This window comes from Haliotis rufescens, unplaced genomic scaffold (genome assembly GCF_023055435.1).
Source record: "Haliotis rufescens isolate VD_foot unplaced genomic scaffold, xgHalRufe1.0.p SCAF_34, whole genome shotgun sequence".
Taxonomy (NCBI): Eukaryota; Metazoa; Mollusca; class Gastropoda; order Lepetellida; family Haliotidae; genus Haliotis; species Haliotis rufescens.
The window spans coordinates 4,948,721-5,019,101 of record NW_025964046.1 but is presented as its reverse complement, the minus strand read 5'-3'; the positions used below and the strand labels follow the sequence as shown (position 1 = coordinate 5,019,101).

Below are 70,381 nucleotides of genomic sequence, written 5' to 3'. Positions count from 1 at the left end.
TCTGTCCATAACTTGTTCCATATGTTCACATGGATATGCGGCACCCTTTTGCTGTGTCTGTCCATATCTTGTTACTTGTGTCCACATGGACATGCGGCACCCTGGCTGTGTCTGTCTATAACTTGTTCCGTGTATTTACATGGACATGCGGCACCCTGGCTGTGTCTGTCTCGAACTTGTTCCATATGTTCACATGGACATGCGGCACCCTGTCTCTGCATGTCTTTAACTTGTTCCGTGTGTTCATATGGACATGCTGCACCCTGGCTGTGTCTGTCCATTAATTTTCCATCTGTTCACATGGACATGCGGCACCCTTGCTGTGTCTGTCTATAACTTATTCAATATGTTCACATGGACATGCGGCACCCTGGCTGTGTCTGTCCATAACTTGTTCAATATGTTCACATAGACATGCGGCACCCTGGCTGTGTCTGTCCATAACTTGTTCCATATGTTCACATGGACATGCGGCACCCTTGCTGTGTCTGTCCATAACTTGTTCCGTGTGTTCACATGGACATGCGGCACCCTGGCTGTGTCTGTCCATAACTTGTTCCGTGTGTTCACATAGACATGCGGCACCCTGGCTGTGTCTGTCAATAACTTGTTCCATATGTTCACATGGACATGCGGCACACTTGCTGTGTCTGTCCATAACTTGTTCCATATGTTCACATGGACATTCGGCACCCTTATTGTGCCTGTCCATAACTTGTTCCATATGTTCACATGGACATGCGCATCCTGGCTGTGTCTTTCCATAACTTGTTCCATATGTTCACATGGACATGCGGCACTCTTGCTGTGTCTGTCCATAACTTGTTCCATATGTTCACATGGACATGCGGCACCCTTGCTGTGTCTGTCCATATCTTGTTACGTGTGTTCACATGGACATGCGGCACCCTGGCTGTGTCTGTCTATAACTTGTTCCGTGTGTTTACATCGACATGCGGCAACCTTGCTGTGTCTATCTATAACTTGTTCCATCTGTTCACATGGACATGCGGCACCCTGGCTGTGTCTGTCCATAACTTGTTCCATGTGTTCACATGGACATGCAGCACTCTGGTTGTGTCTGTTTATAACTTGTTCCGTATGTTCATATCGACGTGCGGCACCCTTGCTATGTCTGTCCATATCTTGTTACGTGTGTTCACATGGACATGCGGCACCCTGGCTGTGTCTGTCTATAACTTGTTCCGTGTGTTTACATCGACATGCGGCAACCTTGCTGTGTCTGTCTATAACTTGTTCCATCTGTTCACATGGACATGCGGCACTCTGGCTGTGTCTGTCCATATCTTGTTACGAGTGTTCACATGGACATGCGGTACGCTTGCTGTGTCTGTCCATAACTTGTTCCATATGTTCACATAGATGCAGCACTCTTGCTGTGTCTTTCCATAACTTGTTCCATATGTTCACATGGACATGCGGCACTCTTGCTGTGTCTGTCCATAACTTGTTCCATATGTTCACATGGACATGCGGCACTCTTGCTGTGTCTGTCCATAACTTGTTCCATATGTTCACATGGACATGCGGCACCCTTGCTGTGTCTGTCCATAACTTGTTCCATATGTTCACATGGACATGCGGCACCCTGTCTCTGCATGTCTTTAACTTGTTCCGTGTGTTCATATGGATATGCTGCACCCTGGCTGTGTCTGTCCATTAATTTTCCATCTGTTCACATGGACATGCGGCACACTTGCTGTGTCTGTCCATAACTTGTTCCATATGTTCACATGGACATGCGGCACCCTTGCTGTGTCTGTCCATAACTTGTTCCATATGTTCACATGGACATGCGGCACCCTGGCTGTGTCTGTCTATAACTTGTTCTATATGTTCACATGGACATACGGCACTCTTGCTGTGTCTGTCTATAACTTGTTCTATATGTTCACATGGACATGGGGCACCCTGGCCGTGTATGTCCATAACTTGTTCCTTGTGTTTACATGGACATACGGCACTCTTGCTGTGTCTGTCTATAACTTGTACCATATGTTTACATGGACATACGGCACCCTGGCTGTGTCTGTCTATAACTTGTTCTATATGTTCACATGGACATGGGGCACTCTTGCTGTGTATGTCCATAACTTGTTCCATATGTTCACATGGACATGCGGCACCCTTGCTGTGTCTGTCCATAACTTGTTCCATGTGTTCACATGGACATGCGGCACCCTGGCTGTGTCTGTCCATAACTTGTTCCGTGTGTTCACATGGACATGCGGCACCCTGGCTGTGTCTGTCCATAACTTGTTCCATATGTTCACATGGACATGCGGCACCCTGGCTGTGTCTGTCCATAACTTGTTCCGTGTGTTCACATGGACATGCGGCACCGTTGCTGTGTCTGTCTATAACTTGTTCTATATGTTCACATGGACATGCGGCACCCTGGCTGTGTCTGGCCATAACTTGTAGGACATGTTCATATTGACATTGAAAGCCCTTTTGTGTCCGTCCAAAGCTTGTAGGACATGTTCACATAGACACTGAAGGCCCCTGTTGTGTCCGTCCATAGCTTATAGGACATGTTCACATAGACATTGAAGGCTCTTGTTCTGCCTATCCATAGCTTGTAGGACATGTTCACATAGACACTGGAGGCCCCTGTTGTGTCTGTCCATAGCTTATAGGACATGTTCACATAGACACTGGAGGCCCCTGTTTTGTCCGCCCATAGCTTGTAGGACATGTTCACATAGACATTGATGGCCCTTGTTGTGTCCGCCCATCGCTTGTAGGACATGTTCACGTAGACACTGGGGGCCCTTGTTGTGTCCGCCCATAGCTTGTAGGACATGTTCACATAGACATTGGAGGCCCTTGTTGTGTCCGCCCATCGCTTGTAGGACATGTTCACATAGACACTGGAGGCCCTTGTTCTGTCCGTCCATAGCTTGTAGGACATGTTCACATAGACATTGAAGGCCCTTGTTGTGTCCGCCCATCGCTTGTAGGACATGTTCACGTAGACACTGGAGGCCCTTGTTGTGTCCGCCCATAGCTTGTAGGACATGTTTCACATAGACATTGAAGGCCCTTGTTGTGTCCGCCCATCGCTTGTAGGACATGTTCACGTAGACACTGGAGGCCCTTTTTGTGTCTGTCCATAGCTTGTAGGACATGTTCACATAGACATTTAAGGCCCTTGTTGTGTCCGCCCATCGCTTGTAGGACATGTTCACGTAGACACTGGAGGCCCTTGTTGTGTCCGCCCATAGCTTGTAGGACATGTTCACATAGACACTGGAGGCCCTTTTTGTGTCCTTCCATAGCTTGTAGGACATGTTCACATAGACATTGAAGGCCCTTGTTGTGTCCGCCCATCGCTTGTAGGACATGTTCACGTAGACACTGGAGGCCCTTGTTGTGTCCGCCCATAGCTTGTAGGACATGTTCACATAGACATTGAAGGCCCTTTTTTTGTCCGTCCATAGCTTGTAGGACATGTTTATATAGACATTGAAGACCCTTGTTGTATCTGTCCATAGCTTGTTCCGTTGTTCACATGGACATGCGGCAACCTGGCTGTGTATGTCCATAACTTGTTCCATATGTTCACATTGACATGCGGCATTCTTGCTGTGTCTTTCCATAACTTGTTCCATATGTTCACATGGACATGCGGCATCCTGGCTGTGTCTGTCCATAACTTGTTCCATATGTTCACATGGACATGCGGCACCCTGGCTGTGTCTGTCTATAACTTGTTCTATATGTTCACATGGACATGCGGCACCCTTGCTGTGTCTGTCCATAACTTGTTCTATATGTTCACATGGACATGCGGCACCCTATAAACATTGATGAAACTTGTTGTATCTGTCCAAAATGTTTAGAGCATGTTCATATAGACATTGAAGACCCTTGTTGTGTCTGTCCATAGCTTGTAGGAAATGTTTATATAGACATTTAAGGCCCTTTTTGTGTCCGTCCATAGCTTGTAGGACATGTTCATATTGACATTGAAGGCCCTTTTTGTGTCCGTCCATAGCTTGTAGGACATGTTCATATAGACACTGAAGGCCCCTATTCTGTCTGTCCATAGCTTGTAGGACATGTTTAAATAGACATTGAAGACCCTTGTTCTGTCTGTCCATAGCTTTTAGGACATGTTCTTATAGACTTTGAAGGCCCTTGTTCTGTCCGTCCATAGCTTGTAGGACATGTTCATATATACACTGATGACCCTCGTTCATGCGTGTCCACAGCTTGTAGGACATGTTCATATAGAGACTGATGACCCTTGTTCTGCATGTCCATAGCTTGTACGACATGTTCATTTAGACTTTGAAGGCCCTTGTTGTGTCCGTCCATAGCTTGTAGGACATGTTCATGTAGACACTGATGACCCTCGTTCATGCGTGTCCACAGCTTGTAGGACATGTTATATAGAGACTGATGACCCTTGTTCTGCATGTCCATAGCTTGTACGACATGTTCATTTAGACTTTGAAGGCCCTTGTTCTGCCTGTCCATAGCTTGTAGGACATGTTCACATAGACATTGAAGGCCCTTGTTCTGCCTGTCCATAGCTTGTAGGACATGTTCACATAGACACTGGAGGCCCCTGTTGTGTCCGCCCATAGCTTGTAGGACATGTTTATACAGGCATTGAAGACCCTTGTTCTGTCTGTCCATAGCTTTTAGGACATGTTCTTATAGACTTTGAAGGCCCTTGTTCTGTCCGTCCATAGCTTGTAGGACATGTTCATATATACACTGATGACCCTCGTTCATGCGTGTCCACAGCTTGTAGGACATGTTCATATAGAGACTGATGACCCTTGTTCTGCATGTCCATAGCTTGTACGACATGTTCATTTAGACTTTGAAGGCCCTTGTTCTGCCTGTCCATAGCTTGTAGGACATGTTCACATAGACATTGAAGGCCCTTGTTCTGCCTGTCCATAGCTTGTAGGACATGTTCACATAGACACTGGAGGCCCCTGTTGTGTCCGCCCATAGCTTGTAGGACATGTTTATATAGACATTGAAGGCCCTTGTTTATGTGTGTCCATAGCTTGTAGGACATGTTTATGCAGGCATTGAAGACGGTTTTTCTGCCTGTCCATAGCTTGTAGGACATGTTCATATAGACTTTAAAGGCCTTTGTCGTGTCCGCCCGTACCTTGTAGGACATGTTCTTATAAAATTTGAAGGCGCTTCTTTTTCCCATCCAAAGCTTGTAGGACATGTTCATATAGACATTGAAGGCCCCTCTTGTGTCCGTCCATAGCTTGTAGGACATGTTCATATAGACATTGAAGTCCCCTGTTGTGTCTGTCCATAGCTTGTAGGACATGTCCATATTGACATTGAAGGCCCTTTTTGTGTCCGTCCATAGCTTGTAGGACATGTTCATATAGACACTGAAGGCCCCTATTCTGTCTGTCCATAGCTTGTAGGACATGTTTATATAGACATTGAAGGCCCTTGTTTATGTGTGTCCATAGCTTGAGGGACATGTTTAAACAGGCATTGAAGACCCTTTTTCTGCCTGTCCATAGCTTGTAGGACATGTTCACATAGACATTGAAGGCCCTTGTTCTGCCTGTCCATAGCTTGTAGGACATGTTCACATAGACACTGGAGGCCCCTGTTGTGTCCGCCCATAGCTTGTAGGACATGTTCATATAGACTTTGAATGCCCTTGTTGTGTCCGTCCATAGCTTTGCAGGACATATTCATATAGACGCTGATGACCCTTGTTTATGCGTGTCCAACAAGGGTCATCAGTGTCTATATGAACATGTCCTACATGCTATGGACGGACACAACAAGGGCCTCCAGTGTCTATGTGAACATGTCCTACAAGCTATGGAAAGGCAGAACAAGGGCCTTCAATGTCTATGTGAACATGTCTTATAAGCTTTTGACAGACACAACATCGGCCTCCAGTGTCTATGTGAACATGTCCTACAAGCTATGGACAGGCAGAACAAGGGTCATCAGTGTCTATATGAACATGTCCTACAAGCTATGGACATGCAGAACAAGGGTCTTCAATGCCTGTATAAACATGTCCTAAAAGCTATGGACACGCATAAACAAGGGTCATCAGTCTCTATATGAACATGTCCTACAAGCTGTGGACAAGCATAAACGAGGGTCATCAGTGTATATATGAACATGTCCTACAAGCAATGGACATATAGACTTTGAAGACCCTTGTTCTGTCCGTCCATAGCTTGTATGACATGTTCACATAGACATTGAAGGCCCTTGTTCTGCCTTTCCATAGCTTGTAGGACATGTTCACATAGACACTTGAGGCCCCTGTTGTGTCCGTCCATAGCTTGTAGGACATGTTCACATAGACACTTGAGGCCCCTGTTGTGTCCGTCCATAGCTTGTAGGACATGTTCACATAGACACTGGAGCCCCTTGTTCTGTCCGTTAAGTAGCTTGTAGGACATGTTCACATGGACACTGGAGGCCCCTGTTGTGTCTGTCGATAGCTTGTAGGGCATGTTCACATAGACATTGAAGGCCCTTGTTTTGATTGTCGATAGCTTATAGGACATGTTCCTATAGACATTGAAGGCCCTTTTTTTGTCCGTCCATAGCTTTTAGGACATGTTCCTATAGACACTGAAGACGCTTGTAGTGTCTGCCCATAGCTTGTAGGACATGTTCACAAAGACATTGAAGGCCCTTGTTGTGTCTGTCCATAGCTTGTAGGACATGTTCATATAGACACTGAAGGCCCCTGTTGTGTATGTCCATAGCTTATAGGACATGTTCATATAGACATTGAAGGCCCTTTTTTTGTCCGTCCATAGCTTGTAGGACATGTTTATATAGACATTGAAGACCCTTGTTGTATCTGTCCATAGCTTGTAGGACATGTTCCTATAGACATTGAAGACCCTTGTTGTGTCTCTCCTTAGCTTGTAAGACATGTTTATACAGACATTGAAGACCCTTGTTGTGTCTGTCCATAGCTTGTAGAACATGTTTATATAGACATTGAAGACCCTTGTTGTGTCTGTCCATAGCTTGTAGGACATGTTCATATAGACATTAAAGTGCCCTTGTTGTTGTCACATCGTGTGCTATTTTATCATTACTTTTGGGATGTATTTTGGTAGGGTAGATGTCATCCTTAATACTGGAACAGGGCGCCCAAACACACCATTTTGACATGTGAAAACATGCGTTTTGTCTCTGACTTGATTATATAAAGCCATGTCTTAGCAGTGTTAAGATACAGTTGATCGTTCACTGGCGTGAGACCTGGCCAGGAGAAAGGCTTTTGTGAGTAAAATATTGTGTTATTTCAAGGATAAATGTGTGGAATAGTTACTTCGTGTTTAATTATAAATAAAGATTGCTTTGCCAAAAGGATTGCCCATCATGGAAATATAGCTTGTTATACATGTTATTGTCAATGTTCTTAACTTCTCGTATTGAAAATACATGATAGTTGTCACCTAGTAGTTTGTCATGTTTTCAGGCCTTATTGTGATTGCTCCTACTTGCGATCCCTAAATTGGTACATCCATCACCGACCTTTGAACAGGACACCTGATGTTGTGAACTATGCTGACTTAACCTGATGTTGTGAACTATGCTGACTTAACCGGATGTGAATACTGTTGACTGTAATAAATGTAATCAACCTAAAGTATTTTTCTTTTTCGTTTGTAATGTGTGCTGTATATCCTTAGTTCTACTTTTGATTTGTGACAGTTGTGTCTGTCCATAGCTTGTAGGACATGTTCATATAGACACTGAAGGACCTTGTTGTATCTGTCCATAGCTTGTAGCACATGTTCATATATACATTGAAGGACATTCTTGTATATGTCCATAGCTTGTAGGACATGTTCATACAGACGATCTCCACTACTGATCCCATATAGTGACTTCAAACCAACTATAGAAGTTATACTCGGAATCTCATGCAAAAGAGGTTGGACACCCAAGCAATAAACTTCACGAATTAATTGGGTTGTCAGTCAAGACATGACGAGGTCGTTTTTCAAAGATGTCGTATTGGCCACAGAAGGTTTACCCACGAATATCTGCTTAAGACAGATTAGGACGAACCTCCTGAGTGTATCCCTTGTAATGAAAGATGAAAATGAATGAAAGATTCAACGTCAAGCATATATTGCAATCGCAAGGGATTCACATTATCAAAGCGTATATATCATTCATATCCCTTTTTTCAAAATCAGATTTTAAACGGGTCGTCTTAGGCGCAGCTATTCTGACTGAGTTTGGTTTAACGCCACTTTTAACAGTATTCCAGTAGCACGGCGTGTCAGATTAATGTGGGAGGAAAGCCCGAAGAGATGCGGCTTTACCATTTCAATGAAACCCAAGAGCACAGGTGTGGTGCTGTCAAACCTAGAAACATAGTCGAGTCGAACCGGGATTCGAACTCACAATCATAGGTTTCTGGCGTGTACAAGGGCCGCAACTCTATGTACATAGACAGATGTGTAAAGATTGGTCCTCAAATGCTTTAATCAAATAAACATGCTGAATATTTTTTTAGAAAAAGGCTGGTTTACAACTTAATAGATGACGAAAGGTCGGAGATAAAAAACATAGGATAGACACGATTATTTTATGTGAACTGAAAAAAACAGGCGATGGCAGTTGAGTGAGTGAATTAAACTTAAACTTAAAATTAAAATAAACTTGTCAAGCAAATTTTATCATAGCATTATTATTAACAACTGTTTATAACATGGACTGAAAAACACCCACAACCAACAAAAAGCCGCATTCAACACATATTCCAGCTACATGACAGCAGTCTGTAAATAATCGAGTCTGGACCAGACAATTCAGTACTTGACACCATGAGCATCGATCTACGCAATTGGGATACGATGACTTGCATCAAACCAAGTCAGCGAGCCTGACCACCCGATCCCGTTAGTCGCCTCTTACGACAAGCACAGTCGCCATCACTATTATGAATACCACAAACAAGAGAACTGGATTCGAATATTCAGTGATATAATCTTGGACTACCCAATCGGAAGGGCCAATAACCTTGCTTTCAAATATAATCATATATGTTGGGGTTAACATCGAGAAGCTGTGACACTATTTGCGTTGAACTGTTCACACATCCTTATTGATGACGCCATAGTTATTGACCTGCCTGTACTTCCTTGCGTTCTCTATCAATGAAACACGGACATTATTTGTCATTTCTGACAGGGAATGTAAACTTAATCTTCTATCTGATTCTTGGGCAGAGGAAAATATTAAAGGAAATTAAATGTGTAATAGCATTAGGCCATATTTCAACATGCATCTTGTTTGTGTGAATATGAGTGAGTGAGTGAGTATGGTTTTACGCCGCTTTTAGCGATATTCCAGCAATATCACGGCGGGGGACACCAGAAACGGGCTTCACACATTGCACCCATGTCGGGAATCGAACCCGGGTCTTCGGCGTGACGATCGAACGCTTTAACAACTAGGCTACCCGATCGCCCCTTGTGTGAATATGAAGGATTTGGGGGTTAAGTGTCCATGCGGGAAAATGTCCATGTGGGGAAGTGTCCATGCGGGGAAATGTCCCTGCTGGGAAATGTTCATGTGGGGAAGTTTCCATGTGGGGAAATGTCCGTGTGGGGAAATGTCCGTGTGGGGAAATGTCCGTGTGGGGAAATGTCCATGTGGGGAAATCTCCATGTGGGGAAATGTCCGTGTGGGGAAATGTCCGTGTTGGGAAATGTCCATGTGGGGAAATATCCATGTGGGGAAATGTCCGTGTGGGGAAATGTCCATGTGGGGAAATGTCCATGTGGGGAAATGCCCATGTGGGGAAATGTCCATGTGGGGAAATGTCCATGTGGGGAAGTGTACATGCGGGGAAATGTCCATGCGGGGAAATGTCCATGTGGGGAAATGTCCATGCAGGGAAATGTCCATGCGGGGAAATGTCCATGTGGGGAAGTGTACATGCGGGGAAATGTCCATGCGGGGAAATGTCCATGTGGGGAAATGTCCATGTGGGGAAATGTCCATGCGGGGAAATGTCCATGTGGGGAAGTGTCCGTGTGGGGAAATGTTCATGTGGGGAAATGTCCATCTGGGGAAACGTCCATGTGGGGAAAACCCCATCGTCACCAATTACAGTGAAATACTGAAAACGCCACAGTAATGACCACATTCGCAATGCGTCTTGGCGCATTGTGGCTGTTTGAGGAACTACCACACTTACCACGTGATTGTTCTGCTAGTACTTTGTGGAAAGGGGAGCATGGCTTTATGTCGAATTTTGTCATTGATGCAAGTCAGGTGTCTGTTGTCTCAACGTCATTGATACAAAGCATGCATGCAAATCGGAAACGAATCTTTGTGTGCATGACTGGAGTTGAATTGAGAGGCAGGAGCTTCAGGATGATCACGGCTTCCTGATCAGAAGCCTTTGTCAAAAATTTCAAAGAACAATACAGTATAGGGTCTATACCGAAACCTCGCTTTTTACAGTATTAAAGAAGTTGTTATCCATAACATTGTGTCTACCTTGTCATCCGTCAACTTCTAAGTAGTGCCTATTGATCCTCTACTGTTAACCCTCCACCTACTATATATATTCTGTACTAAGTCCCTCATTCAGTCTTGCTGGACAACGGTATAAGGATCTATACCAAAACGTCGCTTTTTACAGAATTAAAGAAGTTGTTATCGATAAAATTGTGTCTACCTTGTCATCCGTCAGCTTCTAAGTAATGCCTATCAAACAATTTAAGAATACAGTGATTACAATCGAGGAATCATTCTTCTCGTGTATTTGAGGAAAACAAAGAGCCAATGATAATCATGGTTTGGAAATGGTCGTTCCATGTTAAAAAGGACTTAGAAGCGAATTCATTGTTGGGATACAACAGAACTAAGTCTGCAAAAAATCACCTTGCCACGGGAAAAGCCGCTTTTAGTAATATTCCAGCAATATCACGGCTGGGGACATCAGAAATGGGCTTCACACATTTTATCCATGTCGGGAATCGAACCCGGGTCCTCGGCGTGACGAGCGAACGCGTAACCACTGGGCTACCCGACCGCCCGTAAAGAGGAAGTCAAGAGTTTGTGTACGCCCCAGGCACGAACGATAAAGGGAGAGAATTTGCCGGGAGGTAACTCGTGTATGACAAAAAGTTCCGTCAAAGTGTTATGTTCACTGAAATGAAAATATCACTTTTCTCAATTTCCGAATACTTTCACAATGAAGTATATATTAAATTCCAAACCTTGACGGTGAGTTGGGCTAAACGACGCTTATGGTAGCATGGCGTGGCCAGAATCAATGGAAGTAAAAGATGTTCAACACTTTAATGAAAACCACAAGCAGAGAAAACCCGTGAAGATCCGGGGTGGAAAAGGTCTTCAGCGACCCATGCTTGCCGTAAAAGGCGACTATGCTTGTAGTAAGAGGCGACTTACGGGATCCGGTGGTCAGGCTCGCTGATTTGGTTGATGCATGTCATTGCGTCCCAAATGCGTGGATGCTCATTATTTCAATCACTGGATGGTTCTGTCCAGACTCGATTATTTACAGACCGCCGTCATATAGCTGGAATATTCTGAGTACGGCGATAAACAACACAGAAATAAAGAAATAAACACGCAGAAGTATGATGATCATAAACAATAATTTTATTCAGAGAGAATTCGGGATTTGAACACGGATCATAGGATTCGGGTAAGCAAAAGGGACGCAACCCTGCTTAACATATGGCGGCACCTTAGATGGCGGGGTCAAAAACGCATAACGGAAAAACAGAACCTTCAAATTGTACCGCATGTCTAAATGTTGCACTAGCGTTGTCGATTTTTGACAAAAAGTACTCTGTACCAAAAACACGAGAACGCGAGATTGTGGCAAAATATCGCGATATCGCAATCTCGTGAGATCGCATTCTTGCACCTTGGGCATATAAATCTCGTTTCGAAAGGTCGAGATCGCGAGAATGTCCCTTACAGTATTCAATATCATGTGATAGGCTTTGTGCCTTACTTCCTGCTTGTACTGCGCCGTGTAAACGACAAGATGGCCCCAACCGACGAGGTCCTGGCGTTGTGCCTGCTTGGATTACTGACGGCTTCATCAGGTAAATGTTTTTTTTGTTTTTTTGTTTTTTGTTATCTTAATCAATCTAATTGTGTTGCTCATTGACGTATAATGCAGCAATCGTGGATGCCTACATCATCGTTTACAACACAGCAACAGTCTTAATCCGCATCATAATGATCCATTGATTTCCTTGTCATTGCATTGTTTTACCTGTTGCTTCTGATGCTCCGTCGGTTAAACGAATGATTGCTGACCACACGTTACAGTAACACGTTGGGCGTGGGTATTTGTAACTGTAGAATAAGGTTCACATTTTTTGTCACCTTTAACTAGAGTTGTGTTACATTGTATAGAGCACAATATGTTAGTCTTCCCACACACGGGGACACGGGTGGCCCGGTCGTCTAAGGCGCCGTGATTCGCTGGGCAGAGAAGCGCCAGAAACCGATGATTGTGGCTTCTCACACCCTCCATTGTAGGACATTTCCCCACATGGACATTTCCCCACATGGACATTTCCCTAACGGGACACTTCCCCACATGGACATTTCCTAACGGGACATTTCCCCACATCGACATTTCCCCGCATGGACATTTCCCTGCATGGACACTTCCCCACATGGACATTTCCTAACGGGACATTTCCCCACATCGACATTTCCCCACATGGACATTTCCCTGCATGGACACTTCCCCACATGGACATTTCCCTAACGGGACATTTCCGCGCATGGACACTTCCCCACATGGACATTTCCCCACATGGACATTTCCCTAACGGGACATTTCCACACATGGACATTTCCCCACATGGACACTTCCCCACATGGACATTTCCCCACATGGACATTTCCCCACATGGACATTTCCAACATGGACACTTCCCCACATGGACATTTCCCCGTATGGACATTTCCCCACATGGACATTTCCCTAACGGGACATTTCCCCTAACGGGACATTTCCCCGCATGGACATTTCCCCACATGGACATTTCTCCACATGGACACTTCCCCACATGGACACTTCCCCACATGGACATTTCCCCACATGGACATTTCCCTGACGGGACACTTCCCCACATGGACATTTCCCTAACGGGACATTTCCCCACATCGACATTTCCCCACATGGACATTTCCCCACATTGACATTTCCCCACATGGACATTTCCCCACATGGACATTTCCCCATACGGACATTTCCCTAACGGGAAAATTACCCACACAGACCTGCTGTTCCCCCACATACACCACACACACACACACACACATCACGCACGCACGCACACACTCACGCACGAACGCACGCACGCACACAAGCACGCACACACACAAAGCACATATCCACCAAGACATCCCACCACCCTTACATATCACACATCACACACAGCACAAATCCACCCTCAACACCCCAACAACCTTGCATCTCACACTAAACACACATCACACACAGCACAAATACACCCCAAACACCCCACCACCCTTACATCTCACCCTAAACACACATCAGACACAGCACAAATCCCCCCTCAACACCCCACCACCCTTGCATCTCACCCTAAACACACATCAGACACAGCACAAATCCCCCCTCAACACCCCAACAACCTTGCATCTTACACTAAACACACATCACACACAGCACAAATCCTCCCTCAACACCCAAACCAACCTTACATCTCACCCTAAACACACATCACACACAGCACATATCCACCCTCAACACCCCACCAACCTTACATCTCACCCTAAACACACATCACACACAGCACATATCCACCCTCAACACCCCACCAACCTTACATCTCACCCTGAACTCACATCACATACAATCCAAGACTGATATGCACGCAAAGTGTGTGATTTATCTAGAACGTTATCCTGATATGCGCGAAGTCAGATAACGAAAGACTACAGGTGCAGTTTAAGACGACTTGACATTTCGGGATGACTTTCAATATGGGTGCATTTGATTGCACAGCGATAATAAATGTTACACTGTTTGCACAGTGACACACATTTACGTCACTTAGGCGTCGGACCGCCTCCGTGGTCTAGTGGTGGAGCGTCCGCCCGGAGAGCAGAAGGTCCGTGGATCGATCCCCGGCCGCGTCATACACAAAAAACGTTACAAGATTGTACTTGTTGTTACCCTGTCTAGCGCTCGGCATTAAAGGGCTAAAACAAGGACTGGTCAGCTCGGAGTCAGTATACTGTGTCTGAGTTGAGTATTCATGTTAAACTGCGGCATGTTATCTCAGTGAGCTAGCACTACAAATCGGCATCAGTCCGGACTAGTACAAGCAGCCACAAACACATATACACGTGCATGCAGGTCGCTATATGAGTGCAATAATCTTGGACGCGACGTTAAACCTAATTTCACCTCACCTCACCTCACTTAGGCGTCTCGCACACTGCATTTAGTGAATATATTTTTATTTTTAAACATAACCTTCTATCTGATACTTGGGCAGAGGAAAATATTAAAGGAGATTAAATTTGTAATAGCATTAGGCCATATTTCACCATACATCTTGCTTGTCTGAATATGAGTGAGTGAGTGAGTATGGTTTCACGCCGCCTTTAGCAATATTCCAGCGATATCACTGCAGGGGACACCAGAAATGGGCTTCACACATTTTACCCATGTTGGGAATCGAACCCGGGTCTTCGGCGCGACGAGCGAACCCTTTAACCACAAGGCTACCCCACCACCCCTTTTGCGACCTGCATATAGATACACTTGACAGTCTGTTTGCCTGGTGCTTTCAAATACTACTTCTGCTTTTGTAGCACAAACACATTGTTTTCCACATACAAACATGTAGGATGTATGATCTACGACAGCCTGGTATTCAAGCTGGTGTTATACAGATCTGGACGTGCCGCTCGGAGAGAACGTCAAGAGTTTGAGCCGTAGCTTCTCCCACGCCAAGTATAATATATCATGTCTGACAATTCCCCTGTGCACATCAAACGACAATACCAGAGAATAACCATACTCGGTCATCCGACAAAACAGATTCAAACTGGCGTTAAAGTCAACATAGTCAACATATGACTGGATCATTGCAAATGACACCTGGTGATCGGGAAATGACACCTGGTGTTTGCGAAATGACACCTGGTGATCGCGAAATGACACCTGGTGTTAGTGAATGACACCTGGTGATCGCGAAATGACACCTTGTGATCGCGAAATGACACCCGGTGTTTGCGAAATGACACCTGGTGATCGCGAAATGACACCTGATGTTAGTGAATGACACCCGGTGTTTGCGAAATGACACCTGGTGATCGCGAAATGACACCCGGTGTTTGCGAAATGACACCTGGTGTTAGTGAATGACACCCGGTGATCGCGAAATGACACCTGGTGATCGCGAAATGACACCCAATGTTCACGAAATGACACCTGGTGTTTGCGAAAGGACACCCGATGTTCACGAAATGACACCTGGTGATCGCGCAAATGACACCTGGTGATCGCGAAATGACACCTGGTGATCCCGAAATGACACCTCGTGATCCCGAAATGACACCTGGTGTTTGCGAAATGACACCTGGTGATCCCGAAATGACACCTGGTGTTTGCGAAATGACACCTGGTGATCGCGAAATGACAACTGGTGATCCCGAAATGACACCTGTTTAAAATGGATAACTCTTTAATGTTTTGATTCTGGAGAAAGTAGTTCCGACACCTTGTTTATATCAGTCACTAGTGACTGATATAACTTTTTTATATCAGTCACTAGTGACTGATAACTTGATTTATCGTCACTGATAAATTCCAGTATTTCATTCATATGTATATAATAAATATAATTTTTCGGTTCCTCATTCTTTGAAAGGGTATTTATAAATGGTTGGTTCCAATAACGATCAACTGAAGTGGGGTGGCACCCTTTTTTTCATGACGTCACAGAAGATATTGTACGCCTTTATCCGTATACAGAGAGAGTTATTGCAGGGACCACGATGTACTATTAGGTGTAGTGTAATGGGGTTGCCGTCCAAGATTATTGCACTTATATAGTGACGTGCATGTACGTGTGTGTGTGTGTGTGTGTGTGTACCTGCTTGTACTAGTACGGACCAATGCCGATTCTATAGCGCCAGCTCACTGAGATACCATGCCGAACTTTGACACGAATACCCCACTCAGACACAGTATACTGACTCCAAGCCAACCGGTCCTTGTTTTAGCCCCTTAATGCCGAGCGCCAGACAAGTACCATCTTTTAACGTCTTTTGGTATGACGCGGCCGGGAATCAAACCCCGGGCCTTCCGCTCTCTGGGCGGACGCTCTACCACTAGACCACCAGGTGGTCAAATATACCATGAAATCCCAGTGTCAATGTATTTAAAAACAAGTGTCAGTGACATGGATGTTTTCAACAACTCAAAGTTTTTTTCTTGAGTTTTTTGCAATCTCAGAAAAGAACCAAATTCAATTGAGCCGAATCATTATTTTTCAAAGTTGTACACAACTATCCCACGCGATAAACTTGAATAGAATCTTCGCTCTCATCTGTGGGGTAGTTACCACAAAACGTGGTTACCATAGATACTATCTGAAGTTCCTGAGTAATCTACGTTTGAAAAGGAGGATATTGAAGCCCATTTCTGGTGTCCCCCGCCGTGATATTGCTGGAATATTGCTAAAAGCGGCGTAAAACCATACTCACTCACTCACTCTTCCAACTACGCTAGAAGAGAAGTGAAACCGCAACATGGGTTTTATATTTAGATCTATGCAGGTTTCAGAGTGACAAAAATATACCCACGGGATTGTGTGATATGAGGGGTGACTTTCCTTTGATGGCTTTTACAAGTACAACGTTCTATCTACGAATATTCGAAAGAAATGCATAAGAGTGAGTGAGTGAGTTTAGTTTTACACGGCTTTTAGCAATATTCCAGCAATATCACCGCGGGGGACACCAGAACTTGGCTTCACACATTGTACCCATGTCGGGAATCGAACCCGGGTCTTCTGCGTGACGAGCAAACGCTTTAACCACTAGGCTACCCGACCGCCCCAAATGCATAAGACTCGTGCTCAATAGCTGTTTGATTCAATGTTACAGGTTGGTTGGTTTGTTGTTTAACGCCGCACTCAGCAATATTTCAGCTACATGACGGCGGTCTGTAAATAATCGAGTCTGGACCAGACAATCCAGTGAGTGATATCATGAGCATCGATCCACGCAATTTGGATCAATGACATGCATCAACCAAATCAGCGAGCCTGACCACCCGATCCCGTTAGTCGCCTCTCACGGCAAGCATGGGTTGCTGAAGGCCTATTCTACCCCAGAATCTTCACGGGTCCAATGTTACAGGACTCAAGGCTTAAGTACAACTTTCTACAGGTATACTGATAGGAAGTTGGATGCCATTTTTAGATCTGACGCGCCAGTGACCATAACAACTCCCATTTTCTGGCGTACGATATTAACACAAAGTTTGACATTGTGTTTATATGCGGTTTCAAATACGTGTTATACTGCAAACCATTTCAATACTTTTATTTAACATGTCATTATCTAAATACCTAACTGGTTCAATATGTTTACAAGTGCACCGAAATTCTATGCCCTTTGTCTGTTTAATATTTCCGGAAACATCGGCGTATCCTCTATCTACTCCATTGCATTTGATAACACAAACACAATGTCATGAGGAAGTTCGCTTCTAGTAATTGTGCCCTCTATATTGTGTTTCTTTAACAAAGAAGACTTTCCTTATAATTTATCACGTGTTGTGTCAGCTAACAGGAAACTTGTTCTGTTTTGGTATTGTGTATCTCGTATCAAAGGATTTATTGCCGTTGTGTATTGGTTGAGCAATCGATATTGCTTTAAAGTATTACAGAGTTACCAGTTTCTTATCATCTGGAATTCGAATACGCGTACAAATCGAAACATGTGTTTACATTTATTTATATGTATATATAGTAATAGCAATAAAATTAATAGATTAAAAAAATAAAATCACGAATCTAACCCAAACAAACCAGTGATTGACATCATGAGCATCCGAGGACAAATCTAGATTACTGGGGACCTATTACGTCCGGTGGACACATGGTAAGTACACGCTGTGATGAGATGGAAATGCCAATTCAAAACTTTCTATCGCTTAAAAAGGATGAATGCACAATAGAATGGGGTCAAATGTAACCGATGTCATATTTGGGATAACCCTTTTAGCAAATTCAGCGACCTTACCCACTCGACCACCGAGGCTTCAACAAAAGTGGAAGCGGGATAAGTGGAAGCGGGATACGTGGAAGCCCCGATAAGTGGAAGCCCGATAAGTGGAAGCCCGATAAGTGGAAGCCCGATAAGTGGAAGCCCGATAATTGGAAGCCGGATAAGTGGAAGCCCGATAAGTGGAAGCCCGATAAGTGGAAGCCCTGATAAGTGGAAGCGGGATAAGTGGAAGCGGGATAAGTGGAAGCCCGATAAGTGGAAGCGGGATAAGTGGAAGCCCCGATAAGTGGAAGCGGGATAAGTGGAAGCGGGATAAGTGGAAGCGGGATAAGTGGAAGCGGGATAAGTGGAAGCCCCGATAAGTGGAAGCCCCGATAAGTGGAAGCCCGATAAGTGGAAGCGGGATAAGTGGAAGCGGGATAAGTGGAAGCCCGATAAGTGGAAGCCCCGATAAGTGGAAGCCCAATAAGTGGAAGAGGGATAAGTGGAAGCGGGATAAGTGGAAGCGGGATAAGTGGAAGCGGGATAAGTGGAAGCCCCGATAAGTGGAAGCCCGATAAGTAGAAGCCCGATAGGTGAAAGCCCGATAAGTGGAAGCGGGATAAGTGGAAGCGGGATACGTGGAAGCCCCGATAAGTGGAAGCCCGATAAGTGGAAGCCCGATAAGTGGAAGCCCGATAAGTGGAAGCCCCGATAAGTGGAAGCGGGATAAGTGGAAGCGGGATAAGTGGAAGCGGGATAAGTGGAAGCGGGATAAGTGGAAGCCCCGATAAGTGGAAGCGGGATAAGTGGAAGCGGGATAAGTGGAAGCCCGATAAGTGGAAGCGGGATAAGTGGAAGCCCCGATAAGTGGAAGCGGGATAAGTGGAAGCCCCGATAAGTGGAAGCGGGATAAGTGGAAGCGGGATAAGTGGAAGCCCCGATAAGTGGAAGCCCCGATAAGTGAAAGCCCGATAAGTGGAAGCGGGATAAGTGGAAGCGGGATAAGTGGAAGCCCCGATAAGTGGAAGCCCGATAAGTGGAAGCCCGATAAGTGGAAGCGGGATAAGTGGAAGCCCGATAAGTGGAAGCGGGATAAGTGGAAGCCCGATAAGTGGAAGCGGGATAAGTGGAAGCCCCGATAAGTGGAAGCCCGATAAGTGGAAGCCCGATAAGTGGAAGCGGGATAAGTGGAAGCCCGATAAGTGGAAGCCCGATAAGTGGAAGCCCCGATAAGTGGAAGCCCAATAAGTGGAAGCCCCGATAAGTGGAAGCCCGATAAGTGGAAGCGGGAAAAGTGGAAGGGGGATAAGTAGAAGCCCGATAAGTGGAAGCCCGATAAGTAGAAGCCCGATAAGTGAAAGCCCGATAAGTGGAAGCGGGATAAGTGGAAGCCCGATAAGTGGAAGCCCGATAAGTGGAAGCCCCGATAAGTGGAAGCCCAATAAGTGGAAGCCCGATAAGTGGAAGCCCGATAAGTGGAAGCGGGAAAAGTGGAAGGGGGATAAGTGGAAGCCCCGATAAGTGGAAGCCCGATAAGTGGAAGCCCGATAAGTGGAAGCGGGAAAAGTGGAAGGGGGATAAGTGGAAGCCCCGATAAGTGGAAGCCCGATAAGTGGAAGCCCGATAAGTGGAAGCGGGATAAGTGGAAGCCCCGATAAGTGGAAGCCTGATAAGTGGAAACCCGATAAGTGGAATTCTTCACTTAAACAGCTTGGAGAGGTTTACGCTTGCAAAAGTTCAAATTACTTTTTGGTTTCAAATGACGATGAAAATACTGTTTGATAATAATATAATAATTGCGAATTCGATCACACAAAGCAACAGTTACTGACAACAGATTTAACATATAACGCAAGTGTAGTATTTCCATTTTGTCCGGGCTGATATAAAAAGCGACATAGTAATAATGTTCACTTTACCAGGTCGCTTTTTATATCAGCCCGGACAAAATGGAAATACTACACTTGCGTTATCTGTAAAATCTGGTTTCAGTAACTGTTGCTTTGTGTGATCGAATTCGCATTTTTTTATGTTTTCACATAAACTTTCGACATACAGTATAACGAACTCAAAGGTACTACTAATTTTAGTTCGTTATAACCGTAGTTCGTTGTAAGCATATATACAGTGTAACTACAGCAAATCGTCGGGACCAAAAACGTAAGTTCGTTATATCCGTCAATTCGTTATAAGCGTGTTCGTTATAACGGTAGTTTGCTGTACAGTAAACTACGGTTATAACGAACTCAAAGGGACCTCTAACTATAGTTTGTTATAACCGTAGTTCGTTATAAGCATATATACATCAACTATGGCAAATAGTCGGGACAAAAAAATCAGTTCATTTTATCCGTCAGTTCGTTATAAGCGTGTTCCTTATAACCGTAGTTTTCTGTAGTTTAAATGTGGGTTCATTGATGGCTGTGTGGTTCAATGCGCAACGATGAACTGTACAGAGTTACCTCCCCCTTCATTGCCAGGAACAGCACGATTATTCAAATGATGGTACAAGCACCAAAATTTGCATGGTCGGTCGCCTTAGTTCATGTGAGAAGAAAAAAAACGTTTAGCCACTGCAAATTCAAAATGGCCGCCTTTTTGTCCAAATGGAGGTCAATTTTCCAATCAAAAATCAATATTTTGCTTATAATGTAATAATTATGGAGACTGTGATTTATTGGATATTTATGCTTGCTACCATATTAAGTCTAATTCCTTTAAACTAATTTCAAAAAGAAACTTGACGCTCGAAAATGTTTTATATGTTGTTGTTTTTATAAAATAAAAATGTTTCATGGTAGAAACATATTACTTGAACATATCCCTACTGCGAAAACCAAGCGTATTCGGTGTCTCTGTTACATCTATTAGGTGTCTCTGTTACATCTACTGGGAGTCTCTGTTACATCTACTGGGAGTCTCTGTTAGATCTACTGGGAGTCTTTGTTACATCTACTTGGTGTCTCTGTTACATCTATTAGGTGTCTCTGTTACATCTACTGGGAGTCTCTGTTAGATCTACTGGGAGTCTCTGTTGCATCTACTGGGTGACTCTATTACATCTACTGGGAGTCTCTGCTGCATCTACTGGGTGACTCTATTACATCTACTGGGAGTCTCTGTTAGATCTACTGGGAGTCTCTGTTGCATCTACTGGGTGTCTCTGTTACATCTACTGGGAGTCTCTGTTGCATCTACTGGGAGTCTTTGTTACATCTACTGGGTGTCTCTGTCACATCTACTGGGAGTCACTGTTACATCTACTGGGAGTCTCTGTTACATCTATTAGGTGTCTCTGTTACATCTACTGGGAGTATATGTTACATCTACTGGGAGTCTCTGTTACATCTACTTGGAGTCTCTGTTAGATCTACTGGGAGTCTCTGTTACATCTACTTGGTGTCTCTGTTACATCTACTGGGAGTCTCTGTTACATCTACTGGGAGTCTCTGTTACATCTATTAGGTGTCTCTGTTACATCCACTGGGTGTCTCTATTACATCTACTGGGAGACTCTGTTACATCTTCTGGGAGTCTCTGTTATATCTACTGGGTGTCTCTATTACATCTACTGGATGTCTCTGTTACATCTACTGGGTGTCTCTGTTACATCTACTGGGTGTCTCTGTTACATCTACTGGGAGTCCCTGTTATATCTAGCGGGTGTACTTGTTGCTTCCATTGGAAGTGCTAGTTACATCTCCTATGAATACATTTACAACTAGCAGTAATACTCATACCTATCTTCCACGTTACATCTACCGTTAGTCTCCTTATATCTACCGTTAGTCTTCTTACGTCTACCGTTAGTCTCCTTATATCTACCGTTAGTCTTCTTACATCTACCGTTAGTCTCCTTACATCTACCATTAGTCTCCTTACATCTACCGTTAGTCTCCTTATATCTACTGTTAGTCTTCTTACATCTACCATTAGTCTTCTTACATCTACCATTAGTCTTCTTACATCTACCGTTAGTCTCCTTACATCTACCGTTAGTCTTAGTACGTCTACCGTTAGTCTCCTTATATCTACCGTTAGTCTTGTTACATCTACCGTTAGTCTCCTTATATCTACCGTTAGTCTTCTTACATCTACCGTTAGTCTCCTTACATCTACCGTTAGTCTCCTTACATCTACCGTTAGTCTCCTTATATCTACTGTTAGTCTTCTTACATCTACCATTAGTCTTCTTACATCTACCATTAGTCTTCTTACATCTACCGTTAGTCTCCTTACATCTACCGTTAGTCTTCGTACGTCTACCGTTAGTCTCCTTACATCTACCGTTAGTCTTCTTACATCTACCGTTAGTCTTCTTACATCTACTGTTAGTCTCCTTACATCTACCGTTAGTCTTCTTACATCTACCGTTAGTCTCCTTACATCTACCATTAGTCTCCTTACATCTACCGTTAGTCTCCTTATATCTACTGTTAGTCTTCTTACATCTACCATTAGTCTTCTTACATCTACCATTAGTCTGCTTACATCTACCGTTAGTCTCCTTACATCTACCGTTAGTCTTCGTACGTCTACCTTTAGTCTCCTTACATCTACCGTAAGTCTTGTTACATCTACCGTTAGTCTCCTTATATCTACCGTTAGTCTTCTTACATCTACCGTTAGTCTCCTTACATCTACCATTAGTCTCCTTACATCTACCGTTAGTCTCCTTATATCTACTGTTAGTCTTCTTACATCTACCATTAGTCTTCTTACATCTACCATTAGTCTTCTTACATCTACCGTTAGTCTCCTTACATCTACCGTTAGTCTTCGTACGTCTACCGTTAGTCTCCATACATCTACCGTTAGTCTTCTTACATCTACCGTTAGTCTTCTTACATCTACCGTTAGTCTCCTTACATCTACCGTTAGTCTTCTTACATCTACCGTTAGTCTCCTTATGTCTACCATTAGTCTTCTCACGTCTACCGTTAGTCTCCTTATATCCACCGTTAGTCTTCTTACATCTACCGTTAGTCTCCTTACGTCTACCATTAGTCTCCTTACATCTACCGTTAGTCTTCTTACATCTACCGTTAGTCTCCTTATATCTACCGTTTGTCTCCTTACGTCTACCGTTAGTCTCCTTACATCTACCGTTAGTCTCCTTACATCTACCGTTAGTCTTCTTACATCTACCGTTAGTCTCCTTACATCTACCGTTAGTACCTGTTACCTCTTGTAGTTGTTTCCACGTTCAAACAATGGTTATTCTGTCAGACATCATCGCAGGTTCAGGCTCGCGCAAGGTCAAGGTCAGCTTTCATGTCATGAGTGAGCGAGTAAGCTTTTAACAGTATTCCAGTCATATCACGGCGTGTCAGCTTAATGTGGAAGGAAAACCCGAAATGATGCAGGGCTCAGACTTTTAGCACTAAGGTGAAACCCACGAGCACGGCTATGGTGCTGAAAAACCTAGAAATATAATCGGGGCGAACCGGGATTCGAACCCACTATCCTAGGTTTCTGGCGTGCCCAAGGGACGCAACTCTGCACAGCGAATCGCGGCGCTTTAGACGACTGGGCAACCAGTGCCCCCTTCAAGTCATGAATACGTTACGGGTACGCAAATATGTACGTATCATGGGCCAACCTAGGGTGCAGCATTACACATGGGAACAGTACAATCACATCAATCGCCCGCAATCGCAGACAGCTCCATAATTCGCAATCCGACCGCAATTCGACCGCAATCCGACTGCAATCAGATCATGGAATCTTTTCCTAAGGGACGTAACTCTAGTCCTCACTTGATCAACTTGATCAACACTACACTTCTGCTGGAAATACATCTGCTTTTGAAAACTTACCAAAACGACAAATCACATTGTTATCTCCCTACTTCTGTTGTCGCAAAGTTATTTCAAATCAAATGCTGTAAAACTGCAGTAAAAGTAAACTCTCTGATTTCTATTTTCAAAATATTTTGGTAATCATTAATGTAAAGATCATTGTGTGTTTCGCGGTGTAAATTCAGTAAATTCTCAAATTTATTCAGTTTCAGCAATCAGTCTTGTGATGGATCGCCGCATCCCTGTCGCAAATCTGTCTTTAGCCCTGAACTGTTCACTTGACTCGAGTTCGCCATCGGAAGTCGAGTTCGAACTGAATGCCACAGTCGTGGGTACATGTCAACTAAATACTGGAGCCTGCAACTCTACGGATGCAGGGTACAGTCTCATCACAAGCGCAGGATCAGCGGTTAGCCTCACAATTCAATCCTTCCAAGCAGGACAAGATTATGGCGATTGGACTTGTCGCCACGGATCAGCAACAGACCAAATATATATCCAAACGAGTTCAGGTAGGTAATAAATAAATTGTCGAAGTTAAAGTTTATCTTTGAAATATTTTCCCACATCACGACTCCCTCAACAATATTTTGCTTGTTGTTGGACGCCGCATTCTTTAAAATTCCAGCTGCATGAGGTGACCTGTAAACATAAATTGTCGGTCCATGACCCGCCCTACCGGCAGCACCCGCCATTCATTTGCATTAAAAAGTGCTGCCATGCGACGTCAGCCTGTAAATATACCAGATTATCAAGAGATGGATGAACCAGATAATCCAGTGACACGATCGAGTACCATACTGGATTTTTTTTAAATTAATAAAAACGGAATGTTTATTTTGAATTACGTCCATTGTGTAGAGATTTTGCTGCTTAAAAGTGAAGAAAAACGTTAAGATATAACTGCATATGTCGTGGCGGAATGGGTAAAGAGTGCGTGTCCTTTAACAGTACAACTGCTGATCGTAAAATTGTATCCAAGATTCGCGTGAGTGAGTGAGTGAGTGGGTATGGTTTTAAGCAGGAAATGCTCACCTGTCCGCGAACACCTGGTGTCTTCACTATTTGATAGTGATTCATCAACACATGCTCATGATGAGGTTAAATTGGGTTTAACGTCGCGTCTAAGATTATTGCACGTATATAGCGACGTGCATGCACGTGTGTGTGTGTGTGGCTGCTTGTACTAGTCCGGACTGATGCCGATTTATAGTGCTAACTTACTGAGATACCATGCTGCAGTTTAACATGAATACCCCACTCAGACACAGTATATTGACTCCGAGCCGACCAGTCCTTGTTTTAGCCCATTAATGCCGAGCGCCAGACAGGGTAGCAACAAATACCATCTTTTAACGTCTTTTGGTATGACGCGGCCGAGGATCGAGAACCCCGGACCTTCCGCTCTCCGGGCGGACGCCCTACCACTAGACCACGGAGGCGGTCTGCTCATGATGAAGTTGGACTCGTATACAATCGGCTCTGTTAAATCTTATGAATAAGGTGCGATGAAACACAATCAGCCAAGCCACGGGGCCCGACCACCCGATCCCCACCTAAGTCAACATTGGGGTATTGGGGACATATTTTAACCCGGACTGCTCAGACGCACCTAGTATACCTCGTTCGTTTTGAAATTGAAAGAACTCAAATTGGATTTACGTCTCTTCAACAATCACTCATTGTTTGTAAACAGTAATCTGTGGCTGGTAATGTTGTGTAAAATAAATAGGTTCAATGTAGACTGGGGTAAGCATGCATGTGCAACCACATGACATCTACCATGTGTGAAATGTTTTAAATTTGAGCCCAAACAAGCCAACTTTATGATTTTAAAGATAAGATGTCTAAGATACTCATCAACAGTTGTGTATTATGTGAAATTGTATTTTTGGTATTTTGAAAATCAAATTTTATATGTTTAAAAAAGGAAAACCATGCTGGTCGGTTGGTTTGTTGTTTTACGCCGCACTCAGCAATATTCAAGCTCTATGACGGCGGTCTGTAAATAATCGCGTGTGACCCAAAGAGGCGACTAACGGGATCGGGTGGTCAGGCTCGCTGACTTGGTTAATGCATGTCATTGATCCCAATTGCTTGGATCGATGCTCATGATATTACCCACTGGATTGTCTGGTCCAGACTCGATTATTTACAGACCGCCGTCATATAGCTGGAATATTGCTGAGTGCGGCGTAAAACAACAAACCAACCAACCAACACTCATAACAGGTTTTCTGATATCTTGCCTGCCTCGTCAATGTGAATCTAACAATATTTCAGCAAGTATATTTTGTCTTATTACCCAGTCGTGCTTTTGTGGAATCATACCAGGCATCGCGCTCTTCATATAACCTTTGTGGTCCGCTTTCTTGTAGAGGGGGGCACGGTGGCCAAGTCGTCTAAGGCGCCGCGAATCGCACTGCAGAGTTGCGTCCCTTGGGCACGCCAGAAGCCTATGATTGTGGGTTCGAATCCCGGTTCGCCCCAATTGTTTCTAGGTTTGTCAGCACCATACCCGTGCTCGTGGGTTTCACCGAAGTGGTAAACGTCTGAGACCTGCGTCACTTCTGGCTTTCCTCCCACATGAAGCTGAGGCAGCTTGATGTAACTGGAATACTGTTAAAATCGGCGTTAAACCCAACTCACTCACTCGCCATCTACTATTGCTCTATCTTACTTTGCCAGGTATGAATACCAAGCTAAGGTCTTCCTGCACCATTGACATAGTAACGTGATCGGCCATGTGAGAATGTAATACAACATGAATCAAATATCTTCCTTGTTGGAACAGACCACGCGCAAACAAAGAAGTTATTCGACTGAACAGCTTTGCATTAATATTTTACATTCTAGTGCTGTATACATTTTTTTTCAGTGCGTCCAAAAATTCAGTGAAGCAAATGATATCTAATTTAATTCCGTTATGCTATCGGTTGATAAGGAAAAAGCAATTTACATCTTAACCATTGTCAGGTTTGTCATTGAGAATTGAGAGAGAGGCGAATAAATTTTAATTTAATTGCGTTCTGATATTGGTGATGAGGAAAATGCAATTTACATCATATTAACCACTGTCATGCATCTGTAGTCATCTGAGATGTGTACAAGGAAAATTGTCAAGGCGGGATGAAACATGAAAAACTTGTTAAGATTGATTTCTAACAATACAACATCCAACGTAATCTTCAGCGGAACAAGGAAAATCTTTTTGTGCTATTTTGATAAGGGGCACGGGTGGCCCAGTCGTCTAAGGCGCCGCGATTCGCTGTGCAGAGTTGCGTCCCTTGGGCACGCCAGAAACCTATGATTGTGGGTTCGAATCCCAGTTCGCCCCGATTATGTTTCTAGGTTTGTCAGCACCATACCCGTGCTCGTGGGTTTCACCGAAGTGGTAAACGCCTGAGACCTGCATCACTTCGGGCTTTCCTCCCACGTTAAGCTGACACGCCGTGATATAACTGGAATACTGTTAAAAGCGGCGTTAAACCCAATACACTCACTCACTATTTTGATTATGATATATTCAGCAACAAAGGCTTATGTGACACCCATGTCCAATCGGTTTCATACAAGGCAATATGTATCACAAACGCAAGCATGGTTTGATGACAGTGTCTTTCATGCAGCAATCATGCAAATGACGTACATATGTAAACCGGGGTATAAAAGCATGCTGTTTTTTGTTTGTTTGTTTGTTGTTTAACGCCGCACTCAGCAATATTCCAGCTACATGACGGCGGTCTGTAACTAATCGACATCATTAGCATCGATCCACGCAATTGGGATACAATGACATGCATCAACCAAGTCAGCGAGCCTGACCACCCGATTCCGTTAGTCGCCTCTTACGACAAGCATAGTCGCCTTTTATGGCAACCATGGGTTGCTGAAGACCTATTCTACCCCGGATCTTCACGGGCATCGTGTCACAGGAAATTTTGTTGCTGAGTATACGTGGCTCCAAGTTTTGGTTTACTGCCCCTTTGAAAACGTTTACATTATACAACGGCGTGTCGGCTTATTGTGAGGTTGGTTGGTTGTTGTTTACGACGCACTCAGCAATATTCCAGCTATATGACGGCGGTCTGTAAATAACCGAGTCTGGACCAGACAATCCACTGATTGACATCATGAGCATCGATCCACGCAATTGGGATCGACGACATGCTTCAACCAAGTCAGCGAGCCTGACCACCCGATCCCGTTAGTCGCCTCTTACTACAAGCATGGTCGCCTTTTACGTCAAGCATGGGTTGCTGAAGACCTATTCTACCCCGGATCTTCACGGGTCGCTTATTGTGAGGGGGAGGGTCGGAACTGATACAGGTCTTAAGGGCAACCCCATGCCAAAATGAAACTAGCTGGAATAAAAAGTATTTCCGAGTATGGCGATTTCAAACATATAATCGAAAAGAGGAATTCCATGCTCTTTGCGGAGTAGAACGTCCATTATAATGTAGCATATCTTGAACATTGTCCAAATTTGACTTTGATCAAAATTCACTTTTGTTCGCAGTAAACGTTAATCGATTGAAATTTACTGATCAATATAAAATGAACATATATTTTTTTTCTACAGTTATCCTTTTATGTTACAATATTGAGAAAAAGTGATGTTGAGTTTTTCAAATATAATATTCATACGTTATAAACATATTAGAAAAAAATATAAGTAGAATATTTTTTTTCATTATTTGGATACTTTAATTTAGACCATTGAAACCGCTAAACAGTGAAGTGATAACGTATAGGGTTTTTTAGCCAAGATTATTATCAATAAAAGACTTTGGAGCTAATAAAATATATCCATTGCAAAGATATCTGACCGTCATTGAGCTGCGTTGACACGTTTCATTATGTCGCTCCTCAGCAAAATCTGAAACACTTTGGTGAAATGAATACACAATGCCATTTAGAAAGTGGTCAAATGTAACAAATGTTATATTTGGGTTAACACTTTCTTAGTAAACTTTGTGTGCTGGAGATTAGGTGCCTCACTCTGGCAAGTGTGGGTTCGAATCCCGGACTGGACTCAACCCCAAAAAAGTACTAGAATCCGTCCTTTACTAAGAAAGTGTTATCCCAAATATAACATTTGTTACATTTGACCACTTTCTAAATGGCATTGTGTATTCATAGCTTTCGGCCATGGGAGCCGTGCTAATTTACACTTGTCAGAGGGGTATTCAAAGTACGTGATCTAGACTAACAGTTGTCGAACTTTCAATTTTATGGAAGCCTCGGTTGCTGAGTGGGTTTGATCGCTGACTTTGTGTGCTGGCGATTAGGTGCCTCACTCTGGCAAGTGTGGGTTCGAATCCCGGACGTGACTCAACCCCCAAAAAGTACTAGAATCTGTTATCCCAAATATAACATTTGTTACTTTGGTGAGACTCCCGAACAAGTGTTGGAACGCGATTAAGAAAAATCTGGGACTCGAACGCACGGTAATTTCTGGCTCTCCTAAGCGACGCAGTGGTGCTAAGCGAATTCCGCCCGTCTCTCTGTGTCTCCGTATTTCGTTTCCGAGCATAACTTGAAAACCGTGAAGCTCCATTGTCTTGCCCCATTTCTTAAATCAGCGAGACAGCCTCCGTGGTCTAGTGGTAGAGCGTCCGCCCGGAGAGCGTGAGGTCCCCGGCCGCGTCATACCAAAAGACGTTTAGAATGGTTATTGTTGTTTACCTGCCTGGCGTTCGGCATTAAGGGGCTAAAACAAGGTCGGCTCGGAGTCAGTATACTGTGTCTGAGTGGGGTACTCATGTTAAACTGCGGCATGGTATTTCAGTGCCGCAGCGATCTAGGTCGCGCCGTTGAAACCCATTTACCTCACCTCTCTTCAAAGCAGCCTAGAGGTTCTGCGAGGTAGCCTAGTTGTTTACGCGTACGATCGTGACACCGGCAAACCGGGATTCGTTATTAGACATGGGAACACAGAATGAAACCCTTTTCTGGTGTCCGCCGATGTGATCTTATTGGTTATTGCTAATAAGGGGCGGTCGGGTAGCCTTGTTGGTAAAGCGTTCGCTCGTCACCCCGGAGACCCGGGTTCGATTCCCGACATGGGTACAACGTGCGAAGCCGTTTTTTGGGTGTCTACCGCCGTGATATTTCTGGAATATTGCTAAAAGCGGCGTAAAACCATACTCACTCACTATTGCTGATAAAAGGTATGCGGCGTAAAACTATACTCGCTCTCTATTACACTTTATGGTTAATGGTGGGGTGAAATGGGGTTCACAATTGCTTTCAAGATTATTGCACTTATGTAGCGATGCGCATGTGCGTATGTGCTTTTGTACTATTGTGGACCAATTCCGGTTTTATGGTGTGAGCCCACTGAGATACCATGCCGCAGTTTTATATAAATACTCCAACTCATAAAGAGAATGCTGACTCCGAGCCGACCAGTCCTTCGTGTATCCCCTCAATGCCAAGCGTCAGACAGGGTAACAACAAGTACCACCTTTTAACGTCTAGGTATATGACGTGGTCGAGGATCGAACCAGCGACCCCCGCTCAGTGGGCAGGCGCTCTTTACACAACCCCATTGAGACGGTCCTTATTGACCTTTTTCACACTTCGCTACTTCCGGTTTGAAAGCGAGGCTTGGAGAGCAGAAGGTGAAGGCAGGATAGCACATGAAACACATGGAGATGTCAACAAGGCACGCAATCGGGACAAACTGTGACAATTTAACCATCCCGGTACATTCATCGTAAGTATTGAACATTATTCTTATTGACAAACTATTCTACTGTTATCTGGTCTCCTTACCGATATAAATGTGAATCTGGCCGTTCTGTTGTGATTTCAATTTAAAATATCCATGACCACCTGGTAACTCCCAGTGCAGTTTATGGTAGCTGAACAGACTTAATACAAATGCTACTGAAATCTTGTAAAGAATAATTCATTGTTTACACACCATTAAGCCAAACTATTTATTGTGAGTTTAAATAACTTTGCGGGTTGTATTTGAAGTCGAAATATTGACCTTTTGACCATATCTAGATATATGTCAGAAACTAACTAAATTGATATGTTGATATAATGTATCAAATTGTAACCTACTGAGAATTTACAATCAGTTGCGTATTTGATGTAAATTGTAATGGACTCAAATGCATTCCATTAAAATATTAGACCTCTCGATCTACTTGTGCTGTTGTGATTGTGAACAGTTGTTATTTTGATTGTCAATGTTGACAGATTAGATAGCATGAGGTGTAATATTTCAACTGAATTATTACATAAAGGGTGTGTAAATATTTAAAGTAAAGTACAGTTTGATCTGCAATTTTGGTAACCAATAATATTTCTACCAAAATGATATTTACTTTACTGTACCAATTTAATCATGTCATGCAATGAACAAAAACCCAACTAATTAATGTCCAGTAAATGTTCAATCTACATTTGATCTTTATATAATTTACAGAAACAGATAACTCTTTAACAGTTTTTATTCAAATATTTCAAATGCATAAATTGATATTGACATTACTAAAAACTTAAAGTATTAAAAGAATTATTTTTAATTCCCATGTGTATTGCAATCATAACTCATTAATTCCCTTTGTTTAATTGTGAAACCCATCTGGTTTTATGTCCACAAACATGTTTTGAAACTTTTAAAACAAAGAGATTCATTTTGTGCAAGCAATTGCCATGTATTATAGATTATTAATCATATCAATTTATATATAAGAATATAGTTGTGCTTACTGTGTCATTTTGCAATAATTATATTGTTATGATGTAATATTTTACTATTGTTAACAATCTTTAGAACTTTAGTTTATTTCAATCAAGTCAAGTGGTGTGATCATTTTGATATTTTTATATAATTCAATCAAAACGCAAAAAATATAAATACATAGAAGAAATTTGTTTTCCTTGTCAAATAACGATGATAGCATGAATTTATCTCATGCTCCTTGTATGCATGCTCCTTGTGAAAATTCATTCCATTTCTTCTTCGAATGTACCTTATATGATGATTTTAGGGAGACATTACTGACAGCTATCGATAATCTTGGAGGACAAAAAACTCTACATAGTATTCTTTTTGGTGATCCAAACTTAGATGTTTTCCTGAATACAAAAATAGTCTTGTCTGTACACAAATTTATAGAAACGACTAACAGATTCAGTAGCTAGCATATTATTGTTTCCAAACTGTTATTCATTAATATTGTTAAATCTATATTCAACACTAAAATGTATAATATTAGGATATGTATGAGATGCACACTGTCTTCACTTTCCAGCACATTGTACATATCCTTCATATGAGCACTGTATATATATTGCGCACTATGTTTCCACAATGGGAAGCTTCAACTGTAAATTGTTCATTTTCATTATGCAATATTATGTATAACTGTATATAGGGAGAAGGCGGTAATAAGTGCTGCCCTTTGTCTTTTTGGACAATAAAATATGTTTAATAATATTTTATCTTGTGATCTGACAAAGTTAATATTTTCAAGTCAAGATATCAACTTTAGTAAACCACATGAAGGGATAAACATTGCATTTGACAAAATAAATTCAAGTCTTATATTTTCTTTGTGATCTTCATGACCTTACTCAGAAAACCATAGTGTCAATGAGGCAGACTGACTGTAGGTGTGACAAAACGTGATATTTCACCTGAATATTATTACAATATTATTGAATTATTCATTTCAGGCCAGCGAGTCAACACAATGAAGTACTAGTATCCGGTGACGGATGTCTGGAGGAGCTTTCTGCTGACAGTAACACAATGGTTACAATGTGCGTCCTGTCAAAGGACGAGGAAGTGAAAAGCAATAATCATTTAATCAACAAATGTGCTTCCTGTCATATTTCACTTAAATAGGACGAGGAAGTGAAAAGCCTTATTCACTCACAAATCAACATGGCCAATATTTATCGGACACTGAAAAAGCACATTGTACCATTTGTTTACAAGCAAGAAAATTATTTTCTCCTGGAATTTAATTAGGTGCTTTTGACTGACAAAGACACCCAGTCCATGTTAAGTTTTGAAAACGTATATTGTGAGAAATAAAGATATGAAAAATTTTGGTTTGTTTTTCTTTGTTAAATATGAGAAATCCAGATTGTTCCATCAACATAATTTGTACCGATACATATATTTTATCTTGGCTTGATTACCAATTGAAGTTGATTCCTTTATATCTTTTGTTATTTTATCTGTACTCATATCTGATCAAGACATTTTCAAACTAATCAGGATAAATGTATTAGTAGCTTCCTTTCGATATACAATTACCTTTCATCATGCAGGATTAGGTGAGGGTGTTCAAGAAGTTGGTAGTTGTATCAATTCTTATATTTCTTCAATTTCATACATTATTTATATTTATCAATTTTTAGTTTCCCTTTAACTTATTTTAAACAGTTCACACATTATTACTTTTGTCGTGCACGGAGCAATCTCAATCGGCAATAATCAGTTTAGTAAGTGATGTTTGAAAGTATCATCTGTCATTGTACACACTGAATAGAGTTATCGCCCCTTCTGAATATTTATTTTGACACACGAATTATTTTCATAATTAACATTGTAATATGTTAAAATGAAAATCTTAGCAGAAAAGGTGTCTTTTGTTAACTGGACTCATGGCAAAACGATAGTGCGTTGTGCAGCAAACACCACTATGAAACGTGAAATAAACATATCTCAATCTTGATCTAGAGTTCGCCAAGCCACGCATTGACTGAGCAATTTTGCAAAAGGAAACTGACGTGTTTCATGTTATGCGGTTTATTTACGATACAAAACTTCTGTCATTGAATGTACTGTCACACTGTCTCTATATGCCGACGAGGTAATGATAAAACAATCTATTTCTGAAATACGTATCTCGAAATGCAACTTTCGATTCACTTCCGGGATCCTGACAGCAAAATGCTAATTCCAGTGTATAACAGGCATATTTTAGTTGGACCTCATGATTTAATGTGAAATAACTTCTGTTTTAGATACAGAGCATACCATTTTTGGTTTGTTAAAAATGTCCATTAGTGAAATGCACAACATGCTGTCTGTTCCCTATGAGCTGATGCGACTCACTGCATGGAGCTATGCTCTCCAAGCCTCGTTTTCGATCCAAGATGGCGAAAGTGTGAAAAAGGTCAATAGTGAACGAATAGTCGTGACCAAACTGCTTTAGAGTGAAACGTCGGCAAACTGAATATACATATGAGCTACAAGACTTACTACAGTCCGTTTGATTCCATCGGACAGCGGCGATAGCGATTCGGACAACAGCGACACCGATTCTGTCACGGCTTCAGAAACCTGCTACAGTGACTCCGATTGAACACCCAAAACGGCTTTTGAGATGTGCACATGCTTGTTCATTACCTGGCTGTTCCATGAGCGACTGGTCATCCCTGGTATGGCATGGCGAAAAATGTCAACAATATGATGATCGTTTGTTAAACAACTTTTTTTGGTCCAATTCATGTCGCTGTGCACAATTTGGTTTTGTTGCAATTATTAGATTTTGAGTTAATGAGCAATTCATCGGTCTCAAATGGAATCAAACGGACTGTAAGTAAGAACAAACAAACAAACACTAACTCATGGCTGAGGAGGTAGTTTGTTTGATGCTTCACGCCGCATTCAGCGTTTCAGAAGAGGTAAGTGAGTGAGTATGGTTTTACGCCGCTTTTAGCAATATTCGAGCAATATCACGGCGGGGAACACCAGAAATGGGCTTCACACATTGTACCCATGTCGGGAATCGAACCCGGGTATTCAGCGTGACGAGTGAACAATTTAACCACTAGGCTACCCGACCGCCCCTCAGAAGAGTTACACCACATACCTCAAGTGCATTTGAGTGAGTGAGTGAGTTGGGTTTAACGCCGCTTTTAACATTATTCCAGTTATATCACGGCGTGTCAGCTTAATGTGGGAGGAAAGCCCCAAGTGATGCAGGTCTCAGACGTTTACCACTTCGATGAAACCCACGAGCACGGGTATGGTGCTGACAAACCTAGAAACATAATCGGGGCGACCCGGGATTCGAACCCACAATCAAAGGCTTCTGGCGTGCCCAAGGGACGCAACTCTCCACAGTGAATCGTGGCGCCTGAGACGACTGGGCCACCCGTGTCCCCTCAATTTGAATTTCCTAAGTGAATGATTAATGGTTCTTGATGTTATTTTGTACCCAGGGCTACTACAGTGGTCAAGCGTCACAACAAACCCCACGCAAAGCAACATCCCCTCAAGTCTGAATTCAACAAGCTCCTTGACCATTGCCCTCTCCATCCCTTGTGTGAAGGGGCAAGCCAATGTAAGCTGGACGTACACGACAGACGTGGTAAGATGTTGTTGTTGCTTGCTATTTAACGCCGCACTCAGCAATATTCCAGCCATATGGCGGCGGTCTGTAAATAACCGAATCTGGACCAAACAATCCAGTGATTGACATCATGAGCATCGAACTACGTAGTCGGGATGCGATGACATGCATCAACCAAGTCAGCGAGCCTGACTACCCGCTCCCGTTAGGCGCCTCTTACGACAAGCATAGTCGCCTTTTACGAGATGATTTCGTGAACAAAAACCGGGCCACACTCTTAAATTGCTTCTCGTAATAGGCGAGTCAGCTGGATTGGGCAAAGACGGTTTGGTTGACTGTGCGCCATACTGCTCCTTTGTCGTGGACCGATGTTCATCGGTTTAGTGACTGGTGCGCCTGTCTTGATTAAGGCCGTGGTGATAAAGGGAGACTTCTTAGGGAATATTTACTATCTATACTGCTGTAGTTATGTACTATCATTGTCTGCAAAAGGTTCGCAATAATAGAGTAGTCACTTTGTTTGTTGTTTAACGCCGCACTCAGCAACATCCCACCTATATGACAGCGGTCTGTAAATAATCGAGTCTGGACCAGACAATTAAGGAATTGATATTATGAGCATCGATCCATATAATTGGGATACGATGACATGCATCAACCAAGTCAGAGAACCTGACCACCCGTCCCCGTTAGTCGCCTCGTACGACAAGCATTGGGTTGCTGAAGACCTATTCCTACCCGGATCTTAATTATGAAATAGACGCCTGTTAATTGTTTTGGATATGTGTGTATAATTAATAACTTTTTTATTGTACTACAAATGAGGTCAATAATGAGAAAACATCCAATGTATGATATAAAAGTATGTAAAAAAACGTTAAAAGAACAAACTCGCCGTTTGTTTATTTTAGGGGATGGGTGGCCCCCTAAATGCATTATACTCCAGCAGCTCATGCGGCGGAACGAGCGTGGTGACAAGTAGTTCTGTTACCGTGGTCGGAAATAACCAGGCCATGAAGAACAAGAGTGTCACTCTCCGGGTGCACGTGGAACATGACTCCTTCGACCCAGCTAAAGATTACACCGAGACAAAAGACTTTGGTCCAGTTCAATTTCCAGGTGAGACGACCAACTCCTCTAATCTGATCTGTAGTTCCATAGTCTCAGGGACCGCCATGACGTGTTACTATGACCAGTTTTGAAACCTGTTTGCCGTGATTGTGTTTCCTTGTTAAACACAGCGACAGCCTGTCAGTGTCATCATAGTGGGTCGCCCAAGACGTTGAACACACTCACTCACTCATTAAATATGAAAATAGATTTATTTATAGTGAATATATATGTGATATATATACTGCTACCATTATATATAACCCTATTTAATGTCAAGAGGGCAAATGTTGGTGGGTCTTAAGGTATCTGCGTCAAGTTGTGATTCAGATATCCAGTGTTTATTTCACACGTAATATAACAATTTTATTAAATAGCGTTATCATAGAAATGTTTATTTGGGCTAATTTCAAGTTTAATATTTGGGAAATTATATAATTACTTAAAGCTATTCCAATACTTATGTAGAAGATTACGGTTGCTATTGTAACAACGATAAATTGGTGCATGTTTAAATAACAGAACTTTCTTCCTTGAAGAGAGACTCGACCAGTAGTATAGTATTTTGCTTAGCAAAACGTAGCAACTGCTTACCAAAATTTTATCAATAACTACATTTTGGTAAGCGGTTGCTTCCTTTTACTAAGCAGTTTCTACATTTTACTGAGCAGTTGCTACTTTTTACTAAGCAGTTGTGACATTTTACTAAGAAGTTGCTACATTTTACTGAGCAGTTGCTACATTTTACTAAGCAGTTTCTACATTTTACTAAGCAGTTGCTACAAATTACTAAGCTTTTGCTACCTTTTACTAAGAAGTTGCTACATTTTACTAAGCAGTTGCTACATTTTACTGAGCAGTTCCTACATTTTACTAATCAGTTGCTACATTTTACTAAGCAGTTGCTACAAATTTCTAAGCAGTTGTTACATTTTGCTAAGCAGTTTCTACATTTTACTAAGCAGTTGCTACAAATTACTAAGCAGTTGCTACCTTTTACTATGAAGTTGCTACATTATACTAAGCAGTTGCTACATTTTACTAAGCAGTTGCTACAAAGTACTAAGCAGTCGCTACCTTTTACTAAGAAGTTGCTACATTTTACTAAGCAGTTGCTACATTTTACTAAGCAGTTGCTACATTTTACTAAGAAGTTGCTACATTTTACTAAGCAGTTGCTACAAATTACTAAGCAGTTGCTACATTTTACTGAGCAGTTGCTACCTTTTACTAAGAAGTTGCTACATTTTACTAAGCAGCTGCTTCATTTTACTAAGAAGTTGCTACATTTTACTAAGCAGTTGCTACAAATTACTAAGCAGTTGCTACCTTTTACTAAGAAGTTGCTACAAATTACTAAGCAGCTGCTACATTTTACTAAGAAGTTGCTACATTTTCCTAAGCAGTTTCTACATTTTACTAAGCAGTTTCTACATTTTACAAAGCAGCTGCTACATTTAACTAAGCATGGGCTACATTGTAATAAGCAGTTTTTACATGTTCCTAAGCAGTTTCTACATTTTACTAAGCAGTTTCTACATTTTACTAAGCAGTTTCTAAATTTTACTTAGCAGTTTCTACATTTTACTGAGAAGTTGCTACATTTTACTAAGAAGTTGCTACATTTTACTAAGCAGTTGCTACAAATTACTAAGCAGTTGCTACCTTTTACTAAGAAGTTGCTACAAATTACTAAGCAGCTGCTACATTTTACTAAGAAGTTGCTACATTTTCCTAAGCAGTTTCTACATTTTACTAAGCAGTTTCTACATTTTACAAAGCAGCTGCTACATTTAACTAAGCATGGGCTACATTGTAATAAGCAGTTTTTACATGTTCCTAAGCAGTTTCTACATTTTACTAAGCAGTTTCTACATTTTACTAAGCAGTTTCTAAATTTTACTTAGCAGTTTCTACATTTTACTGAGAAGTTGCTACATTTTACTAAGAAGTTGCTACATTTTACTAAGAAGGTGCTACATTTTACTAAGCAGTTGCTACAAATTACTAAGCAGTTGCTACATTTTACTGAGCAGTTGCTACCTTTTACTAAGAAGTTGCTACATTTTACTAAGCAGCTGCTTCATTTTACTAAGAAGTTGCTACATTTTACTAAGAAGTTGCTACATTTTACTAAGCAGTTGCTACAAATTACTAAGCAGTTGCTACCTTTTACTAAGAAGTTGCTACAAATTACTAAGCAGCTGCTACATTTTACTAAGAAGTTGCTACATTTTCCTAAGCAGTTTCTACATTTTACTAAGCAGTTTCTACATTTTACAAAGCAGCTGCTACATTTAACTAAGCATGGGCTACATTGTAATAAGCAGTTTTTACATGTTCCTAAGCAGTTTCTACATTTTACTAAGCAGTTTCTACATTTTACTAAGCAGTTTCTAAATTTTACTTAGCAGTTTCTACATTTTACTGAGAAGTTGCTACATTTTACTAAGAAGTTGCTACATTTTACTAAGCAGTTGCTACAAATTACTAAGCAGTTGCTACCTTTTACTAAGAAGTTGCTACAAATTACTAAGCAGCTGCTACATTTTACTAAGAAGTTGCTACATTTTCCTAAGCAGTTTCTACATTTTACTAAGCAGTTTCTACATTTTACAAAGCAGCTGCTACATTTAACTAAGCATGGGCTACATTGTAATAAGCAGTTTTTACATGTTCCTAAGCAGTTTCTACATTTTACTAAGCAGTTTCTACATTTTACTAAGCAGTTTCTAAATTTTACTTAGCAGTTTCTACATTTTACTGAGAAGTTGCTACATTTTACTAAGAAGTTGCTACATTTTACTAAGAAGGTGCTACATTTTACTAAGCAGTTGCTACAAATTACTAAGCAGTTGCTACATTTTACTGAGCAGTTGCTACCTTTTACTAAGAAGTTGCTACATTTTACTAAGCAGCTGCTTCATTTTACTAAGAAGTTGCTACATTTTACTAAGCAGTTGCTACAAATTACTAAGCAGTTGCTACCTTTTACTAAGAAGTTGCTACAAATTACTAAGCAGCTGCTACATTTTACTAAGAAGTTGCTACATTTTCCTAAGCAGTTTCTACATTTTACTAAGCAGTTTCTACATTTTACAAAGCAGCTGCTACATTTAACTAAGCATGGGCTACATTGTAATAAGCAGTTTTTACATGTTCCTAAGCAGTTTCTACATTTTACTAAGCAGTTTCTACATTTTACTAAGCAGTTTCTAAATTTTACTTAGCAGTTTCTACATTTTACTGAGAAGTTGCTACATTTTACTAAGAAGTTGCTACATTTTACTAAGCAGTTGCTACAAATTACTAAGCAGTTGCTACCTTTTACTAAGAAGTTGCTACAAATTACTAAGCAGCTGCTACATTTTACTAAGAAGTTGCTACATTTTCCTAAGCAGTTTCTACATTTTACTAAGCAGTTTCTACATTTTACAAAGCAGCTGCTACATTTAACTAAGCATGGGCTACATTGTAATAAGCAGTTTTTACATGTTCCTAAGCAGTTTCTACATTTTACTAAGCAGTTTCTACATTTTACTAAGCAGTTTCTAAATTTTACTTAGCAGTTTCTACATTTTACTGAGAAGTTGCTACATTTTACTAAGAAGTTGCTACATTTTACTAAGCAGTTGCTACAAATTACTAAGCAGTTGCTACCTTTTACTAAGAAGTTGCTACAAATTACTAAGCAGCTGCTACATTTTACTAAGAAGTTGCTACATTTTCCTAAGCAGTTTCTACATTTTACTAAGCAGTTTCTACATTTTACAAAGCAGCTGCTACATTTAACTAAGCAGTTGCTACATTTTACTTAGCAGTTTCTACATTTTACTGAGAAGTTGCTACATTTTACTAAGAAGTTGCTACATTTTACTAAGAAGGTGCTACATTTTACTGAGAAGTTGCTACATTTTACTAAGAAGTTGCTACATTTTACTAAGAAGTTGCTACATTTTACTAAGAAGGTGCTACATTTTACTGAGAAGTTGCTACATTTTACTAAGAAGTTGCTACATTTTACTAAGCAATGAGTGGTAAGATCCCCATCCAAGCATTGTCAGGGCCTGGACCTGGTTCGTGTGGGATGCGGCCGTATCCCCATCGTCTATTGGCCTTTGAGTAAGATGGCTTTAAACAATATTCCATTGATTTTATGAGGAAGTCTTTGATAGGCATTTAGAGTGAGTGAGTATGGTTTTACGCCACTTTTAGCAATATTCCAGCCATTTGATGGCGGAGACACCAGAAATGGGCTTCACACATTGTGCCCATGTCGGATATCGGACCCAGGTTTTAGGCGTGACAAGCTTAACCACTAGGCTACCGAACACCCACTATAGACAGTTAGAAATTTATATCATCAACCGAGCCAATCTGGGATTCGAACCATGGATCACAGGCTTTGGGCAAAGGGAGGCTACTCTGCACCGAGAATTTAGGTGTTTGACACTACTGGACCGGCTGTAGCCCTGTTCAGTTCGTATGGTTATTTTATCAAATCAAATCATGTCTATAATACTGACAATGGTTTTAGAATGGAAATAACTATTTACATATATTCACAAGAAACTTACAGGTAGGCATGGATACTTTAACCATCCCGCGGACTTTATTCTTTTTTACTGGAAGAAAAAATTAGGCCTAAGGCGCCGCGATTCGCTGTGCAGAGTTGCGTCCCTTGGGCACGCCAGAAACCTATAATTGTGGTTTCGAATACCGGTTCGTCTCGATTATGTTTCTAGGTTTGTCAGCACCATACCCGTGCTCGCGGGTTTCACCGAAGTGGTAAACGTCTGAGACCTGCATCACTTCGGGCTTTCCTCCCACATTAAGCTGACACGCCACGATATAACTGGAATACTGTTAAAAGCGGCGTTAAACCCATCTCACTCACTCACACACTCACAATCCCATAGCCCCGGCCGAACCCGGACCTTCACTCTAAGTACACTAACCCTAACATTTTGACGGGGTTTTCCGGATTCGAAGCCACGATGATAGTATCTTGGCATATCCAAGGGAGACAACCATGCATAGCGAATTGCCGCCCCTGGTATGACTGTGTTCCTTTCCTAAGCAGAATGGTTAGCAACTGGTGATGGGTTGGTTTCAAATGAAGTTACCACACGTGATCAAGTAAAGTCTCCAAGCTGGAACCTTTCCTGAACCAGACCGAGTGAGTGAATATGGTTTTACGCCGCTTTTAGCAATATTCCAGCAATACCACGGCGGGGGACACCAGAAATGGGCTTCACACAATGTACCCATGTCGGGAATCGACCCCGGGTCTTCGGCGTGACAAGCGAACCCTTTAACCACTAAGCTACCCGACCGACCCTCCTGAACCAGAATAATAATGTAAATATATATGTCATAATAATTAATAATGGCGTTGCAGGTGGTGTGACATCGGTTACTCTCGTCAACATCACGAGGGACAGCGAATCCATACATATATTGGACGGCTCAAGTCTCGTTCTTATCTGCGAGACTTCGAAAAGCTTTCCAACAGCAAGTGTAAATTGGTACAGGAATGGCAGTCAGAATGTTACGTCACAAAGTGTCCAGCGACAGGAAGGGACGTCCGTTAAGAAAAAAACTATCAGCACGCTGACGTACCCAGTGACCCCTGTTGATAATACTGGCCTATTTTCTTGTAGAGCCTCCAACAGCCAATCTTCCGTGTCCTCCTTTAACGCGAAACTCAACGTTGTCTGTAAGTATTGCGCTCTCTCTCTCTCTCTCTCTCTCTCCCCTCCCATCTCTCTCTCCCCCCTCTCTCTCTCCCCTCCCATCTCTCTCTCTCTCTCTCTCTCTCTCTCCCCTCCCATCTCTCTCTCCCCCTCTCTCTCTCCCCTCCCATCTCTCTCTCTCTCTCTCCCTCAACGTTGTCTGTAAGTGTTGTGCTCTCTCTCTCCCCTCCCATCTCTCTCTCCCTCTCTCTCTCTCTCTCCCTCCCTCTCTCTCTATCTCTCTCTCCCCTCTCTCTCTCCCCTCCCATCTCTCTCTCCCCCAACATTGTCTGTAAGTATTGCGCTCTCTCTCTCTCTGTGTGTGTCTCTCTCTCTCTCCCTCAACGTTGTCTGTAAGTATTGTGCTCTCTCTCTCTCCCCTCCCATCTCTCTCTCTCTCTCTAGCTCACTCTCTCCCTCTCTCTCTCCCCTCCCATGTCTCTCTCTCTCCCCCCTCCCATCTCTCCTTCTCTCTCTCTCTCCCTCAACGTTGTCTGTAAGTATTGCGCTCTCTCTCTCTCTCTCCCCTCCCATCTCTCTCTCCCTCTCTCTCTATCTCTCTCCCTCTCTCTCCCTTTCTCCCCCCTCTCTCTCTCCCCTCCCATCTCTCTCTCTCTCCCTCAACGTTGTCTGTAAGTATTGCGCTCTCTCTCTCTCTCTCTCTCTAGCTCCCTCTCTCTCTCCCCCCATCTCTCTCTCCCTCTCTCTCTATCTCTCTCCCTCTCTCTCCCTTTCTCCCCTCTCTCTCTCCTCTCCCATCTCTCTCTCTCTCCCTCAACGTTGTCTGTAAGTATTGCGCTCTCTCTCTCTCTCTCTCTTTCTAGCTCCCTCTCTCTCCCTCTCTCTCCCCCCTCCCATCTCTCTCTCCCTCCCCTCCCATCTCTCTCTCTCTCTCTCTCTCTCTCTCTCTCTCTCTCTCTCTCAACGTTGTCTGTAAGTATTGTGCTCTCTCTCTCTCTCTCCCCTCCCATCTCTCCCTCTCTCTCTATCTCTCTCCCTCTCTCTCTCTTCCCTCTCTCTCCCTCTCCCTCTCTCTCCCTCCCTCCCTCTCTCTCTCTCTCTCTCTCTCTCCCCCTGCCCCCCCCCCCTCTCTCTCTCTGCTGGTAAATCAGGCCATTTAAGTTATGGTTAAAGCTATTTCTGACAATCCCAGATCAGAACGTACTTGTAAATGAATACATGTATAAATAATCTGTAATATATATATTGTCAACAGATTCTCCATCAAGGCCGACACTGAACGTTTCCCCATCCGCTGGCGTCCTTGAAGAACGCAATGTAACTCTGACCTGTGTATCCAGTAACCAAGGTAACCCTGAATGTATCTACAGGTGGACGAAGAATGGAGTCTACGTGCAGCATCGGGGATCGACCTGGACGTTTACATCCGGGCAACTAGATAATGGCGCGAACATAACGTGTCTGGCGGAGAATGAGTACACGAACAGCACCTCCACTGAGATGACATCAGCGCCTAAAATACTAAATGTCTATTGTAAGTGTTACCATATATGTCCATGGCACAGGGTTAGGAAAAGGGCCTGAATTGATTTCTCACTCACTCACTTGCTAAACACGTGTACCGTCAACTAGGCGTCGACAGATATATTTTGTTTGTTCAACTGTTGTGGGGGGCACGGGTGGCCCAGTCGTCTAAGGCGCCGCGATTCGCTGTGCAGAGTTGCGTCCCTTGGGCACGCCAGAAACCTATTATTGTGGGTTCGAATCCCGGGTCGCCCCGATTATGTTTCCAGGTTTGTCAGCACCATATCCGTGCTCCTGGGTTTCACCGAAGTGGTAAACGTCTGAGACCTGCATCACTTCGGGCTTTCCTCCAACATTAAGCTGACACCCCGTGATATAACTGGAATACCGTTAAAAGCGGCGTTAAACCCAACTCACTCACTCACACTCACTTAACTGTTGTGCTGCAATCCACTTGCACTGGGTTTCTTTGAGGCAAGGCGCCTTCCACTAGTCTGGTACCGCCATTTTGTGTGAAGCAAATTGGACTGATATGAGAGGTGGAATCTGATTGGTCAACAGGAGGGGCAGACACGCGAAATACGATCAGGCCACGATATTCCAGCCTAGTTTGGCAAAAGTGAACTCAGGTCGACTTTTATACTCAGCTAACTCCCTTGCCTCTGGGAGATGGTTTGTTCAAGCCATCAAACAGCAATTAAAATGCCACTAAATATGGTTTCACATTATATAATTTTACTCGAGGCGGAATGTCTCTGAAACTTTTAATTCTTATTCTCACCAATGGTAACGCCCCTGGTTCAAGGGGTTTCAAGGGCGGTCGGGTAGCCTAGTGGTTAAAGCGTTCGCTCGTCACGCCGAAGACCCGGGTTTGATTCCCGACATGTGTACAATGTGTGAAGCCCATTTCTGGTGTCCCCCGCCGTGATATTGCTGGAATATTGCTAAAAGCGGCGTAAAACCGTATTCACTCACTTACTCTAGGGGTTCCAATCCGTTTTTGATATGGTCGTATTGCCATATTGAAAATAATACTTTCGCCATTACTATGACACTTTTGTTTATAATTTAATGAAATGTTGTATATGTTTTGGTAGTGGTGCCTTGGTTTCACTCTGTGCGTGCGTGTGCTTGCGTGTGCGTGCGTGCGTGGTTGCGTGTTACGCACTTATGCAGGACTGCTGCAGACAATAGCACTGTATCAAAAGTAACACGTGTTGTAAAAGTTGCTTCTTTGCGTACGTAAAAATCTAGTATGGTCACCGTGGCACTCGTGTAATGTTGACGCTTCATGCCGCCGAGGTAATTGACACGCATTTTGACCAACCAATACACATTTCAGTCGTTTTCAGAGTAAAAATGGAGAACAAGGAGTCCATTCAGCCCTGACCTGAACTTGGGCCATAATCCTAAAAACATGGGAACCAATGCGTACTTATTTATTTTATTATTTTACAGACAGGCCTCGTGTAACAGTAAGTGGCGCAACTGAGTACTTATATTATATAATTTTTTTATTATTATTTTACAGACAGGCCTCCTGTAACAGTTAGTGGCGCGACTGCTTACTATTTTTAATATTATATTTTTATTATTATTTTACCGACGGGCCCCGTGTTACAGTAAGTGGTGAAACTGCGTACTTATATTATATTATTTCTTATAATGATTTTACAGACAGGCCCCGTCAAACAGTAAGTGGCGCAACTGCGTACTTATATTATATTATATTATTATTTTTTTTATTTTACCGACGGGCCCCGTGTAACAGTAAGTGGCGCAACTGCGTACTTATATTATATTATTTTTTATTATTATTTTATAGACAGGCCTCATGTAACAGTATGAAGTGCAACTGCATTCTCATTTATTTATTATTTTATTATTATTATTTTACAGACAGGCCTCGTGTAACAGTAAGTGGCGCAACTGCTTACTATTTTTAATATTATTTTTTATCATTATTTTACAGACAGGCCTCGTGTAACAGTTAGTGGCGCAACTGCTTACTATTTTAATATTATATTTTTATTATTATTTTACAGACAGGCCCCGTCAAACAGTAAGTGGCGCAACTGCGTACTTATATTATATTATTTTTTATTATTATTTTCTAGACAGGCCTCGTGTGAACGTAAGTGGCGCAATTACAAAGACAGAAGGTGAAACTCTTCACCTCACCTGTTCTGCTGACAGTAACCCGGGGGGACCTTCCTTCACCTGGACCTATAACTCCACCACCGTGTCAAACACCAAGACACACATCATGGCTAACATCAGCCGGGAGTATCAGGGCGTATACAGTTGTTCCGCGAGAGTGACTGCGCCAGTATACGGTTCTCTGGAGGGAAACTCATCAACAACAGTCACAGTAAATTGTAGGGTTTATATGCCTGATTTATCTCTTGGTATTAATGTTGTATGTCGATTCAACATTACAGGGGTGGTGAGGTAGCTAAGTGGTTAAAGCGTTCGCTCGTCACGCCGAAGACCCGGGTTCGATTCCCAAAATGGGTACAATGTGTGAAGCCAATTTATGGTGTCCCCCGCCGTGATATTGCTGGAATATTGCTAAAAGCGGCGTAAAACCATAGTCAAAATTATTTATCATCCAAAACTGGCTCCCACAGGAGATATTGTTCGGAATAGATCAAGCGATATCTACACTGTAGATATCGCTGCAATGAAATTACATCCCAATGCTTTGCAGACCAGTGTGATGCCACCGGTTACCATGACGTCACAATCAAATGACGTCACTTATGGCTCTGCTACTGAAGCTCTTAGCAGTACTTTTTACACTGAAAACACTGCTAATTACTGTCTACAAATTGAAAAAGTTGGAAGAATGATGTTGGATGATACATAAAATCTCACCCTCGTGTCTTTTGATATCAAATATATCAACACTCGTTGATAAAAGTGGCAAAAATCCTCGGCAAGCCTCGGAATTTGTCCACTTTTATCAACTCGTGTTGATATATTTGATATCAAAAGACACTCGGGTGAGATTCTCTATATGTACTTATTCATGGTCTTTGTATTGTAACGTGGTTATATTTTTCATTTGATCATATTCCAGTTCTTTTTGTTGCTGTTTTTTGGGGGTGGGGGGTTCACACTCCCACTTGATCTACCGGTGTGCTGAAACGTTTAAATGTACACCAATCAGCATTTTGGCGAATCTTACGGATGATTAGGGGCGGTGGGGTAGCCTAGTGGTTAAACCGTTCGTCGTCATGCCGAAGACCCGGGTTCGATTTATCTCTTGGTATTAATGTTTTATGTCGATTCAACTCAACATTACAGGGGTGGTGGGGTAGCCAAGTGGTTAATGCGTTCGCTCGTCACGCCGAAGACCCGGGTTCGATTCCCAAAATGGGTACAATGTGTGAAGCCCATTTCTGGTGTCCCCCGCCGTGATATTGCTGGAATATTGCTAAAAGCGGCGTAAAATCATCAATGATGATTTGTCAGTCGAAGCGAAATAACGTCTCATTGTTCCTGAGTTGGGAATAAATATACCAATCGGAATTACAATATTTATGTCCATCGTGACAAAATGACAATGTCTCGTGATTTACATGCTTATCAAAAAATATGTAATATGGTATCCTGAACGTCTCGTAATTAACATGCTTATCCAAGAGGAACCCGAGGATCATGTACTGAGTTATCTCCCCTGCTTGGTTATTCGTAATATGCGAGTGCTGAGATGTTTTTTGAAAGCAATGTTCGCTTCCCGAAGATCCAAGGAACAAACGTTTTTCCCGACCACTGGATATGGTCAGGGTTATGGAAGGAATGTGGTGTTCCTGCGCCAGAGCATTACACGGTTGGTACCGGATCACATTATTTTGTCTCGACGGGGGGCAAGGGGGCCTCACTCGTCTCAGGGGCCGCAATTCGCTGTGCAGAGGTGCGTCCCTTGGGCACGCCAGAAACCTATGATTGTGGGTTCGAATCCCGGTTCGCCCCGATTATGTTTCTAGGTTTGTCAGCACCATACCCGTGCTCGTGGGTTTCATCAAAGTGGGAAACGTCTGAGACCTGCATCACTTCGGGCTTTCCTCCCACATGAAGCTGACCCGCCGTGATATAACTGGAATAATGTTAAAGCGGCGTTAAACCCAACTCACTGCTCGACAGGTGATGTCATGTACTAAAAGACTGCTTCCTTCGTCTCTCAGACCCCCCAGACATAACAATGTCAGGAGTGACGCTGACTGAGGGACGGACCCTCACCCTGGTATGCAGGGCCTCAGGCCAGCCCGCCACCTACACCTTCTTTGACTACAAGCAGTACTGGGGGAACACGCTGGTCAATAGCTACAGGGGTACTCACGCTGGACCAACGTACACGCTACAGAAAGCGGGCGTCACGTACAGAGACTCAGGGGAATACGAATGTTCTGTGTACAACAGCATAACTTCTACCGAGACGAAACGTGTTACCGTCACAGTCAACGGTAGGTCCTAGTTTCCTCACTCTGTTTGTAGTGGTGTCACGATATATGTCACGATATTATACGTATCACGACGTATATGTCACGGTATTATACGCATCACGATATGTGGGTCACGGCGCGATACGTTTCACAATAAATGGTTCCCAATACGATACGTATCGCGATACATAGGTCACGTTGCTATACGTATCACGATATATGGGTCACGATACGTATCGCGATATATGGGTCACGATCCCATACGCATAATGATATATGGTTCACGATGCTATATGTATCGCACTATATAGGTCACGTTACTATACATATGACGATATATGGGTCACGATACGTATCGCGATATATGGGTCACGATCCCATACGTATCACGATATATAGGTCACGATGCTATACGTATCGCGCTATATAGGTCACGGTGCTATACGTATCACGATATATGGGATACGGTGCCCTACGTATTGCGATATATAGGTCCCGATGCTATACGCATCGCACTATATAGGTCACGGTGCTATACTTATCACGATATGTGGGTTCCGATCCCATTCGTATCACGATATATAGGTCACGATGCTGTACGTATCGCGCTATATAGGTCACGGTGCTATACTTATCACGGTATATGGGTTCCGATCCCATACGTATCACGATATATGGGTGACGGTGCTGTAGGTATCGCAATATATATGTCACGATACGATAAGTATCACGATATAATACGTATGGCGATACGTATATTTACGTCAAAGCACATGGAAACTTCGCCAAGAAATATTTCAGCGCACGTTCAAAACATTAAGCTACCTGTAAATACATGTTCATTGTGGCCATTCTGAGTAGTGAACCTGAAACACTTATAACTTCTTGATATTTGATTGACAAAACATCTGGGTGTCATTTTACGAGTAGTAATTTCTTTTAGCAAGTGTATCGACTCGTATCGATACAGAAATAAGACCGTGTCGTGTACCGTATCGATGCACCGGAGCAGCAATGTATCGTTACATCTGTTAGGTGTGGGTTGGTCAGGTATTCAGAAGTGGAAGTGTCATGTCGTCACACGCGGAAGACTGGGTCTCACCCAGCGTGACATTAAGCCACTAAGCCACTTCAAATCATCACTGACTAACGTGTTTGAAGAGCAGACACGCTTCATGTGATCTAATATATCGTTAAAACTTTGCTATTCTCTGTTAGTTTCTTTGCAGAGTTGTGTCCCCTGGCCGTGCCAGGAACCGCTTGTCATTAGTTCCTATCCCGAAGATTGACCGTTGATCACTAATTTGTGCTGCCATATGAGATTATATTATGTAGGCCGCAGTCATATGCATATGATATCACAGTACTTATATTATTTACTAAAGATTTGGGGCGGTGGGGAACCCTTGTGGTTAAAGCGTTCACTCGTCACGCCGAAGACCCGGGTTCGATTCCCCACATGGGTACAATGTTTGAAGCCCATTTCTGGTTCCCCCCCCCGTGATATAGCTGAAAGCGACGTAAAACCAATCTCACTACAATGGTAATATTTTCTATCCATGGTATATGAATGTGCAATAGGTTCTACCAATTATATCTTAATTTGCTGGTGACAAAATAATCGTGAGAGACTTGGAGTGTGGCTGTAGGTGTCTTTGATAATTACAGCGCATACGAAATTAATTAATACGAAATGATATTGTTCAAAGCGGCGTAAAACCAAACTCACTCACTCACTCACTATGCTACTACTTTCAGCGGCACCGGAATTTCTGTCTTCTTCATCCCCCACTCTGGCAATCGGTGCCAATGTCACGTTGTCATGGACCCTGGTCAGCAAGCCCAGCCTTCCAGGAATCACCTGGTACCATGGTAACCAAACACCGAGCTACCCTACTCCTGCAGTTACCTCTATCAATGTGGCGATGAATGTTTATGGACGTCAAGTAGTGGACGAGGGGTTCCAGGTCCAGATTCCGCTGCTAAACGTCCAGCCGAGTCAACTGGGGAGATATACAATCACAGCATGCAACTCTATTGACTGCAGAAACAGCTCTTTGAGCCTACATGCATCAGGTACTGTGGTCACAATGTCAACGTCACTGTGATGACATAGCAATGGGTTCGAGACTCTCTTATTAACAAATAATGAAAAAAAACCTGTTATATAGTGCACATATCCCTTAAAGAGGAGACCGCCTTCGTGGTCTAATGGTAGAGCGTCCGCCTGGAGAGCGGAAGGTCCGGGGTTCGATCCCCGGCCGTGTCATACCAAAAGACTTTAAAATATGGTATTTGTTGTTACCCTGTCTGGCGCTCGGCATTAAGGGGCTAAAACAAGGACTGGTCGGCTCGGAGTCAGTATACTGGGTCTGAGTGGGGTATTCATGTTAAACTGCGGCATGGTGTCTCAGTGGGCTAGCACTATAAATCGGCATCAGTCCGGACTGGTACAAGCAGCCTCACACACACACGTGCATGCACGTCGCTATTTAAGTGCAATAATCTTGGACGCAACGTTAAACCCCATTTCACCTCACCTCAAGTGGAATAGATGTTTCTTGACCGTATATACCATCAATACTGTAAACAGGGAATTGTTTGCGACCGTTTTATTATTGCGAGTTTTGCAAACGAGACTCAATCGCAAAAATTAAAAACTCAAAAATAAGTATAAATAATACATACATACTTTATTCATTGCAACACGTCATCAAATGCTGAAATCATCAACCAGCACCACAAGTTACTCAATAAGTTAAAAACACAAATGAATGCAGAATGGTCACACAATACATCACAAATGACAAACAGACCAATTAGTGTCACTGTTACCTCACAGTAATCCTGCCTTCTTCCAACCTCCCAATATCTCGTCGCAGTATTGTCTTTGGTGTGGTATTCGCAATATTTTAACGGCGCAGAAATAAAGCTGTTTACAGTATTCAATCACAATCGACGTTTGCGTCCCCGAGTGCAATGTGCCACTTCTGGAATATCCTGTGGTATATCCCGCTATTCCAGTAAAAGGACATGTGAATAGTGTTACAGAATTACAGAAGCGTTGTTTCGTTTGGTCAAACACAAGACCTTCGCCTGTATAATACTGAATCTTGACAAACAGAGGTCGATAGCATGAGCAGATAGTACAACCACCGACGTCACACATCATAACTATGTTATTCCCAATAGGCGATGTGACAGCCTAGTGGTGCAGCTTGTCACGCTGAAAGCTCTGGTTCGATTGCCCACGTGCATGGTACATGGTGAAGCCGATTTCTGGTTTCCCTCCGCGATATAGCTGTAATATTGCTAAGAGGCTAAAAACCTCAGCACTTGATCACTTTTCTGATCCGAAACAATCCGGGTTAGAAAAGGTCTTCAGCAACCCATGCTTGCCATAAAAGGCGACTATGCTTGTCTTCAGAGGGGACTAACGGGATCGGGTGGTCAGGCTCGCTGACTTGGTTGATGCATGCCATCGTATCCAAACTGCGTAGTTCGATGCTCATGATGTCAATCACTTGATTGTCTGGTGCAGACTATTATTTACACACTGCCGTCATATAGCTGGAATATTACTGAGTTCGGCGTTAACAAACAAACAAACAAACAATCACTATTCTCAATCGCTGGCTGTTTAAACATTCATGGGATACAGGTGTCCAGAGCTGAAGTAGGAACTCATGACGAGAGTAAGCCCTCTGCAGTCTCACAATTGTATTTTCCTCTCCCAGGACCCCCACTGGTACCTTTGGAGTTTTCTGCCATCAACTCCTCCAGCGAGTCTGTGTGGTTAAGATGGAAACCCAACTTCCCTGGCGGTACTTTCATCCAGAGCTTCATCCTCCAGTACCGTGTGAAGCCCGGGGGTAACTGGACCAGCGAGACCGTACCCCAGGGGACTGGACCCTACACCCACAAGAGGGTGGTCGGCCTGGAGCCTGACACGGAGTACGCCTTTAAAGTGCAGTCGCGGAATAATCGAGGGAGCAACTTTCTTGGTCCAGAAACCTATGAAGTATTTCAGAAGACGAAGGGTAAGCGTCAATATACTTACATGCATACATTGTTATTTAACAGCTCTTCAAAATAAATAATGCGGTTTTGACAGCAAATTCTGTAATGTATTGACAGTTGATCTCATTTCACTTTAACTTTCTCACACAAATTTACGGGCAGAGTTTAAATTCTTGGGTTTCATTTTTATGAATTGTTGCGTTAAAACATAAATCAGTGATTTAAAAGTTAACTGAACCCCGTACTCTTCAGATATTCAAGACGTTTTGGGTGACCTGTTTAAACCTTTTCGATAATGCGTGGGAGTTGTGATGTTTCTGGTTTCGATTTTTGCTTTGCCAGATGCTTGGAGTTCTGAAGCCCTTGGGACGGGCGTAGGGATCGGTATTGCTGCATGTGTAGGCCTGGCCCTGCTCGTGGCGGTTCCACTGCTGGTGTTGAAGTTCCGTGCCCACATTCCAAGAATCTGTAAGTGTTGCGTCGGTGATTTTGAGTCGAATATATTAGGGATCCCAAATCTATGTAATGTTCTTGTAATGTGTTGTGTGTGTGTATGGGGGGGGGGGGGGGGGGGGGCAAAATATGTTTTTGTAACTTAGTGCAGCTTACACATTTTTCTCTGATAAAGAAGGCAAATAATGTTGATGTTTCGCGTTTAAGGAGGACACGGAAGGAGGCGGTACAAGAAATAGCTCATTTTTGTGTAGTGTCACTTGGTACGTCAGCGTGAAGATAGTTGCTTGTCGTAAGGGGCGACTAACGGGATCGGGTGGTCAGACTCGCTGACTGTGGTGATGTCATCGATCCCAATTGCGTGGAATGATGCTCATTATGTCAATCACTGGGTTGTCTGGTCCAGACTCGATTATTTACAGACCAGCTTCATATAGCTGGAATATTGCTGAGTGCGGCATTAAACAACAAACAAACCAATATTTACTGACGTCCGTTTCTGTCGCTGGGAATTTGTGACACAAACATCTGGTGGAGGCAAATTATGTATCGTGGACACGCAATACATTTTTGAACACCCAGTGAAGGATTGTCTGTGAAACCCCCAAGACATGTCGTTTGTTTCCAACGTCCTCGGGAACAGAATATAAATTTGAAAAAAAACCGCATCCCAATCTCCCAGCTCTTAAAGGAACTGTTCCCACTGAAGTCCGAATTGGCAAGGGTCAAGATACACGAGTAAGTCCGGATTGTCAAGGGTCAAGATACACGAGGAATCGGTATATAGTGATCTTACATGTAGACGTTTCCAAGACTAATCGTCCAGACTGATGAGGCGTCACTGTAGATAGCTTTTTGGTACAGCGTCATTGTCAAGGAATATCTTCCACTCATACTAAAGTTTTCCACATTGTCTTGCAGCACGTCCATTCCCTATAAAGGCGAACTCACCAAGGTATGTTCACTGCCCATAAAGGCGAACGCCCAAGGTATGTTCACTGCCCATAAAGGCGAACTCCCCAAGGTATGTTCACTCCCCATAAGGCGAACTCCCCAAGGTATGTTCATTCCCCATAAAGGCGAACTCACCAAGGAATGTTTACTTCCCATAAAGGCGAACTCACGAAGGTATGTTCACTCCCCATAAAGGCGAACTCCCCAAGGTATGTTCACTTCCCATAAAGGCGAACTCACCAAGGTATGTTCACTCCCCATTAAGGCGAACTCCCCAAGGTATGTTCACTGCCCAATAAAGGCGAACTCCCCAAGGTATGTTCACTCCCCATAAAGGCGAACTCCCCAAGGTATGTTCACTCCCCTTAAAGGCGAACTCACCAAGGTATGTTCACTACCCATCAAGGCGAACTCACCAAGGTATGTTCACTGCCCATGAAGGCGAACTCACGAAGGTATGTTCACTCCCCAGAAAGGCGAACTCCCCAAGGTATTTTCACTGCCCATCAAGGCGAACTCCCCAAGGTATGTTCACTGCCCATCAAGGCGAACTCACCAAGGTATGTTCACTCCCCATCAAGGCGAACTCAGCAAGGTATGTTCACTGCCCATCAAGGCGAACTCCCCAAGGTATGTTCACTGCCCATAAAGGCGAACTCCCCAAGGTATGTTCACTCCCCATAAAGGCGAACTCCCCAAGGTATGTTCACTCCCCATAAAGGCGAACTCCCCAAGGTATGTTCACTCCCCATCAAGGCGAACTCACCAAGGTATGTTCACTCCCCTTAAAGGCGAACTCCCCAAGGTATGTTCACTCCCCTTAAAGGCGAACTCCCCAAGGTATGTTCACTCCCCATAAAGGCGAACTCCCCAAGGCATGTTCACTCCTTCAAAGGATGCAGCAGGACTAGGGTATTTACCGGCCCACTTAAAATAACAAATATACATGTTACGGATCCTAATGTTCAAATGGTCGTGTGTGTTTTTCAAGCTTGTCTTAAAAGGCGACTAACGGGATCGGGTGGTATGTCTCGCTTACTTGTGTGATATATTTCGTCATATCCCAATCGATGCTCATGATGTCAATCACTAGATTGTCCAGACACGATTTGTTTCACAGACCGCCCCCATTCAGCTGGAATACTGCTGAGTGGGGCGTTAAACAAACAAACAAACAAACAAACAAACAAACAAACATATTTCTAGCATGACTAAATGCATATTAGTGGCTACAATTAATAAAATAAGCGGAATCTAAATAACAACAACGTGCAAGTGCCAAGGGGCATGATATAATGGTTGATTAATTTAACTCATCTTCTTCCAGGAATGAAGAAACAAGTTCGTCGGATGATAGAGGTAACAATGTCTAGCTTTTTTGCGAAAATATGTAAAAATGTCGATGTTAAATCCACATTTAGTATTATATGAACACGGTATATTTGATGAATACGAATGAAGAATAATGTCAAGCAATGAGTGAATTGGATGTGATAAAGTTTATGGTTTGAATCTTTGACATTTGCTCTTCTTTAAGAAATACGTAGATATGTTATTTTATGCTACCAATTTAATGTTATAGTGACCAACAACTGCGCTCACGCATTCGTCAAATGACATGTGTGTTTTGGGGGGCACGGGTGGCCCAGTCGCCTAAGGCGCCGCGATTTGCTGTGCAGAGTTACGTCCCTTGGCCACGCCAGAAACCTATAATTGTGGGTTCGAATCCCAGTTCGCTCCGATTATGTTTCTAGGTTTGTCAGCAACATACCCGTGCTCGTGGGTTTCACCGGTCTGAGACCTGCATAATTTCGAGCTTTCCTCCCACATGAAGCTGACTGATATAACTGGAATTATGTTAAAAGCGGCGTTAAACCCAACTCACTCACTCACTCACTCACTCACACACGTGTGTTTTCAGGTGAAGCGCCTGAGAATCATTATACCGGACTTACAAGTCGCCCCGGGACTGTCCCGGCCGCTTATGACACCATCGTGTACCAGAACAGCCCCGGTATGCCGGTTTGGTTTACTGATAGTTTAATTTACTGTTAGTTTGGTGTACTGTCCGTTTGATTTACTGTTAGTTTGGTTTACTGTCAGTTTGGTTTACTGTTAGTTTGGTTTGATATCAGTTTGGTTCACTGTCAGTTTGGTTTACTGTTAATTTGGTTTACTGTTAGTTTGGTTTACTGTCAGTTTGGTTTATTGTCAGTTTGGTTCACTGTCAGTTTGGTTTACTGTTAGTTTGGTTGACTGTTAGTTTGGTGTACTGTCAGTTTGGTTTACTGTCAGTTTGGTTTACTGTTAGTTTGGTTTACTGTCAGTTTGGTTTACTGTCAGTTTGGTTTACTGTCAGTTTGGTTTACTGTTAGTTTGATGTACTGTCAGTTTGGTTTACTGTCAGTTTGGTTTACTGATAGTTTGGTTTACTGTTAGTTTGGTGTACTGTCAGTTTGGTTTACTGTCAGTTTGGTTTACTGTCAGTTTGGTTCACTGTTAGTTTGGTTTACTGTTAGTTTGGTTTACTGTCCGTTTGATTTACTGTTAGTTTGGTTTGATGTCAGTTTGGTTTACTGTTAGTTTGGTTTACTGTTAGTTTGGTTTACTGTCCGTTTGATTTACTGTTAGTTTGGTTTACTGTTAGTTTGGTTTGATGTCAGTTTGGTTTACTGTCAGTTTGGTTTACTGTCAGTTTGGTTCACTGTCAGTTTGGTTCACTGTCAGTTTGGTTTACTGTTAATTTGGTTTACTGTCAGTTTGGTTTACTGTCAGTTTGGTTTACTGTCAGTTTGGTTCACTGTTAGTTTGGTTTACTGTTAGTTTGGTTTACTGTTAGTTTGGTGTACTGTCACTTTGGTTTACTGTCAGTTTGGTTTACTGTTAGTTTGGTTTACTGTCAGTTTGGTTTACTGTCAGTTTGGTTTACTGTCAGTTTGGTTTACTGTTAGTTTGGTGTACTGTCAGTTTGGTTTACTGATAGTTTGGTTTACTGTTAGTTTGGTGTACTGTCAGTTTGGTTTACTGTCAGTTTGGTTTACTGTCAGTTTGGTTCACTGTTAGTTTGGTTTACTGTTAGTTTGGTTTACTGTCCGTTTGATTTACTGTTAGTTTGGTTTGATGTCAGTTTGGTTTACTGTTAATTTGGTTTACTGTTAGTTTGGTTTACTGTCAGTTTGGTTTACTGTCCGTTTGGTTTACTGTTAGTTTGGTTTACTGTCAGTTTGGTTTACTGTCCGTTTGGTTTACTGTTAGTTTGGTTTACTGTTAGTTTGGTTTACTGTCAGTTTGGTTTACTGTTAGTTTGGTTTACTGTCAGTTTGGTTTACTGTTAGTTTGGTTGATTTTAATTTGAACATATTTATTCACAAGGAGTGAACGGGATTGGGGGACAAGTTCTTCCAACTTAGAATGCCCTCTCCCTGGTATTTACACAAATTTCACAATTTCAAATTCAATATATATGCATACAACACTATAGATGAGAGAGAGAGAGAGAGAGAGAGAGAGAGAAAGAGAGCGCGAGAGAGAGAGAGAGAGAGAGAGAGAGAGAGAGAGAGAGAGAGAGAGAGAGAGAGGGGGGGGGGGGGGGGGGGGGGGAGATACATTGTTGAATGAACAGTTCGTTACACAAATCTTTTAGTTGTGCATATATAATGTTGTACTGCCTTAAACATAGCTTCATTTTCTGTAACAACGTGATCTGCATTGCCATATAACAGTAAGTGTACATCAACAGGTATGTTATGAACAATATTGTTAAGGCTGTTTAACATAATTTCACGCTGATGACTAAACAATGTACATTCCATGAGATAATTATATGCATTTTCACATGTATTCGAACATGTACAGTTCGGGTGATCTTTTATACCAATTCTATATAGATCATAATTCAATTGACTGCACATGTATCTCAGTTTTGTGTGTAAGATATTATATTTTCTTTTTCCATAAGCGAAGTACGCAGGTGACGTGGGGTGGTGCTTTTGTAACGAATTTTTAAAACAAGAAATCGTAGAATTAGAATTAGTTTGGTTTACTGTTAGTTTGGTTTACTTTTAGTTTATTTTACTGTTGGTTTGGTTTACTTTTAGTTTGGTTTACTGTTAGTTTAGTTTACTGTTAGTTTGGTTTACTGTTAGTTTGGTTTACTGTTAGTTTGGTTTACTGTTATTGTGTTTGGAGTAAAGGTTAGGGTAAGTGTGGGACTGTGTGACAAGAACCCACTGGAGATTTGGGATACAATTGCTCTTCAGGCACCCAGGCTTGACGTGAGAGGCGACTAACGGGATCGGGTAGTCAGGCTTGCTGACTTGGTTGATGCATGTCATCGTATCCCAGTTGCGTAGTGCTATGCTCATGATGTCAATCACTGGATTATCAGATCCATGCACGATTTACAAACCTCCGTCCTATAGCTGGAATATTGCTGAGTGCGGCATAAACAACAAACAAAATGTGATAAGAAAACGGCTATGTATAGACCTTGATTACCACTCGATCTGAACCGAACTATACTGGCCCAGCTGCATTTTCCCTCTGCAGGGTGCGCTCCGTAGACGCGCCCAAAATATATAATTATGCGTTCAAATACCGGCCCCGATCACGATTGTAGGCTGGCCATCAAGCTGGTAAGTGTCTGAGACCAGCAGCATTGTTCTAAGCGACGTTAAACTAAACTCACTCACCCAAAATCTTATCTCCCGTCGAAGTTGGCGGTTGTATGTGTTTTCGTCATTACATCACTGAAATATTGCCGATGTGACGTTAAATTTAATTCACTCACGCATGTGTTTTTACATTTTCCGAAGACAAAGACGTTAACTGACAATAAAAGTCCAGTTTCCACCCTTGCCGACCTATGCTGGAATTTCTAGACTCAATCGTAGCGCCATCAGTGGCTATTAAGAGTTATGTCCCTTCTGTGTCCCTCCTTTTGACCAATCAGATTACAGCTCTCATGGCACATGCATTTGCTTCAAACAAAATGGCAGCGCCCAGTCAAGACGATCTGATCGATAATCAAGACCTGTATTGTAATAAAACGGGTCTTACCCAGCGAGCTGCATCAAATCACTTGCCTCCTTGATTATAAACATAAAAAGATTGCAAAATATCCGTCGACGCCCAGTTGACGATACACATGCTTTGCAAATCCTGCAGTCGACAAAAATCTGCACGTTGAAATCCATGTTGTTTACGAACCGGATGTCTAGTTCGTTACGCGGTTTTGATTGGACAATGCATAGACTCGTTAGTCCAGCCAAAATGAAACTCTGGAATTCCAGCCTAGTTCGGCAAGAGGTGGGGTGAAATGGGGTTTAACGTCGTGTCCAAGATCATTGCACTTATATAGCGACGTGCATGTACGTGTGTGTGTTTGTGTGGCTGCTTGTACCAGTTCGGACTAATGCCGATTTATAGTGCTAGCTCACTGAGATACCATGCCGAAGTTTAAAATGAATACCCCACTCAGACACAGTATACTGACTCCATGCCGACCAGTCCTTGTTTTAGCCCCTCAATGCCGAGCGCTAGACAGGGTAACAACAAGTACCATCTTTTAACGTCTTTTGGTATGACGCGGTCGGGGATCGAACCCCGGACCTTCCGCTCTCCAGGCGGACGCTCTACCACTACACTACGGATGCGGTCTCGGCAAGAGTTGAAACTGGACTTTTATAGTCGGTTAACAGTCTTGCCTCGGGAAGATCCATATCAGTATGAACCAGGCCTGTCTTTGTTCCCTACTAATATACCTGTCGCTCCATCCCTATTTCTCTCTCATAAGGAAGCACTATTCTTGGTTTGTAATAGTTTGTCGTCTAATCAATCTCGTGGCTGAGATTACGTGAGTAGACATGTTTCTGTCGAACAAAAACGTAGGAAAACCCACTCTGGATGGTGAGAATCTGGTGCCGCTTCTATCTTCCCGTTAGTAATATTAAAATAATCCTCTGTGGCTATCACATATTCAACAAACAGTCGCTGTTTTGAGTTTCGTGTATAGAATATTACAACAGCTCTTACAGAACCACACCATAATTTACTTTACAGCATTCTCAAGAAGGGATTTATCAAAATAAATGTATTTGTTTGTGAAGCTCACTTTATGATCATCTTTCACTTTATCATTTTTCACTTTATCATCATTAATCACTTTATCATCATTATTCATTTTATCATCATTAATTATTTTATCATCATTATTCATTTTATCATCATTATTCACTTCATCATCATTAATGATTTTATCATCATTATTCACTTCATCATCATTATTCATTTTATCATCATTTTTCACTTTATCGTCATTATTCATTTTATCATCATTATTCATTTTATCATCATTATTCATTTTATCATCATTATTCACTTTATCATCATTATTCACTTTATCATCATTAATGATTTTATCATCATTATTCACTTCATCATCATTATTCATTTTATCATGATTATTCACTTTATCGTCATTATTCATTTTATCATCATTATTCATTTTATCATCATTATTCATTTTATCATCATTATTCACTTTATCATCATTAATGATTTTATCATCATTATTTATTTTATCATCATTATTCACTTTATCGTCATTATTCATTTTATCATCATTAATCACTTGATCATCATTATTCACTTCATCATCATTAATGATTTTATCATCATTATTCACTTCATCATCATTATTCATTTTATCATCATTATTCATTTTATCATCATTATTCATTTTATCATCATTATTCATTTTATCATCTTTATTCACTTTATCATCATTATTCATTTTATCATCATTATTCACTTTATCGTCATTATTCCTTTTATAATCAATATTCATTTTATCATCATTATTCACTTTATCATCATTATTCACTTTATCATCATTATTCACTTTATCGTCATTATTCCTTTTATAATCATTATTCATTTTATCATCATTATTCACTTTATCATCATTATTCATTTTATCATCATTATTCACTTTATCGTCATTATTCCTTTTATAATCATTATTCATTTTATCATCATTATTCACTTTATCATCATTATTCATTTTATCATCATTATTCACTTTATCGTCATTATTCCTTTTATCATCAATATTCATTTTATCATCATTATTCACTTTATCATCATTAATGATTTTATCATTATTCACTTCATCATCATTATTCACTTCATCATCATTATTCATTTTATCATCATTATTCACTTTAGCATCATTATCACTTTAGCATCATTATTCACTTTACAGCAACTCCTCAAGAAGGGATTTATCAAAATGTGAAGCCAGCAGTAAAAACCAAACCAAAGCATGGACGCAAAGGAAAGAAGCATAACGGTACGTGGGCACTCCCTGTACAATAACCCGTTATCAACACAGCAAGCTACCAACACGGGTGATATGGAGGGCGGTTAACTGTATTCTCAAAATAGTTGTATATGATTTGGTTGTATCCTTCATAAAACAATGAGACTGAAACATTGCACACTTGAGGTGGGGTGAAATGGGGTTCAAGATTATTTCATTTCGTGTACATATCGACGTGCATGTACGTGCTTTCACTAGTGTAGACGAGCCCAATGAGATACCATGCCGCAGTTAACATGGATACTCCGCTTTAACACAGAATACTGACTCCGAGTCCACTTGTCCTTGATTTATCCATTCAATGCTGACCGCCAAGCGGGTAACGTGAAATATTATCGTTTAAAGTCTTTTGTCTCAACGTACATTAAAATACTAGCTAATGATTGGTTATGTAGCGGGGAACTATTTTCCATGTAGCCCGCTCATGTAGCCCTCCGCGAAATCAATCGGAACAGACCTTAGGTAACTTGCTTATCTCGCATCAGTATCGTTGAGCTGAAATGAACCAATGTTTATGCGAATGTATTTGGGTAAGGTAATTTTGCGTCGTCTGTTAGCTGTCAAAATGGCTGAATTAAAACCAGAAGGTGTAGGATGACGCAGTTGACATAATTCATGGATAAAGCTACTTCATTATAATATCATAGCGACGTTATACTCATGTCAAGCAAAACAAGATGTTATTCATAAAATATGTCTACTTTGATAAATAAAGAAACGAAAGTTATTTAAATGATTCGTTCACTAGCTACTAGCTACTACGAAAACATTCAATATGAATACCATGTTCACTTGGCACGCTGGATGTCATAAAAAATATGTCTATTTAGAAACAGTGACATTATATTTCCAACAACACTTTTTATAATACCGAGACATCTATGCTGAAAGACACAAACTCATTCGTCACCACTCGCCCCTTTCCGTAACCCACAAGAAGACTCGTTATGTGCGAAGATACGACAAACCAATCAGAATACGCGTATGATTTAAATTTATTCGTCAAAGAATGATTATCCCTCAGAAATAATTTTTGATTTTACATATATCTTGCATCTAAAAAATACCCAAGACACAGTTAAATGTGTTCTATCATACTGTATAATTTCGCTTGTCCTGATGTGTTTGAAACTGCATTTGACATGTATATGATATAAGGGGAAATATATGTGAACCATTACGCAACGACTTGACAATGGTTTTAGGTATGCCCGTTTTGCGCTAAGACGGAACCCGGTCGCACTAATGGCCACGAGAGAGTCGCTATTCGACTTGTTCCGGAATAACACGAGTTGGTCACGAACGCCACAAACTGAAGCAGTACAGCAGTACACTGACATTTGTCTCTTTCAGATGGGAATATCTATGAAAACTGCTGACGGCCACGAGATGGAGTAGACGCCAACTCTTAAGAACCAGCAGCAGTGCTTCCTTAAGAGGGAGTATGAAGATGAGTGAGTGAGTTGGGTTTAACGCCGCTTTTAACAGTATTCCAGTTATATCGCGGCGTGTCAGCCTAATGTGGGAGGAAAGCCCGAAGTGATGCAGGTCTTAGACGTTTACCACTTCGGTGAAACCCACGAGCACGGGTATGGTGCTGACAAACCTAGAAACATAATCGGGGCGAACCGGGATTCGAACCCACAATCATAGGTTTCTGGCGTGCCCAAAGGACGCAACTCTGCACAGCGAATCGCGGCGCCTTAGACGACTGGGCCACCCGTGCCCCCGGATGAAGATGAAAAGACTGCAGCTGCTATATAATTAGGGACCAAATACAGACACGGTTCATGTTTAAATGTCACTGTGATATAAAGTGTGTTTTGTTTTTTTTCTTTTTCTTTTGTATTCCCATAATTTCAAATACAAAGTATACATGGAACATATTACATTAAGATCAGCATGGTATATATTCAAATCGCCTTGTTGTACATTCAGTAGTTTGTTTCTCTGGTACATCTGGTAGATCTATTTATAAGGTTTCTATACAGTATAACAGACAAATTGTAATATTAAATCATATCTTGGTATTCTTGAATAATGTGTGGAATGAAGACCAAAAAGAGGAAAATTTAGCTTGTTTACAATTTGAGAAAGCAATTGATCTTGTAGCTTCATAATATTTAATTATTTCCCACTTTACTTGTTTAAAATGTGGAATTGATTTCTTTCTCATTTGTTTATAAATTACAAATTTTGCAATTAAAAATATAATATTTAATGGGTTATTGTTTTTTCCTTTAAATCCAAATAAAAGATTTTGGTTACTACAATCAATACTTCCTTCCACTGTTGTCCCTAACCAATCTTTCAAATCCTCCCAAATATGAATTGTATATTGACATTCACAAAACATATGAATAATGGTTTCTGGGCAAGTTTTACAAAGAGTACATGTGGGGGTATCTTCATAACCAATCTTAAATAAATAACTATTTGTTGCAAGAATATAGTGTAGTATCTTAAGGTGAAACCAAATTAGGCTTACACTTTGTGTACATCTGTAAACCATCAAATTATATATTTCCCACTCTTCATTACTAAAATTTTTTTGTAAAACATTTTCCCACTTAAGCATTCCATGGGTTTTTACGAAATTTGGTTGTAGAAGAGTGTTATAAAAGTCTTTACTTCCGCCTTTACAATTAATTATAAGTGATACATTGAAGGGTAATTTTGGTCGTAAATATATTCCCGTATAATTATCTAAATTGTTGGTTTTACAATATTGGTGGACAGCACTTAATAAACCTTGATATGTAAGAAAATCAGTTTCAAATTTGTATGCTTCCACAAATTCTTCCTAGGTATATATTTCCCCGCTATCCTTCAATAAATCACAAATAAACATTAAACCTTTACAGAACCAATTTCCATAAAATACCGGTTTTCCCCCAATCATAATATTGTTATTATACCATAGAGATTGGTTTATAAATTCAATTTTAGTCTTTATTTTATTCATTCCCAGGTATCGCGACCATGCCTCCAAAACATCTTTCCAAAATAAATTTACAACATTTGGGATGATGTAAGTATTAATGTACATATCATCTGCCATCCATAGTAATCTGTTTCTATTCGGTATACAATAAGAAACTAGAGTTGACCACTTGCACTGACTATACAGTAATCTCTTCACCCATACTATTTTTTGTGCTGCTATAACATCTTATATAATGGGTACTTTAATTCCTCCATATTTTTTAGGTAATGAAATATTGCTTCTCTTGATTTTGTCTGGTTTACCCTTCCATACAAATCTAAAACATTTTTTTTTGAAAATGTTCAATAGTTTCGACTGAAGGATTTGGTATTGCAGTGAATAAAAGGTTTAGTTTTGACAATAGAAGGGATTTTAAGACTACATTTCTGCCTATTGGTGTCAAACTTCTTGCTGAACATTGATTCATTTCCTTTTCAATTTTTTTTCCAATTTTTCCTCATAATTAATCTCCACTAATTTTTCAAGGTCCACATCAAAATTTATTCCTAACAATTTAAATTTTGTACTTGTCCAATCTAACTTCCATTCTTTACATAGTTTATACCGTGATCTCTTTTTGGATCCAATCCATATTATTTTGGTCTTATCTGTATTTACCTTTAATCCTGAAAATGTAGCAAAAAAACTGTAATGTATTCATTACTGCATAGAGGCCATTTTCTGTACCATCTAAACTTAGAGAAGTATCATCAGCAAATTGAGCTACGATATGTTCTACATTTCCCATTTGAATTCCCTTAATCCTTTTGTTGCTCCTAATCATAATTGCCAGTATTTCAGCACACATAATAAATAAATATGGTGATAATGGATCGCCCTGACGACAACCTCTAGTTAGTTTAATGAAAGAACTTGCAAAACCATTTACTAGAACACTTGATTCCATACCATTAAAAAATGTTTTTACCCACTGTTGTATATTTGGTCCAAATTTAAAAAATTCTTAAACATCTCAAATAAATTTTCTATCCACTGAATCGAAAGCTTTTTCAGAGTCTATGAGTAATAATAGACCAGGTATTTAGTATGTATCAGTATAATCAATTAAATCATATATAAGCCTCATCACTTCTCCAATATATCTTCCAGGAACGAAACCTTTTTGGTCTTCATGTATAATTTGGGGTAGTACTTTTTTTTGTTCTGTTTGCAATTATTGCTGATGCTAATTTATATGAGGTATTCAAAAGTGATATTGGTCTCCAGTTTTTTAGAAATAATTTAGATTTGTTTTCTTTAGGCAAACATGTAATCAATCCTTGTTTTTGTGTTATTTCTGTATGCATAATTAAGAGAATTTATCAGATATTTACGAATGTCATTCCAAAAGAATTTTAAAAATTCATCAGGTCCAGGGCTTTTATCATTTTTCATATTTTTTCAATGCTACAAGAGCTTCCTCATAAGATATTTCATCTTCTAAATCTAATGAAATATGTGTGTCTAGTCTTGGAATATTTATCTCAGTGAAAAGCTCTTCTAAATTAATTTGTGTACATTCTTCACTGGAATATAATTTTTGATAAAATAATTTTGTTTCTTCCAATATCTCATTTTGTTTTTTAATTACTGTTCCATCACTTTTTATCAATTCACTAATAGATTTACTTAAAAAAATTCTATGTTCTAAATGCAGAAAATATGTACTGGGTTTTTCCCCATACTCTATCCAGGCCATTTTGCTTTTGACCTGACGAATAATCCCTGTGTCTTAATTTTGTTATATCCTCCCTTTCTGCTTTTAGTTCATCTATGGTGCTCAATATTTTGGTCTTTTCCAATTCTAATTCTACATTATCTATTTTTGTTTCCAGATCATACAGTTTAGTTTCTAATTCTTTTTCTCTCGCAATAGTTTGTTTGTTTTTGTGGATTAATAATATATTGACTCTCCTCTAATAGCAAGTAATATGGTTTCCCATAATAACTGATAATTAATCACATACCTTTTACCTTCCAAATATGTTTTATCCTCATATTGATTAAGGGTAAACGTTATTATTATCTTTATTTGTTCAACATATTCCTTATCATACAACAAAGAATTATTAAATTTCCAATATCCTCTTTCCATATCTGATAAATTAAATGTCATCGAAATCAAAGAATGATCAGAGTTTAAACTTATCAAAAATATCACATTTAATAATTGAATACTGAAAATTTTGTGAGATTACAAAATAATCTAAGCGGGCCTGTTTAATTGGATTTGGCTGACGCCATGTAAAACGCTTTTCATTTGGATTAGATTCCCTCCATGGATCTTTCAGATCAAACAGATCCATTATTTCTAAAACAACCTTTCTGGATTTAGGATTATTTATGTATTTATAATTATATGTATCCAAATCTATATCTTGTATTAAATTCCAATCTCCACATAAAATTATTCTGTCCCCTTCTAATTCAGTTATAGTTTCTTTTATTTTTTCAAACAATTCTGGTTTATCCAAATTTGGCCCATACATATTAATTAGTGTGTATACATATTTTTGTATTTCTATATTTAAGGCAACATAATTTCCTTCATCCTTATCTAATAATACTTTGGTAACTTTGAACTCAAAAATATTATTAAATAAAAGTGCTGTCCCTCTTGCATTACTTTTAAAAGGGGCAATATAACATTCTTTATAACCCCATTGCTACTTTATTTGTTGTTCTTGATCTGCTGTAAAATGAACATCTTGTAGACAATAAATTTGTGCTTTTTTACTTCTTAAAAATTTCAATATTTGTTTTCTCTTAAATGTACCTCCGAGGCCCCCTAAGTTTAATGACATCACAGTTAATTTATTTTTCCTCAAAATTAAATTTACTCATATCTATATATTGTACTGAATATATTTTATTAAATATTGTAAAGACTATCATCACATAAAGTTCGCACATGTAGACCCTATGTTGAAAAGGGTGGGATTTTTTATACAGAAAACAAAATTCATATAACTGTATCAAAATTATACTTAAAACGACTTCCATTTGGAATCATTGTTCGCTACAACCCAGCTTTATGAAATAATGTTCACATATATATGCCTCTTTGTACAATATTACTAAGAGAACCTGGCTGCATATAATTTTAATATAAAGAAAAAGAAGAGAAAAAAAGTAAAATAAAAATTAGAATAAGTTTTGTATATAACCGCTTCACAACAAACAAACTGTCCCAAACTGTGTAGGTCTGATGTGCCAGATGCCATGTGTAGTGTAGGTCTGATTTGCCAGATGTCACATGTAGTGTAGGTCTGATGTGCCAGATGTCATATGTAGTGTAGGTCTGATGTACCAGATGTCATATGTAGTGTAGGTCTGATGTGCCAGATGCCATGTGTAGTGTAGGTCAGATATGCCAGATGTCATGTGTAGTGTAGGTCTGATGTGCCAGATGCCATGTGTACTGTAGGACTGATGTGCTAGATGTCATGTGTGGTGTAGGTCTGATGTGCAAGATGTCATGTGTAGTGTAGGTCTGATGTACCAGGTGTCATGTGTAGTGTAGGTCGGATGTGCCACATGCCATGTGTAGTGTAGGTCTGATGTGCCAGATGTCATGTGTAGTGTAGATCTGATGTGCAAGATGTCATGTGTAGTGTAGGTCTGATGTGGCAGATGCCATATGTAGTGTAGGTCTGATGTGCAAGATGTCATGTGTAGTGTAGGTCTGATGTGCAAGATGTCATGTGTAGTGTAGGTCTGATGTGCCAGATGTCATGTGTAGTGTAGGTCTGATGTGCAAGATGTCATGTGTAGTGTAGGTCTGATGTACCAGATCTCATGTGTAGTGTAGGTCTGATGTACCAGATGTCATGTGTAGTGTAGGTCTGATGTGCCAGATGTCATGTGTAGTGTAGGCCCAATGTGCCAGATGTCATGTGAAGTGTAGGTCTGATGTACCAGATGTCATGTGTAGTGTAGGTCTGATGTGCTAGATGTCATGTGTAGTGTAGGCCCGATGTGCCAGATGTCATGTGTAGTGTAGGTCTGATGTACCAGATGTCATGTGTAGTGTAGGTCTGATGTACCAGATGCCATGTGTAGTGTAGGTCTGATGTGCCAGATGCCATGTGTAGTGTAGGTCAGATATGCCAGATGTCATGTGTAGTGTAGGTATGATGTGCCAGATGCCATGTGTAGTGTAGGTCTGATGTGCTAGATGTCATGTGTGGTGTAGGTCTGATGTGCAAGATGTCATGTGTAGTGTAGGTCTGATGTACCAGGTGTCATGTGTAGTGTAGGTCGGATGTGCCACATGCCATGTGTAGTGTAGGTCTGATGTGCCAGATGTCATGTGTAGTGTAGATCTGATGTGCAAGATGTCATGTGTAGTGTAGGTCTGATGTGGCAGATGCCATATGTAGTGTAGGTCTGATGTGCAAGATGTCATGTGTAGTGTAGGTCTGATGTGCAAGATGTCATGTGTAGTGTAGGTCTGACGTGCCAGATGTCATGTGTAGTGTAGGTCTGATGTGCCAGATGTCATGTGTAGTGTAGGTCTGATGTGCCAGATGTCATGTGTAGTGTAGGTCTGATGTACCAGATGCCATGTGTAGTGTAGGTCTGATGTGCCAGATGTCATGTGTAGTGTAGGTCTGATGTACCAGATGTCATGTGTAGTGTAGGTCTGATCTACCAGATGTCATGTGTAGTGTAGGTCTGATGTGCCAGATGTCATGTGTAGTGTAGGCCCAATGTGCCAGATGTCATGTGAAGTGTAGGTCTGATGTACCAGATGTCATGTGTAGTGTAGGTCTGATGTGCCAGGTGTCATGTGTAGTGTAGGTCTGATGTACCAGATGTCATGTGTAGTGTAGGTCTGATGTACCAGATGTCATGTGTAGTGTAGGACTGATGTGCCAGATGCCATGTGTAGTGTAGGTCTGATGTACCAGATGCCATGTGTAGTGTAGGCCCGATGTGCCAGATGACATGTGTAGTGTAGGTCTGATGTACCAGATGCCATGTGTAGTGTAGGTCTGATGTACCAGATGTCATGTGTAGTGTAGGTCTGATGTACCAGATGCCATGTGTAGTGTAGGACTGATGTGCCAGATGCCATGTGTAGTGTAGGTCTGATGTACCAGATGCCATGTGTAGTGTAGGACTGATGTACCAGATGTCATGTGTAGTGTAGGTCTGATGTACCAGATGCCATGTGTAGTGTAGGCCCGATGTGCCAGATGTCATGTGTAGTGTAGGTCTGATGTACCAGATGTCATGTGTAGTGGAGGTCTGATGTACCAGATGCCATGTGTAGTGTAGGACTGATGTGCCAGATGCCATGTGTAGTGTAGGTCAGATATGCCAGATGTCATGTGTAGTGTAGGTCTGATGTGCCAGATGTCATGTGTAGTGTAGGTCTGATGTACCAGGTGTCTTGTGTAGTGTAGGCATAATGTACCAGATGTCATGTGTAGTGTAGGTCTGATGTGCCAGGTGTCTTGTGTAGTGTAGGCATAATGTACCAGATGTCATGTGTAGTGTAGGCATAATGTGACAGATGTCATGTGTAGTGTAGGTTTGATGTGCCAGGTGTCATGTGTAGTGTAGGCATAATGTACCAGATGTCATGTGTTTCTGTTGTCCTGTAGTGTGGTGTACTGGGAGCAACAGTATCTATGTAGTGTATCAGCTAGGTGTATAACCTTGTGAAGGTTTCAGTAGGCCTGTAGTGTGGTGAACTGGGAACAACAGTATCTATGTAGCGTATGGACTAGATGTTTAACCTGGTAAAGGTTTCAGTAGGCCTCTAGTGCGGTTAACTGGGAGCAACAGTATCTATGTAGTGTATCGGCTAGATGTATAACCTGGTAAAGGTTTCAGTAGGCCTGTAGTGTGGTGAACTGGGAGCAACAGTATATATTTAGTGTATCAACTAGATGTATAACCTGGTAAAGTTTTCAATAGGCCTGTAGTGTGGTGAACTAGGAACGACAGTATCTATGTAGTGTATCGGCTAGGTGTATAACCTGGTAAAGGTTTCAGTAGGCCTGTAGTGTTGTGAACTGAGAACAACAGTATCTATGTAGTGTATCTGCTACGTGTATAACCTGGTAAAGGTTTCAGTAGGCCGGTTGTGTGGTGAACTCGGAGCAAGAGTATCTAGTTGCATGTTGCCGAGGGTGCAAAAGTGCAAATCTTTTTTATATCATCAAATTCTGTTGTTGGCCCACACGACAACTCCGACAGGCCATTGATACTGCAGATGACGTACTTGCTGCAGGACGTGCAGGAGTGGTAATACCCGGTCAGGCCCTTACAGTCACTCACACAGGCATCTGAAACACAGTGTCATCTACATGTAGTGTACAGTTACTCACACAGGCATCTGAAACACAGTGTCATCTACAAGTAGTGTACAGT

General features: G+C 41.6%; 1 protein-coding gene across 1 annotated transcript; it reads left to right on the top strand.

Moving 5' to 3' along the window:
- Nucleotides 1-11,942: 11,942 nt before the first annotated feature.
- Nucleotides 11,943-62,566, top strand: LOC124124860 (V-set and immunoglobulin domain-containing protein 10-like 2). Its single transcript, XM_048380956.1, has 16 exons — nt 11,943-12,116; nt 24,296-24,601; nt 35,295-35,443; nt 36,337-36,544; nt 41,937-42,254; nt 43,487-43,765; nt 45,873-46,133; nt 47,946-48,224; nt 49,962-50,279; nt 51,941-52,243; nt 52,566-52,691; nt 53,598-53,631; nt 54,958-54,989; nt 55,552-55,644; nt 60,895-60,981; nt 62,365-62,566. The coding sequence occupies exons 1-16, from the start codon at nt 12,056-12,058 to the stop codon at nt 62,388-62,390; spliced, it is 2,880 nt and encodes a 959-aa protein (XP_048236913.1). The 5' UTR covers nt 11,943-12,055; the 3' UTR covers nt 62,391-62,566.
- Nucleotides 62,567-70,381: the final 7,815 nt, after the last annotated feature.

What these genes read in the sequence shown, in the direction of transcription:
- LOC124124860 (XM_048380956.1), top strand. Translation starts at nt 12,056, where the DNA reads ATGGCCCCAACCGACGAGGTCCTGGCGTTGTGCCTGCTTGGATTACTG. An exon ending in TGCCCACATTCCAAGAATCT is followed by an intron (nt 52,692 to 53,597) that starts GTAAGTGTTGCG and finishes ATTGTCTTGCAG; the next exon opens with CACGTCCATTCCCTATAAAG. An exon ending in ATAAAGGCGAACTCACCAAG is followed by an intron (nt 53,632 to 54,957) that starts GTATGTTCACTG and finishes ATCTTCTTCCAG; the next exon opens with GAATGAAGAAACAAGTTCGT.